The 68,502-nt window shown below is 36.5% G+C and overlaps 10 protein-coding genes across 13 annotated transcripts in view; 7 read left to right on the top strand and 3 right to left on the bottom strand.

The window, feature by feature from the left end:
* Nucleotides 1-64, bottom strand: part of LOC132176723 (ADP-ribosylation factor GTPase-activating protein AGD1) — an 11,482-nt gene extending 11,418 nt beyond the window's left edge. Inside the window, exon 1 of the mRNA XM_059589007.1 lies at nt 1-64. This exon is cut by the window's left edge and continues 192 nt beyond it. The gene's annotated coding sequence lies outside the window, so the exon portion shown is untranslated.
* A 1,289-nt stretch (nt 65-1,353) lies between these two features.
* On the top strand, nt 1,354-4,386 carry LOC132175822 (uncharacterized). Its single transcript, XM_059587882.1, has 2 exons — nt 1,354-1,511; nt 2,029-4,386. Exon 2 carries the CDS (start codon nt 2,079-2,081, stop codon nt 4,233-4,235), a length of 2,157 nt encoding a protein of 718 aa, XP_059443865.1. The 5' UTR covers nt 1,354-1,511; nt 2,029-2,078; the 3' UTR covers nt 4,236-4,386.
* A 443-nt stretch (nt 4,387-4,829) lies between these two features.
* LOC132175459 (uncharacterized) lies at nt 4,830-14,400 on the bottom strand. Its single transcript, XM_059587412.1, has 13 exons — nt 14,221-14,400; nt 13,938-14,004; nt 13,687-13,797; nt 11,905-12,100; nt 11,436-11,521; nt 11,030-11,225; nt 9,676-9,787; nt 8,484-8,611; nt 8,147-8,353; nt 7,890-7,999; nt 6,414-6,543; nt 6,014-6,160; nt 4,830-5,184 (listed from the first exon to the last, which is right to left on the bottom strand). Exons 1-13 carry the CDS (start codon nt 14,309-14,311, stop codon nt 4,963-4,965), a joined length of 1,803 nt encoding a protein of 600 aa, XP_059443395.1. The 5' UTR covers nt 14,312-14,400; the 3' UTR covers nt 4,830-4,962.
* A 1,126-nt stretch (nt 14,401-15,526) lies between these two features.
* Nucleotides 15,527-25,206, bottom strand: LOC132175458 (probable alpha-mannosidase At5g13980). Its single transcript, XM_059587411.1, has 30 exons — nt 24,825-25,206; nt 24,654-24,737; nt 24,411-24,499; nt 24,039-24,213; nt 23,799-23,918; nt 23,622-23,714; nt 23,464-23,535; nt 22,828-22,941; nt 22,241-22,341; nt 22,050-22,143; nt 21,752-21,919; nt 21,578-21,667; nt 21,299-21,364; nt 21,140-21,196; nt 20,100-20,319; nt 19,843-19,982; nt 19,618-19,683; nt 19,427-19,486; nt 19,285-19,350; nt 18,686-18,733; nt 18,454-18,573; nt 18,288-18,353; nt 17,413-17,525; nt 17,184-17,268; nt 16,998-17,108; nt 16,822-16,917; nt 16,513-16,560; nt 16,128-16,196; nt 15,822-16,036; nt 15,527-15,748 (listed from the first exon to the last, which is right to left on the bottom strand). The coding sequence occupies exons 1-30, from the start codon at nt 25,023-25,025 to the stop codon at nt 15,745-15,747; spliced, it is 3,051 nt and encodes a 1,016-aa protein (XP_059443394.1). The 5' UTR covers nt 25,026-25,206; the 3' UTR covers nt 15,527-15,744.
* A 316-nt stretch (nt 25,207-25,522) lies between these two features.
* LOC132175001 (magnesium protoporphyrin IX methyltransferase, chloroplastic) lies at nt 25,523-27,269 on the top strand. Its single transcript, XM_059586790.1, has 2 exons — nt 25,523-26,204; nt 26,648-27,269. Exons 1-2 carry the CDS (start codon nt 25,638-25,640, stop codon nt 27,053-27,055), a joined length of 975 nt encoding a protein of 324 aa, XP_059442773.1. The 5' UTR covers nt 25,523-25,637; the 3' UTR covers nt 27,056-27,269.
* Nucleotides 27,270-28,304: 1,035 nt separating this feature from the next.
* On the top strand, nt 28,305-31,151 carry LOC132176085 (protein MHF1 homolog). Of its 2 annotated transcripts, XM_059588206.1 has the most exons (4): nt 28,305-28,481; nt 28,614-28,685; nt 29,602-29,682; nt 30,389-31,149. In XM_059588206.1, the coding sequence occupies exons 1-4, from the start codon at nt 28,367-28,369 to the stop codon at nt 30,535-30,537; spliced, it is 417 nt and encodes a 138-aa protein (XP_059444189.1). In that variant the 5' UTR covers nt 28,305-28,366; the 3' UTR covers nt 30,538-31,149. The 2 variants fall into 2 exon arrangements, with proteins under 2 accessions (XP_059444189.1, XP_059444190.1); XM_059588207.1 differs by lacking the exon at nt 28,614-28,685 and having other exon boundaries at nt 30,389-31,151.
* A 7,597-nt stretch (nt 31,152-38,748) lies between these two features.
* Nucleotides 38,749-48,632, top strand: LOC132173644 (protein MEI2-like 1). Of its 3 annotated transcripts, none has more exons than XM_059585202.1 (15): nt 38,749-39,234; nt 39,828-40,000; nt 40,121-40,166; nt 41,353-41,697; nt 42,317-42,747; nt 42,844-43,002; nt 43,169-43,285; nt 43,366-43,514; nt 43,849-43,931; nt 44,026-44,451; nt 46,073-46,721; nt 47,242-47,326; nt 47,413-47,481; nt 47,618-47,797; nt 47,938-48,632. In XM_059585202.1, the coding sequence occupies exons 2-15, from the start codon at nt 39,923-39,925 to the stop codon at nt 48,088-48,090; spliced, it is 2,970 nt and encodes a 989-aa protein (XP_059441185.1). In that variant the 5' UTR covers nt 38,749-39,234; nt 39,828-39,922; the 3' UTR covers nt 48,091-48,632. The 3 variants fall into 3 exon arrangements, with proteins under 3 accessions (XP_059441185.1, XP_059441186.1, XP_059441184.1); XM_059585203.1 differs by having other exon boundaries at nt 38,750-39,234; nt 41,356-41,697; nt 43,366-43,517; XM_059585201.1 differs by having other exon boundaries at nt 38,750-39,234; nt 43,366-43,517.
* Nucleotides 48,633-49,215: 583 nt separating this feature from the next.
* LOC132175665 (APO protein 3, mitochondrial) lies at nt 49,216-51,984 on the top strand. Its single transcript, XM_059587684.1, has 2 exons — nt 49,216-49,701; nt 50,396-51,984. Exons 1-2 carry the CDS (start codon nt 49,325-49,327, stop codon nt 51,288-51,290), a joined length of 1,272 nt encoding a protein of 423 aa, XP_059443667.1. The 5' UTR covers nt 49,216-49,324; the 3' UTR covers nt 51,291-51,984.
* A 702-nt stretch (nt 51,985-52,686) lies between these two features.
* On the top strand, nt 52,687-58,456 carry LOC132176149 (uncharacterized). Its single transcript, XM_059588278.1, is given in 8 exon segments — nt 52,687-53,116; nt 53,756-54,140; nt 54,298-54,454; nt 54,681-54,725; nt 55,951-56,125; nt 56,619-56,648; nt 56,650-56,981; nt 57,662-58,456. Coding segments are annotated over 8 exon segments (1,683 nt in total). The 5' UTR covers nt 52,687-52,876; the 3' UTR covers nt 57,981-58,456.
* Nucleotides 58,457-60,812: 2,356 nt separating this feature from the next.
* On the top strand, nt 60,813-67,978 carry LOC132175097 (protein BONZAI 1). Its single transcript, XM_059586919.1, has 16 exons — nt 60,813-61,074; nt 61,667-61,714; nt 62,159-62,307; nt 62,404-62,452; nt 63,842-63,898; nt 64,204-64,392; nt 64,487-64,621; nt 65,095-65,156; nt 65,239-65,341; nt 65,429-65,543; nt 66,257-66,333; nt 66,418-66,555; nt 66,652-66,816; nt 67,088-67,201; nt 67,324-67,420; nt 67,516-67,978. Exons 1-16 carry the CDS (start codon nt 60,928-60,930, stop codon nt 67,608-67,610), a joined length of 1,740 nt encoding a protein of 579 aa, XP_059442902.1. The 5' UTR covers nt 60,813-60,927; the 3' UTR covers nt 67,611-67,978.
* The last annotated feature ends 524 nt before the right edge of the window (nt 67,979-68,502 follow it).

The following is a 68,502-nucleotide window of genomic DNA, read 5'->3' as shown; positions in this document are numbered from 1 at the left end:
AGGTGGGAGGTGAGCGCATTTGGAGGGCGTTTTTGGTGTTCATATTTCAACTACACCGATTTTTAATGGCTGTCACTCCAAATTATTCTCACCCGCCTTTTTTTTTCTTTTCTTCTCTCTCTCTCTCTCTCTTCTCCCTTTTTCAACTGTCACGCTCTTTCTCTCTCTCTTTTTCTTTTCTTTTTTTAAAGGCAATATCATAATATTAACATTAATAATAAAAAATTAATAAAAGGAAGAATAATTTTTTTTTTCCGAGAAGTACATGATTTATTAATTAGCATGTGAAAATCACATTTTTTTAATATAATTATTTACAAAAACATGTGAAAATTCGATCTAGAGATGTACAACAGTTTTGTAACCCGTATTAAAGAAAATTTTTGTTTTAAAAAGAAAGGGATAGGAACCCAACAAGAACCCTAGTACATTTAAAACATTGTGAAAAATAAAAACTAAATGATATGGTCTCGTTGTTCTTTACCAAAATGTCAAAGAATAACGACAGTTTGTGAAGCGGTCCAATGATTAGATTGTTGTATATGAGATTTACAACAGAAAAGCATGCATTGACAATGACTACGATAAAGTGGACAATGAAGATCACTCCTAACAAAATAGGAAACTTAAACCTTTAATCTCACTTCATCAACCCATTTTCAATGCGACATGAAAATGGAAAAGGCATTGAACCCAAAGTGTAGATGCTTCTCTCTCCATTTGGAATGGCTGACTTTTGTTTTATCGAAGTTTAAATGATTTTATAAATATTTGGATTTAAAATGAAGTGTCACAATTAATAATTGGAGAATCTCAAATTTCTCCTCAATTATAGGAGATCTCAATTCGATATAATGTTATAATAGTCCATTTAATAGTTCTATGTATTCTTTCTTACATTTTTTTTTTTTTCTATTCAACTTCAAAAAAAGGAAAGAGGGAGAAACAAAAAATACAAAAACAAATTACAAAGGACGGTCTTTGCCACTCCTAATTCTTAAAGCTGAAAGAAAAGAAGAGTCATGCTTTCTTCTTTCTTACATTTAAAGCTATTAAATTTATACGTCTAAAAGACAAGTCAATGCTACTCTTAACACTACATGTGTCAGAAATAGGAGGAGACATATATCATAAGTTGACAGATTACAATATATTTTGTTGATTGTCAGTGAAATTGTTAGATTATTACATTTAACAATGTTATATAATTTAAAAATTTTAAATAATGTGATAAAACATATATAACATTAAATCTATAAAATCTAATTTATATTTCGTATTAACCCATACTTTCCATGACGTGGGGGTGCGTGGTTCGCCACTGGAATTAATTGTACCAAATGCTTCCGGCGTGGTATTTCCGGAGTACCACCATTGATTCTTTGTTCTGACAGCTGGGAATTGTGTACTCTTAACTTTACTTTGCGAGACGAGAAAGACGACGAGAGCTTGAAGATCAGAAAGGTGTAGCTTCTATTCTGAATTCAATTCACGCCTCTTGTCGCAACAGGGTATTTTCTCTTTCCTTATTTATGGGACTTTTTTTTTTTTGTTGGTCCATTGCACTTCAGTTTAAGGTCTCTGTTCTATTATTGCGTTTTGGATAAGAAAAATTCCTCCTTTTTCATTGTTTGCAGTTATTTTTTATGATTCAATCGCTTTTTGGTTATCTCTGGGCTCATATGTTTGTTGCCTATATATATCCAACCGTTTTGTTACTTTTCGTATTGGGAGAACATTACAATTTACAGGGTGACCCTCATGCTTTTTCCTTCTGTGGGTTGTTTACGGAAGCGGAGGATTAGATTTAGGAGGACCCTTTGCGTTGAAGTTGGGCTCATTGGGGTTGCTGACAGGCATTGTAGGCTGGTTCTTATTCTTATTTTATTTTTGTGTTTGATTCTTTGGAGCCTGGTGTGGGATTTAAAGTTTGTAATGCTGTGGTAAGCTTGCAAGTTGTAATGATCCATAAAATTCCATGTTCTTTTTTTCTATTTTCTGGGGTTTATAGATTGATTTTCATTGCAGTATCAATACTTGGCCCATTTGGAATCACTAAATTTGGGGATATTTGGAGGATGCCAGACTACTTGGATCGAGATAAGGTGAAGGCTCTTCAAGAAAAGGGAGAGGCTGAACAAAAAATGATGAGTAGTGACTATAGCGGTGCGAGGGATAAATTACTCAGAGCACTGCAGCTTTTTCCAGCTATCGATGGCATTGGCTCAATGGTGGCTCTCTGTGACATACTATCTGCTGCCAGTAACAAGTTTTCTGGTCAAGGAATTGATTACTACTGGGTTCTTCAGCTTCCACCTTCATCTAGTTTCTCTGCTGTTAAAGATCGTTACCGGAGGCTCCTTGCCTTGTTGCAACCCATCAGGAAAAAGTTCTCGGACACCCATTTGGCTCTGAAATTTGTAGAAGACGCATTTTCCATTCTATCTAACCCTGAGAAGCGTTCTGCGTATGATTTGGAAAGGGCTGCAACTATGGAAGATTATGCATCTGTTAATGTAAAAGCTTTATACCATCAAGATAAGGCAGCTACGATATTTTCAGAAGGTATAGGAACTCTGCAATTCAAACTCCAAAAATTTTGTGACTTTGACCAACAACATGGTGGAATTATTTGTCGACAACCACTCAGTAAGGTTTCTGCTGGCTTGCATTCTAAAGGGAAGATTGGAGCAGACATAGATATGTCTATAGACAGTATAAATTCGTCAACAACATCACGACCAACAAATCTTCAGGAGAAATCATTTCTTTCTTCAATAGCTTTGGCACAGAAAAGCCATTGTCAGGACTTCTTTAACTTTGAGAATGGTAGAAGAACCGAGCATTTCAAGCCAGGTCAGATATGGGCAGCTCAATATAGAGCAAATTTAAGTAACTTTCGGTATGCTCGAGTCGATCACAATTCTGCAGGAGCAGTTCTCCTTAAATGGTTAAAGCCAATCCCTGTTAGTGTTGGCGAGAAAAGATGGTGTGATGCAGGCTTACCTGTTGCTTGTGGGTCATTTGAATTGAATCCTGAGTTGAATAGTGAGGAGAGCTGGCCAATGGTTCCATCCTACAAATGTTCTTGGGATCATGGTGGGACAGATGAAGAATTTGAAATTTACCCAAGAGAAGGTGAGATTTGGGCACTGTATAAGGATTGGAACCTTGATGGGTGGGTCTATAATCCTAGTTATGTGGAAGGATGCAAATTTCAGTTGGTTGAAATCATACATTTTTCAAAATATTTAGGTTCAGATGGTGCATGTTTGGTAAGGGTAGACGGTTTCAAAAACATTTTTGAGAGACAAACAATTGGAGGGAGTTCTGTCACTTTCCACATCCCTCCAAGAAATTTGTACATATTCTCTCATAATGTCCCAGCATATAGGTTTAAGGGTGGAGAAATTGATAAAGTTGTTGAAGGGATGTTTGAGCTTGACCAATTGGCTTTACCTGAAGTTATGATTAATGAGATTGAATCCCCAAAAGCACCAAAGAATTGGAATGCTGCTAGTGTTTTTAGCCATAATCCATTGGGAGGGCATCCTTCCTTGAAGTCATATCCAGAGGAGCAACTCTTGATGCCCAGTTGGTCTTCAAATGATTTTGCCATTGGTCAGGTATGGGCTCTGTACAGTGGAAAAGATTTTTTGCCTAGGCAATACACTAGAATAGATAATTTGATTTCTGAAAGCCAAATATGTGTGACTTTCTTAGAAGCTCTACCCACTTTTGACCATGAGATTGCTTGGAAGAAAGAAAAGCTACCCATTGTATCTGGGATGTTTGAGGTCAGTGGAACTAGTGTCAACCTTGAAATGTCACTGTTCTCCTATTTAGTCAACAGCCAAAAAAACAATGGTCAGCCACTCTACGAAATTTACCCGCTAAAAGGTGAGGTTTGGGCTTTGTACAAGAACTGGAATAGCAAATGGAAGCGCTCTGATTATGAAAATTCCCAATGCCAGGTTGTCCAAATTCTGTCAGATTTGAGTGAGGGGGATGTGATAACAATAGCTAGGCTAACAGAGGTGAAGGGTTGGCTAACTTTCTTTCATAGGCAACAAGTTGATGAGTTTAAGCTGATTCATGTAGTTTCCAAAAAAGAGATGTTTAGTTTCTCTCATCAAATCCCTGCTTTCCGAGTGCCTGGAATTGGGAGATATGGCATTCCAGAAAGCTCTTGGCATTTGGAACCAAATGCTCTACCTCCCAAGCGCAGGAACTGATTCCAGGAGAAACCTCGTGGCATTGCAACATATGGTCTTGAACATGAATTCTAACCATCTCTACCTCTTGTAATTATAGCCTCCCTCTGTAGATGAAATGATGAAATGTGAAGCAGGATGTCACCCATTAATAGTATGCGGTACATATTTTATTTTGAACAAACAACTTTTGTGATACAAATTATCTCTTAAAGCACTTCTGAAACTAAACTCTTAAAGCTTTTGACCCCACTTCCTATTGTGCTTGCTTCGTTTTAGGCTGGTCTATGTTCTCTACAAAGTGAGGCAAATTCTAAGCAATTCACTTATAGAAATTTGTATCCCAAGTCATAAACTCTGCAAGCATAGTAATCTTATGGCGTGAACTATAGAACTTCTATGAATTATAACCCAAGACAAGCGAGCTCAAAGGACATCATAAGCGTGAGGTTCTTCAAGGCTTCAATCATGGAATAAGCGTGAGGAAGTTACAGCCAATACAACAGTGATAATTCATAATATTTCAAATCTTATTCTCTTTTTCTCCGCAGCAGTCAAAACTAATGAAAGGAAGTTACTGTCTTTTTTGTTAACCACTCTGTTAAGTTTAAAAAGTAAAAAGCCCAAAAATTTCATTGCACAATGTTCCAAAATTCAGGGGAAAAAATCTCAATCCATGTCAAGGCTTTAAATACAGTTGCAGGAATTCCTCAAATGTGAATCTAGTATAACCGGACCGAACGATAATTCATCGCCATAGCCTACTTATGAAGCCCTTCTTGTCTTTCTTCATCCTATTCTCAAGAGATGGGAAATCGATATAATTGAAGGCAAGGTCAAGAACAATCGGATTGCGAGGGATTGCTTGGAAGGCAGGAGGGAAGACTTCAATGCGCGAAACAGCTTTGACATTTGAATCACCAACTGCTGACTCATAACTGTCCAGTTTCTCAAGAAGGAATTTCTCCAGCTGAAACAAATTGAAATCAGAATGTCACACCTATGGTAGAATATACAGGCCAACACATAGTAGAATGTTTTCTTATACAAGCATTTCAAATATACTGAAGTATGTCCTGTTTATTACACAAACACACAAAGAATATAAATAATACATCTATTGCAAACTAACTTATCAAAAAAAAAAAAATACATCTATTGCAAACTATTCTAAATAATGCATTCCTACTGTCCTTTGGGTATCATTTGTGTAGGAAAACAATAATAGCATCAAAACAATCATTCGATGCTAAAAGAAATTCGTCACCATAATCCACACAAAAAATGGTTCACACGCAATTGTTATAAACAATTACTAATTACCTAAAGTTAAACTTGCTTTTAACAAGTCACTGAAAATCATGGATGCTACTCTTGTGCAAAGGTCCATTGTTCATTCAAGCATAAGGACACCAGAATAGCAACTGCTGTAACCATCCAAGAAAAGGCCACATCGACAACTCTAGATGGACCATTATATGCGCAAACCATATGATAGGGATTACATAGTTATTACAGAGAACTTCGGCATGTTACCATTGGTCAGAATGGCTAAGATTTATGAATGCATACAAGTTTAAATCAAGATTTCTTCAGAAGCCTGATTATAAACAGACAACCTCCTCATTGAGATGGAAGACACCGAGTATACAGTTCTCATATATAGTTGACAAAAATGATAAACTGAGAAAAGCCATTAGTCTAATGAGCCAGCAATTTTGTTCCCAATGGTCCTCTACATAAAAGTCTGGTTATCTTCTGAGAAAAATAGTAATTAAAAAAAAAAATCTTAAAAGTACCTTCTTGTCAGCTACTGTTAATGACATATTAGAGATTCTTTTTGAGAGATTCTCTGGAGCCTTCACCTCCTCCATGATCCCTTTTGCATGCTCTATACAACTGTTAGATCTGCACTCGTCACACAACATCTTCAATTCTTTGATTATCTGTTATACAAAAAAATAGAGGTATTAGATAAGGAGTCAATAACAGAAAGATTGAAAATTTCAGAACAAGTAAACTAGGAGCAGAGGCCCAGGAGGAAACCAAATGGGCAAAGCCACCCCAGAGACATACGTGGAAGAGCGTAATAATAAGTTACAACAAAGTGGATGGCAGCATTTGCATTTAACAGTATGGATGTCGAGCATTTCATTCAATTGGTGCAAAAAAGATTGATACCCAGACACATACACAAACCTGATCACTCTCATTCAAAGTTTGGAATTTCTGTAGGGTATCCTCAGCAAGAGATCGAGCACGGGAGTATAATGCATAGGCTTCCGCCCTCTTTCCAGCCAAGCTGTAAGATTTTGCCAAGTAGAAGCACCTGCCAAGAGGATGAGAGGCCCATGAATTAATTTGAGCTGGGAACAGCCAAAAAAACAATTTCCAAAATCAATTAGAAGTGTATCTGAGGTATGTTCGTGAATCAGGCACAGCCTTATTACAGTAAACTGTCAGCAGAATAATATTACAGGATTTCATACCTTCCAACACGTAAAAGAAGAAAAAGACATACCGATAAATTTGGTATTATAAATAGACATACAATTCATTCAAAGTGCTAACTGCACTAAGGGCCTGATTGGGTGTGCATTTGAGGGGCATAAAGTATGTTTAACATTCAAAAAGTCTGTTTAAAGAAAAAGTACCCGTTTGGTAAAAAAAATTGAAAGCATTTTTAAAGGACCAAAAATGACCAAAACGCATTTTTGGCAAAAGCTTAAAAATGAAGCTTTTGCCAAAAAACACTTTTTGATTTAAAAACTCTATTTCGCAAATGCAATCTCAAACATGCTTTAAATAGTATAATCAATGAATATGACCCTCCGATGGCAGAATAAGGCAAACAATGGCACAAATAAGAACACAGATCATGAATGTTGTTCATAAAAAAGAATATTATAGTTGAATCTTTCAGAACAACAAAATTCAACAGATACAAAATTACATGAATACCTTAACAATGCCAAACGGTGCTAAACCAAAAAAATGACACTCAGAACAAGACACCATAAGCATCGCTCTCAATCTGCTCAGAACTGATAATTTAAGGATCTAGACTAGCTAATGGTTTCCTTATCTATATGCATACTTAAAAGGATGAAGTCTACATTTCATATAAATAAATCACATGCTCCAAAATTGTAATGCAAATATTTTAATATGGTACAGAGTGTTGAGAGGTTAAGAAACAAGTCCATCAGAAGAGCATAACTGTAATGAGGATGCTAATATGGATGGCTCGAAAGAAAAGGCCACAATAAAAATTAATAAATTAAAAAAAACCCGTTAAAGCAAAGGCTTACAACTACATCCACAAAAAGTTCATTTTTCAAAAGGCCTACAACAGCAAGGAGAAAGATGGCGGGGATTATTGTCTTAAGACAATATTGCATTGAAAAGAACAATTTCAAATTTGAATAAGACATAGGTGCAACCATTTAGATAGTTGGAGGACCAGCGATTCATCGAATCTTGTAGATCTGGTTAATTTTTTAAATTGAAAAAGCTTATAAGGTGATTGTCTCTTTTGTATACTTTATGTGTACGAGGGCCTCGCCCTTTTCTTTCAATAAAAATGTTATTCATCAAGAAAGTTGCAGGACCAGCAATTGAGCTAAAAAAAGCATGTCCCAAATAAGTAAAACAAAAAGCTCAGAGAAAGCAAACCTTTCTGCTCGGAAGGACAAACTTTTGAGTGCACACTCTTCAGAAAACGCCAATTCTTCTGGTTTTCTATCTCTTCCAGAATTGACTAAGTCTGAAAGATCAGCTGTATTCTGCCAAATATAACATCAATTATTCACAAGGTTTTCTATTAATTGGAGGCTAGCATCTAGCAACTTCAGGTGTACATTTTAAAGCATCATTATATGAAAAAAAAAAATGTAAAAAATGTAAAAAATAAATAAATAGAGCTAGTTAACCTGTAACAAGAGATCATATAAGCGAACAAGCTCTTCAGGTTTAGTAACTTTCTCATTTTTGTCGTCACGACGCCTAGAGAGTTTACTCTTTGCAATGCTAACCAATAACTGGTTGCGCTCAATGGTTCTTTGTCCTAATACAGCACTAACAGCTTTATCAAGACCATTTAAGTCATCTTTCACGTTTTCAGCATTACCTGCACTGGCCTAGAATATACAGTGCATCAGGGAAGCAATCCAAAAGATATACAGTAGGATAGAATCATGTGAAAACGATTAAACAAATGGACCTCAATTTCTGACAAAAATAGTGACATTATTAAGCAACTCTTCATACCAAGTCACTACGAATGCAGCTCCTGGCCTCATGATATGCAGTAAAAATTTTGTCAAAGATGGCTAGTCTTTTCTCTGCTGGGAGTGAATCTGCTGCTGGATCATGTAACTCTTTCTCCAATTCTTGAGCTGAACAAGTTTGTCAGATACCACAAAACTTGAGACTGTTTAAACTATAAAAGTAAACCAAATTTTAAGGGAAGAAATAAAAAGCGCACAGCATATAACCGTGTTTTGCACACATTTCATAAAGTTGCAAGAAGCACCAGTTAAGGAAGAGAAAAAGGTACAGTTTTCACAAACAAGATGGTCATGTAAAATACAATCCTCCACAAGTATCCAATTGTGACTAGACCTGTCAGAAGACTTATCGCAGTTTAAGTCAAAGAGAAAAGTGATTGAATGCAGGCAAACTGCAAGAATAACGAGAAAACATGAGAGGCTAGTCTTAGGTTCCATTAACATCCGGAAGGTTTTGCAGATTTCATACCAACATGAATCAGAGATACTCAAAAACAGCAAGCTGAATTCTGCATGACTGAATTTCTATCGGGTGTCCTAATCAGGGCTTACAACAGAACCTGTTATAGGCCAATTTCTGTAACTGAAGATTACCAAAGAACTCAACCAAACCTTCTACTATAATGAAAAGCATAAAAACATGTAATGCTAATTCCTTTTCAAAAAACTATCAGCATGTTCATGTTAATTATCAACTTTACCAAATCCAACCTTGTCAAACTCCCATACAAAAATTTCCTCATCAATAAACTTTTTCCAAACTAATCACTTCTAAACAATTTTCAATAAATTTAAATCTTACAATTGACAATGTTTTATTTAACGGAAAATTGGCCTTCAGCATGTCTGCTAAGATAACCTGCGACAATATGGTTGTGGTGGTGTTCTATACATTTCACTCATGAGCCTAATAACAACATTTCCAGTGTATTACTAGTAGCGCAATAATGTATTAGAATTACTAGTTATGACCATCGATTTGAGCACTGAATCCAGCTCGACTCTCCTGTTCAGAAAGATTATCAACTAGACTTATCAGTTACCAGTCAATAAAGGGAGACTACGAGAGCAAGCATAAATAATTTGATGAGACCAAAAGAGAAAACCATATAACAATAACAAAATTTGTTTACTCCAAAAGTATGGCACCATTCTAAATTGTTATCACTAACCTTTTAAAATGGCAACCCGAGTTTTTGCATTGGATATTGGAAACCTGTGACCAAGCCAATGAAACTCCGTCATGGAAGCAGCTTGTTGAGATCTTGCCTCTGCCATAACAGCCTGAAATCAAGACAGTGAATTTGATCGGTGTAATAAACAAGCCTCTAAAAGAAATGGAAAAATCCTCAGTACTTCCAACTTGAATTAACAGGATAAAACAGATACCATTTTAGAAAGACTAATATCAAATAACGGTTTATCACAAAAAGTTAAATCACCATGGCCCTTGCTCAGATTGAAATGAGGTGGATGGGGTTGAATTAGGTGTTACTTCCCATAAGCAAGCAGCTTAAGGGTTTCACTTTAATAACCAGGTCTTTGATACAAGTTACTATAAATAATTTCCTTCTAAAAACAAGTTAACATAATTTATTAACTTCAGTTTTTTTTTTTTTTTTTGAACAAGTAGTTGACCCTGAGTGAATGGGGAAGGGAAGATTTGAACTAGTAACCTCCGCTTTGTGAGGTGTGGTCCCCAACCAATTGAGCTAACCCCTCCTTAGAGTATTAAGTTCAGTTTTCTGAATCATGAAAAGAGAAGTGTATGCATCAAGTCCTTTATTAACTTATAAAAAAAAAAAAAAAAAAAAAAAAAAAGGGATCACTGAAAAACTGAGGTTGGGAGTGCTTTAGAAAGACCAAGAAAGAAGCTTAGAACACATTATCCAAACTACTTTCACAAAGAGGCATGGTGGATCAACTTATCAATCAAAAATCAGGGAAAACACTCATAAATCACATTATGATCACACTAAAAAGCGACAGCAACCAGAATACTAATGGTGGGCAGAACTCTGCATATCAGAATCATGAAAGCTTCTGTTTTCTGATGAATCTTTAACTGCAATTGGATGCAGGGAAAATGAACCAAAACACAGTAAACATAAACCAGTCTACCCTCAATAAATCTAACAAAATTAAATTTATTTTGAGTGTAGTTGATAAATTAAATTTTTAAGAGATTGTTGGAGCTCTAAGACCACTAGGTCCAGGGTATATGCCTCCCCACCTCGCAAGATTTAAGAAGATTCCTTAAACCAAGTTTTATAACTAGGTTAATAGCAAATATAGACATTTTGAAGTTTATAACAGGGTATGATAGCTACATGGGTGCAAGAGCATCTTGATAATCAGACTGAGCCTCATCAACTGTTCTATAAGGTACCATTCGTCCTGAAAATGAATCAATTTTCAAATGGGTAACAAGACACTTGATTATAGCCAAAAGTCACTGCCTGGAAGACATTGAAAGAACCAAATATGCATCATTCATGGCTTCCTTTTTAAGATAACAAAACTCACCTCCAATTTAGCTTTGAAAAGATCCAGGGCAGGACCTTCCATCTCTCCGATGTGTAGAAGTTCAGAGGCTTGTAAATTTGATTCACCAACTTTGTGTAGGCAGTAACGAATACTAGGCTCTAGCTCCTCAACGCGCTCTCGACACAAAACTTGATTCTCTAGGTCTCCATATTTGCCAAGTTCCTCATAAACAGCCCTATAAGATTATTACTAAAGTTAAACAGCCAAAACATCCATCACGAGAAAAGAATAGGGAGGGCATAAAGTTTTGAAGTGACCAAAAAGGAACATCTCAAGGGATTTCCAAGACAAAGCTCAACTCAACATTAAATTGATAGTCAAATTTGTTTCTAACAACAAATTAGCAATAGTATGTGTTGGTATATTCACAATGACAAGGATGCACCTGGCACTTTTGAAATTCATCAATGCTGTGTCCCAGTTCTGGTCTTGTTCAAACAACAAGTTTCCTTTCATATAGGAGGCATAAGCCTACATATTGAAAATAAAAAATTAGCAAAATGAAAATCGGAGAAGTCACCCAACACTTTATTAGCTGAAACATAGTTCTCAAAACACAATATATAAAACAGAAGTACCAAAGCATTCACAATCCAAAACAACTAGGCAGCAATTTGATGATCAAGAAAATATGGTAAAGAATTGATAGACAGACGAGAGTTACATAGACAGCATGTAGTTTTGAATTCCTGTATGGCTCACACATAATGCAATGCTCCCTTACGCATGACATTTTCAAAATAGCCCCAAAAAAAAAAAGAAAAAGAAAAAGAAAATTGAGATTTTCAGCTTTTAGCTGTTCACAAGCAACATTGTAAAGAAACTTGACAATGAAAACTATGTTGCAGACAGACCTCAGCTTCTAATGATGTTCTGGAATCTCCCTTGATTGCACACAACTGAGAAAACAGAGTAGCCCATTTAACAGCCTTCCTCATCCTACCAATCAAATAGATGCGCTGACGTGCATTTGGACCATCTGGAAGCTGTCTCTTCTCCATGGCATGGCTCCAAGCTCTCTCTGCCGTATAAAGAACGAGATGAAGATACCTATTTTGGATCCAAATAATGTAAACTGTTAAACTTGGAAAAATTTATTTAAAAAAAATGAGAGCTCCCAGCCTTTTTTTTTTTTTTTCCAACTGTTATAATAGGTTTATATGCTGGACTAATAGAGCCATAAAACTAGAAGACATCTACAATCAATCTACAGCAGCCCGATCCTAACGAAAGTAGTTTACATGTCATCGAAGCAAGCGAATGCCACCTTCGACTACATAAAAAATAGTTGTTTGAAATTAGCAGATCAAGCAACCACCATTCGCCCATTACATTGATTTTTTTTATAAGCAATTGAAATATCATTAAAAACGAAACCTCAGTCGAGGTACACAAAAAGTATACAAGAGAAACGCCTAGCTAGAAGGAGAAAAACGAACAAGAAAATCATTAAAATTAATCTCCTAAGGAGCTACAAACACAGCAGTCCAAATATAAAGAGAATTAAAGAAAGAGAACTTAAGCTCCTCTAACATCCTCTCGTGGTCCTCGAATATTGGATCATTCATTTCCCTTCACTAGCACCAAAGAAGGCAAGAAGGCGCCATTTTACTGGCAAGTGAACAAGCAACTACCTAACTAGGCATAACCAAGGACAACCCAAAGCGACAGAAAAAAGCATTCCATAAGGCACAAGCAACCTTACAATGGAGTAGAAGATGGTTCAAAGACTCCCCATTCCTCTTGCTCAAATAACACCTATTGACCACAATGACGTGGCGAGGTTGTCCATGGTAAGGATCTTCCGAAAGACCACCAACCAAGCGAAAAAAAGCCACTCTAAGGAACCTTGGTCCGCCATATACTCTTCCAGGGAAAATGAGTGCCATCATTACAGACAAAGACTTTGTAGGAGCACCATGAACACCGCTTTTTTTGAAGGTACCCACCAAAGCTTGCCTTCACTTTCCCATCTCACTCCATGGGAATACAATAAATTGAAGAATGTAGCAAAGACATCCACATCCCAGTCGTGAGTAGCTCGCTCTAATGAAGCTAACATTCCACTTAGGGGAACAACTAGAAAGCTCCGAATGAATTGCTATTGAAGCATCCTTCCCAGAAGCTTGCCTCACACTACACAACACATCGTACTAGAATCTATTCTTTAAGCCGTTTCCCAGCTTAAATCTAGTATAAGTAGAAAACATCCCCCACCCCCTCCTGGTCTTCCATAACCCCACTCCAAACGGCCAAGGGGGCTCAAAATAACACCATCCACCCCACAACCTGCCATGTTTAGCATCCACAGCAACTCTCCACCATGCCCCTCTCTCATGCACAAAGCACCAAAACCATTTCTCTAAAAGAGCATGACTAAGCATCCTTAAGTTCCGACTCCCCAACCCTCCCTCAAGCAACTTAAAATAAGCCAAATAACCATATTAAATTCAGTCAAATGTTTGTAAGTCAGTATCTAAAACTTCGATTCGTTCTCATCTGGGACTTCTACTCATCTCAACAACCAATAGACGAGATTTGGGAAAAATAATAATAAACTTTCAAAAGCAAGCATTTTGAAGCATGCAACTTTCATACTAATTCCATTCAATGTAAATGATAAGCAATATACACACCTAACTTCAGTCACAGTTGATTCAGTTATGGCTCTTCGGGTGTATTTACCACGGCCATGGGTGAACTTGAGTGATTTGCACAATCTCCTCAAACGAGCCGTGCAATACCTCCTGTAAATCCAAAATGATTCATTCCAATCACCAACTTTACCCAGATTGAATAGCCACAACTTGTACTTAAATAAATTTATAAAATACTGGCAAAAAAAGCCCTAAATGCCTGAAATCAGAAGAAGCTTAAATGCATGTACCGATAGCGAGTGTAATCTCCATGCCGCAATCCATGCTGCATCTGAGCAGATTTCAAGAGCTGCAACACTGAGAACAAATATGATTCGAAGTCAGAATTTGTCTGATATGTCACTATGCGTTTGGTTGCTGAGAATATTAGGCGAAAGAAAACGAAGTAACAAAATGTCGAGCATTATATTGACGTAGGTGAAATGCGGCAGATTAAGTTTCTATGAATCAAATTTGGGAGTGTGTAACCAAGAAGTAAGGTTTCAATCTTTTCTTGAATTGAGAAAAACGAACCGTTGATTGAGAATTTGGGGCTGATTTGATCGGCAACGTTGGGCTTTGAGTTGTCGATTTCCATCGCCGACGCCTCGCTCTGCTTCCCCATCAAATTACCTTTTGCGCAGTTTGGTTGCTCCGACAAATCCCACGAGAAGAAAAACCCAACTATTGTTGCCTAACCAAACGTAGTCGTTTCGCTTCTCGTGGCCAGCCAAACGTTAGAGTGTTTTGTTTTTTCGAAATTTTCCATATTTAATCTTCTAAAATCTGATCGATCCATTGTATTTGTAGCCCTTTTCAAAGTATACAAATTTTAAAAATTAAAAATGTTACCATCATTAAGATTAATAAGGTTTTTTTTTTTTCAAATGGAATATGCATTTTATTTTATTATATTTAATGACATACATGATGGTATGTAATTTTAAATTTTAAATAATTACTTAAAAAAAAAATATTACAATATATACATTATGTGATAATATATACAGTATTAAATTTAATCTTAACTATAAAATAGATTATCTCCATTTTATGAAAATTCTAATCCCATTAATGTGACTCTATATCCATGTGTTTCACTTTCTTGTTTTGATATCTTAACAAAAGAGGCCAAGTTGTCACTCTTTAGGCTCTTTGTCGGCCCAATCACATTATATGATCTATTGATGGTCAGTTGTTGACTCATACCACTTTTTGGCTCTTTGTTGGCACAATACTTTTGGTCTTTGTGATATTGTTTAAAATACAAGCCCGTTTAAGGCTTATAGTTAGCCTCATTTTAGCCATTTGTTGGCTTTTATCTTGGCCCATAGTTGGCCTTGTTTTGAAGATTCACGGCCTATCGTTATTAAAGGCCCAACTCGCCTGCCCATCGTTGTCAAATTATTTCAAACTCAAAATTTCATAATCTCCCACCTTCAAGGAGAATGTTAGAGTATGTTTGAATAATGGGATTTGATGAAGATTGATAAAGATTATATTAGCCTAAATTTAGAAATTTGATTATAATTTGATCACCATAAATTAAGTGATTTTAATTTATGTGTAAGCTCTATAAATAGAGTATTTTGTATTGTAAACAATATCAAAGAATAAGAGTATAATTGTAACCATTTAGGCTTTATCCTATAGATGTAGGTCATAGACCAAACCACGTAAAATATAGTCTCATTTATTTTATTATTCCGCATTTAATTTATTTTTCTATAGCATTATGAATTTCTTCAGCCACTAGCTGAAACATTTGAACTTACCAGGTAAAATCTCTTGAAAAGTGCACAAAGCTTAGATAATCATCTATAAGAAGACAAATTTGCTCTTGCAAACAAAGAAATAAACCTTTTATTGATAGGCAGCAACCAAGTCATAGGATTGATTTCGCTATGACAATACATGAAAAGTAAACTGGAGTTGTATGAGCAGCTTTACAAAAGAGTTTCGAGTCTCACATACATCTAGCAAACTCAAACACATTTGGTGTCCTTTTAGCACCTTGGGCTTGGATTCAAAAACTTGACCAATCCACTTGTAAGCAGATTATCTGACAAAATAAAGCCAAGAAGTAAAAGTTTGAGCTCTCTAATTTGATGCAGACTAATTGGAGCATCTCTTACCCTTTAGTTGTTGTCCGTTTGCCGTTGAACTCGACAACGAATGTGCGGATTTCCATTGGAGCAAGTTCCACCACTAACTTTACTGCATCCACAGGTCCTCCCCTCAATACCTTGGGTTCTTTAGAAGAGCCTTCTACTTTCCAAACTAGTCTCTTCTTTTCCATTTCTGTTCTTCCTTGGTTAGCAGATAAACTCATCTCTGTTACTTTCTTGATCTGAAAATCATGGAAAGACAGAACATTAGGAAAACAATAAACATTGGACAATAAGGGGTCCATTTCACCATCATGCATTTATTGCTTTTACCTTCTTTTTTGGGAACACTTTTTTCAGCTCTACACTTGACATAACTGAAAGATCCTTGTCCTCTCCAATCTTGTATATTTAACAACAAAAGAAAATCACACTGTTAGAATAACTGATATGGTTCGTTTAACTATATATTTGAAGTAGTTTGTAAGAAATGATGATTTGTTTTTGTAGTAAAACTCAAAATAATCCCAGGAAATTTGGAATATGATTGTAGAAAAAGTCCACTCCTTTTCTTTTTTGGGTAAACAGATTTTAATTTTCTGAGTGAACCTATCAATGAACAAAAAAAAGAAAACAAGCATGAGTCGCATGACTAGAAAAAGGAAAACTCAAAGAGGATACTAAATTAACAGGCACATAGAAGAAAGAAACTACAGACCTCATATAAGTGTGCCAACCGAAGAAGAACTTTTCCATTTTCCAGTTCCTGCAGAGTTCAAGAAAAGGAAAAAACCATAACTTGGAAAGAAAATCTTTAGATCTTCATTAGGTGCTACTTTGGAATATTATAACATGTAAATAATTTCATTAGAGTGCCAAGTTTGACTCCATGAAGGCAGTTAAGTGGTCATACATTCCCTATAAAGTTATCAGGCAAAAGTTGTGGTTTCTTCGCATTCATATCTCTTCTCCAACAACTTGGGACAAAAGGATAAAATAAGTAGTAGTTAGGATGAAAGATACATACCTGGAGGGTAATTATTGCAACATTATCAGGCAAAACGTATGAGGGGTCCATCCCTGAAAAGGTTGGAATATGAGACTTTGTCCAATCATCTCCATCCTGCAAAAAGATAACTAATCTTTTGTGAGCTATAGATTTACCATACTGAGAACAAGAATGTTTCAACCTTTTTCTTTCACCTGCTCTGTGAAGGCTAAAAGAAATGGAGAATATATCTCCTGACCAAATGATCGACGCCATTTTGCACCCTCTCCTGAAGGATCAATTCTGAGATAATACTTTCCTACGATCTGTGGAAGTATTTTATTAAGCATTATGGTCATTGTGAAGCTAAAAGACAATAGGGTCAGTTAGTACGTTCTTACAGTTAGTCCTGTGCATTCATTATGAATGCAAACTGTCTCATTTAGTGCCTCTCCAACACCTCTAGAATCATCAGCAACCAACCTCCTACACAAAAAAGGAAAATCTGATATTATTATTCTGAAATTCTGTTATAGGAGGAAATAATTATCATGGTATCCATCATTGATAGAAATATATAATTAGGCATGATGTAGAAAACGCACAAACAATGGAAAGGGAAGAATAGACCTGTGAAGCATCAGTTCTAGTTGCCCATCCACAATGCTGGCTCCCCCCACAGAACGATCTACTAAGACTGAGAGCTCTGTACTGTCATCTTTAATGTAAGTTCCAAGATTAATCTGGAAGGACAATAAACGGGGCTGTAATGTGATGCCTAAATCAACTAATACTTTCATATAGTTCACATTTCAAAATTGATGTTCAAATGATTATAGAGTGCATATGGCTGTCCAAGTGGAAGAGTAAGTAGCAGCAAAATGCAAAAGCAACAAGAGGCTATATGATTAACTCTGGTTTGAGTGGCTCTTCAACTTTGGTTCAGAATGCCTCAAAAATCAAAGGACCAAATTCCAATCCTATGGCAACCCCTTTGGTGGGAAGTCCAAGGGGCTTATCCCAGTAATTACTTGCTACATGTGAAATGGGATATTGCACCTGCCTAGGGATTAGTCGGGTGAGCGGAAAAAAGAGAGAGAAAAAAAAAGGCTGATGAATCACAACTAAAATGTAATTTGTCCATAGCATTTCTTGATGATTTATTGCATCACACGAGGGTGTATAGAGGCCTATCTTTTGCATCAAAGCTGCCAGCCTCCCAACAAAAAAATAAAAGAGTGAAAAGAGTTCTTCCGGCAATAGAAAGCAATATCATTGGATGTAAAAAGCTCACCCAATGAAAAACAAAATCAATATAATTATATATGAATTTCTCATAGCTTGATATATGTTACTTTAAAATCATAAGAGGCAAAAAGTTTTTTTTTTTTTTCTTTTACATCTATGGCAGCATCAACCATGAAAACAGTAGCTTATAATTTAATAGAACAATCAAATCTCGAGACAACAAAATCCAATGGCTTCTATTATGAGAAAAAAAATACCGGGTAATAATTTCCTGCAATAGGTTGATTCACTTCTAGATTCCAATCTTTTCTATAATCTCGAACCTGCAAAATAATAATCTCGCAAGACGTTAGACTTACAACATGCAGACATTCAATAATGTACTCAAAAATCATATAGCCAGCTTTGCGCATATATACCTACCCTCTCAATAAAATCGCGCCCGCTAGAATCAGTATAGAATTTTTTGTTACTTTTCAGGTCTGTTGTAATCTGAGTGACAATCTCCTTGCCAATTCCATCATCTTTAGGTATAGGCCCAATCTGAAAGCAATAATTATTTTTTATTAAGTAGCTACAACAAGAAATTTTTTAACTTTTAATTGGATATGTATGAAAAAAACATGTTCATTTTGGAATGAAAGCAACAACTTACCGTGAACTCAACTTCAGCATGCTCTTTTACCTTGTATACTCTGGTGACCTATTCATGTGTACAATAATAGTTACTAATGTGATGAACAATGAAAATCTTTTCCAGAACTGTATGAGTTATTAAATTAACCTACAGAAGCGAGTATATAGATCATCATAAGATCGTATTATTGTTCTTCTACTTTATCAAATCTTGGCAAAGAAAAATTGCAATTAATCAACTGCAGAAAGGAGAGGAGAGGAAGAGAGAGAGAGGGAGAGTTTGGTTGGATTGATTATCAATAGGAATATTTCCTTTTACTTTATCCTTCATGTATTCTTGAAAAATTATTTATCTATCCTATTGCACAAGTTCCAAGCAAAAGCTATATATCTTTGAAGCGTGTTACAATCTCAACCGAATTTTGCTACATGTACTGATCTATTTAGTTGATATAAATTTAAAATTTAATTATATGCTATGTCACAATCCACATCGATTCTTGACGTGTATTATTCTTTTTATTCATTAGTACAACTATAGTATTCTGATGCTGTAACAGGTGAAAGAAAGCACAAGAAAATGACAAGTTTCATTATTCATGTCATAGGATAAACCACCTGATATATCCATGGATTGATCCTCTGATGTACTTCATCCAATAATGGTCCCCGCAAAACAGTCACCTGAAATTACTAGCAAACTCTTCAACCTCTGTTGCCATGTATTATAAGTCGCTCAAGTTAAATAGACATCACTTACCTTGCCTACAGATTTGATGGGATGTGTACCATTTGGCCGAAAGATGTATGCTCCAGAGGCCTTCACCAAATTAAAATGTTACCCTATACATTCTCAACTCAAATCTATAACAAGTGCATAACAGTAATAACTTATGGATATTGGAAAAACAATTAACAATAAATATTTTTAGAGCAGATTTTTTGTTTTACCTGAAGATCCACACGCCCATCATCTGCAGAGTAAAAGCTATATGATTGCTGTACAGATTCTTTGACCTTTAATTGTAAACAAAGATCAAATTAGATGCACATAATAATCTAATCTTAAAAGGAGAAGAAAGAAACCTGCCAGCAAACATGTGAAGCTAAACTAAGAAGGATAAGTAATTTCAACACTCCTTAGAGAGAGAGGGAGAGAGATGTCAAACAACATACCAAACTTCTGCTGTTAATGTACTGTGTAAGTTTTCCTTCCTTTCCGGTATAAATAAGTTTCAAGTTTCCTGGACCTACTTCTATTGTATCATTCTGATTGCTCTCTGACTTGTACTCTGTTTGTCTCTCTGAAGTAGCAGCTGCAAGTATAAAGTGGAAGAAAAGAACATAAAATCTGCGTTAATAAACTGGTAACATGACCCTCTGGTTTCTCCACATTGTGTTATTTATTTTAGATAGGAAATCAAATGGTTAACCTGCTCGTTTGGTATATGAGACGATGTAAGTACTGAAACCAAGAGGTGGAACAGTTGCCGAAAATGCAAGCCAATAACTAGGCCTCGCCCTTGGATGTTTACCCAAATATGCTGTAACATGGTAGTTTCTTATGGCCACAGAGACATTAAGTAGAGGTAGGAGCTGTGATTCAATTTCTTTTCCCTTGGAATCCCGAACAACCACATTCTCATTGATAACCTGTAGCAAGTTGGTAAGTGTGAGGAGATGCATTAAAGTCAACAAAAGACGTATCAAGAAGTGGTCAAGTTTCATCCAAAAAATACCAATAAACAGGCATTAACATTTCTTTTTTTTCTTTTTTTTCTTTTTTTTCTTTTTTCTTTTTTTTTGAGGAAGCATTAACATTTCAATGGGATATGAAAGTTCATTACTTGAAAGAGAATAACTAGACTCAACTCAATTAATTTAATCTTTAATCCCAATGAATTGGAAGCTCTTAGATAGATCCTTTAATGCCACATGGCCCTATAGAGGACCAATGTCCCCAATCTCTCTAACTATTACAGCATCAAATTAAAAACTTAAGTTATTAAGTGGATAGACCAAACTAGTATAAACCCATAATCAAACACATGTCAAACCAACATCATTTTTTTTACTTCCTTTTTGCCCTGTTTGTTCCTGCATCAATATAATCACTCTTTTACACATTGAACTTTTTATCACATCTTATGAATTTTGATCCTACTCTGCGGTAACATACTGGCAATTCCAATAGTTATCAATTACAGGAAAGATAATAAAAAATAAAATAGAAAAGAGATTATAAAGGTTGCCATGCACTCAGATATAAATGGTTAACATATTTCACTTAAATGCATAAATGTGTTTCAAAGGCACATGCAAAGACAAGAAAGAACACAGCATGCATGCACCAAAGCATACATAAACGGCATATTAAACCATACACATCAAGTCCGTGCACTCATGCATGTGGCACATAGATTGCATGTTGTTCATATAGAAAAGGAAAACAAAAAAAAAAAAAAAAACTCACGGGAATCCTTATAACATCTTCTCTCATCCATCCTAGAGAATTGTAGACAACAATCACCTACAGAAGTTAATAAATCAGGAAATGATCAGTCTTAAAGGGCACAAAACTTTTGTTTTCCTAATGAATGCATAAACCATCAAGAGATAAAATTCTCCTCACCAGGTTTTTCCCATTTGAAAAATCAACTTCCGATGGAGGACAATAACTTATATTCAGAAGTGGACACTGGAATAAAATAAAATTAAAAAAGAAAAAAGAAAAAAAAAAGAAAAAAAAAAGAAAAAAGAGGTGGGGTGGATTAGTGGTTGAAAGCACATAATTATTTGAACTATATCATTTATATGATGATAACAACCCAAAATTTTCATTGTTAGCAGGTCATCTAGATATGAAGTGAAATCTGCCAAGTAGTTTGGATAAAGGGTCATTATTAATTGCCTGTTGAAACTTAGTCTGTGGATTACTGGAACCAATTTTTGATGTTGAGTCTGCGATGCAGGCAAGTGATGCTGCTACTACCTTCTCGGCCTGCAAGACATGAAATTTGGGAACACAATTGATGTAAAGCATAAGGAAAGCAACCACAAGGAGAATGGACAGATCAAGTCTTACCTCCGTGTAACCAATTGAAAGTCGTTTTGCATAATCATTAGCCACATGCTGCTTCTCCGTACCGGTAACTGCATCATGATGTTGAACAATTGCTAAAGCATCAGCCAAAGAATCTGTGTTGGGCCCCAATTTACTCCTCCCCTTAAAATACTCCAATTGCCTTGCTGCCTGTTTTTAGGTTGAAGCAGAATGAGTATCATACTTTTTTTTGGGGGGGTGATAAAAAGGATGGGAAAACCCCTGTAAGAGCCCAAAATAATTCTTACTGGGTATAAACTAATATAGCCAAAGAGTTTACCAAATAGTAGGCGCTCATCGCTCTAACATAGCCTTTGAGGGCTGGTCTACTAGTAAAATATCCAGTCCAGTAAGCATTTACACGGTCTGCATATCTGATAAATGCATGTATCAACTTATAGATACAGGTAAACAGACTAATAAAACTGCATAAGCGTAAGTAACTCTTGAGTTTAAAAAATTGGAACTCACGGGAAGAAGTCATCAGTCTTGATTGGCCAGGACTCTTTTGATGCATATTTTGCATCAGTGTATATTGATGGCGTTGAGTAGAGAGCATTAACACGGCCATCCTACAAGCATGGATTCCATTACTTCATACATATGGAAAACACCAAAATGCTTCGACATAAAAATAAGGACAATCGACTTGAAAATGAATAAGAAATGTCAGAGGAACTTGTATACATGGAGGTAGCAATAATGAGATAGGCAAGAAACAGGGCATCGACCACTAAGCTTCTTCGAACCAGCATATTATGACATTCAAATCCTCTATCTGCCCTGGGGACATATGACCATGCAGATTTTGTGATGGAATTCAATGACAGGATCATACTTACTTTGTAATGGGAGTTCACATCTCTAACCCAATAACAAATTGTAAAGGAATTCTTCGGACAAAAATTTATAGATTTTTTCCTTTCCAAAATTTATCAAACCTTATAAGTCCTAAGACAGGCAAATTGAAAGGACAGAAGATGCAGTATAAGAACGAAATGATTAAATTCATCCATAAGTTAAATAAAGCATTTATAATGATTCTGAAAAGCACCAACTTGATTGACATAATGAATAAACTTGTCCATTTGCCGGAACCATGTATGTGCATACTGGTACTTGAAATCTGTTCCCATGGTCCACATGATATGATTTGTGCGAGTAATGTTAGCCTGAAAAGACAAAACAAGAAGTATTTCAGGAAGCTGTAACAACCTTGGACTCTCTCTTGCACAAAAATAGTGGCAAAAATTCTTCTACTGAGCTTGCTATCCAACTTTATAATTATGCAATGGCACAAAGGAAAATAATTCAAAGCATCTCATACAATGAATTGCTCCTTCATATTCAAATTCCCATATTTATATCAAGAATCAAGACCTTACAACTTATGTAAGTAGCCGCATTTACGAGAATCTAATGCAGAAATAAAAAGTTGGAATGTGTAAAGAACTCGATCCATAATTTGTTTATATTAGAAGAAGATATCTGTATAAGAGTTTTGCCTTGAACTTTTATATACAAGTACAAAAAATACTCAAAAACTCTCGAATTCTCTTTTCTGCTTGTGATGATTGAAGTACAGATCTCTCTAGCCAAAAGTATTCAACTTTATTTTTGAACCTGAGGAGTGAGAGTTAATGATACGACAAATTTTGCATGCACAAAGCACAAGATAACAGCATTCATCTTACTTGTGAAACTGCAGCGGCTATGAACTCATTAACGCGCTGAGGGACATTATAGTCAAACAAATTGATATCATCCTTCAAGTAAGAACAACAATATCAATTAAGTTAGCACTCAAAATAATGTTCTACAGCCTGTCAGCACTTCCTGATTAAGGTTTCACCTGAACAATAGGTGAATCAGTGGAATCATCATTCACTTCATAGTAGAAATTACTGGGAGGTTCATAATTCTCTGGAAATGCACCAGCAAAAATCTACAGAAAAATTAATCAACGATTAAGCTCCCTCTCTATCCGATTCCAGAACTTAGTGTGAAGCATAAAATGAACTAGACTCACCTGTGCAGATGAAGCAAGACTCTTAGAGCCCCGCCAGATGACCTCAAGACTTTTCTCATTTTTCCTTTTAGTTCTGTCTTGGTAGTCAATACGCGCAAAGAACAGAGAGTCAAATCCAACCTACATCAACAAAAGGGCTTGCACACAATAAAGCAGTCGCAAAGGATTGTAGGAGAGTGGAACTTATCTAATCAGTTAACACAATTCACCAGCCTCAAATACAAGATAAGCCATATATACCTCTGCCCCTAAGAGGTAAGCCTGCACCGCAGAATGCCCAAATGGATCGATTTGCCAACCAATTCTTGGAGTTACATTGAACTCTTCTTTGATAAATCTATGCCCAAGAGTTGTCTGGTCAATCATGTCAATATAATGAGCAGTAGCTTCATCATGCATGCACATACCTCCATTTCTGCAACACAAAACAAAAATGAAGAATAGACTATCCGGGTGAACTTTTGATGAAAAAGAAAACAACTAAATCAAAGGCATAAAAACAGAACAGAAGAGGATCAATGAGGGTATGTAGTTGCCAAGGTTTCCCCCATATGAAGGAATTTAATTTGTAGAAAAATAAAAATAAAAATAGAAATGAAAAATGAAGAGTACATTAACTCCAGCTGACCGGAGCTGACAAGCTTCTTGACAATATTTTGAACCTCCTCACTCTGGTCTCTCCACCAACGCTGAAAAAATGCCTGTAATATCATCAAAAGCATTAACCTAATTTCACAAAATCCTCGTTGGAAAGATGAAAACCCGGGAGTCTGAGGAATTGGCAATATCAAGCTCAATTAAGCGCAAATGAAGAGAATAATGAAATTGAAAAGGCCTAGAAAATGCTGTGATTGCCTGTTCAACATAGATGAACTTGCGGTTCTTGTCAGCCAACAAAGCCGGAACTAAAGAATCCAGCACATTTTGAACACACGCTCCCTGCACATACATACATTATATAGCATTGTTAAAATGTAAAAACGAAGAATCCAAAAAAAAAAAAAAAAAAACTTGGAAATTAGGAACCTGAATGGAAGTATTGGAGCCAACGTAGTACTGGTCAATAGTCTTCAACCATCCGACGTCGTCGTGGGAGTGAGGGACCAAATGAACATTGAGCTTGCCGGGAACAATGCCGGACGTCGTATTGTACACCCTGTACTTGGACTCCGCGCATAGAAAGACGCTCGCTAAGAAAACCAACAAGCACAACCTTTGAACCGCCATGGATGAATAATGTTGCAAGAGTGAGCTTTGAGCTCAGAAGACTTCAAATATAAAGAGCAAGGAGAAGAAGAAGAATCGTATCGGGTGCGGATATTGATGTGGACGATGAAGGCGCACGTTGTTGTCCTTGTCGTGGAGCATCTAGTTTTGTTGTTCATAATTGGAATGATTCAGTGAATCGCTGTCGGCAAGGATATTTACAAGGTCTTATTCTTTGGCTCTTTGTGTGGAATTTTCCTTCATTACAAGCTACTCAGTGACTGAAGTAACAGTAAAAGTGAAAAGCATAGATGGCTTTTCGCCACAGCTTTGTGCCCTGGGGTTACTGTCGGAGTGGATGGGGGTTCTGTCTGGTGTCAAAGATCTGGCAATCAAGGATTGGGCCCCCAGCAAGTTTACAAAAGCTGGGTCCTTTGAGCTACCTTAATTATTTTTTATTTTTTCCTTGGATTTTCCTACAAAAGGGTGGGACCCGCGAGAATCAGAGGAACTCCCGCGTTCTATCTTATCCAGGATAGCCTTATCAGCTGCCAAAAACCTCTACTTTACACTATCCACCACCGAAGCTCTCGCTGCCTGTGTCTCCTCTCCGGTCCGGAGAGACCATCCAATATGGCCTTCTCAGCTTCCCTGTCCTCCCCAGTTCGCTTCCACAACCACCCAAACCTTTTTGCTTTCTCTCCTAAACCCACACCAACATTAAGACCCACCAAGCCCGCAACCCCATTTGCCATCCCGCCTCTTTCCACCGCCGACGTCGCTGCCACCTTTGACGGCACCACCGTCGCTGTTATAGGGGGCGGTTCATTCGCCGCCCTCGCCGCAGTTCTCTCCCTGACGGACCCAGAGAAGCGGCGCCGCCTCCAGGCCGAGGAGGTCGGCGGGGGCGACAAGGAGGTGGTGAGGGACTACTTCAACAACACGGGATTCCAGAGGTGGAAGAAGATCTACGGGGAGACTGACGAAGTGAACCGGGTCCAGAAAGATATCAGGATCGGCCACGCCAAGACCGTCGAGAATGCCATCAAGATGTTGACCGATGAAGGCTCGCTTCGAGGGGTCACTGTGTGCGACGCTGGTTGTGGGACGGGTTCTTTGTCCATTCCGCTCGCCAAGGAGGGCGCTGTTGTTTTGGCCAGCGATATTTCGGCTGCTATGGTTGCTGAAGCAGAGAATCAGGTGAGTGTTTGTGTGCGTCGGTTTTGGTTAATTTAACCGCCATAACAGCTAGCTTTTGAAGTAGCAGCCTTGCTGGTGAGGTGGATTTTGCCTATGTGGTGGAATTTCAACTTTCAATGTTTTTTTTAAAGAAGAAATATATATGTGTTTTGACTGATTTCCAACTGTTCTTGCTAAAAATGTGAGTTACTTTGGTCTTTTGCTTCAGTGAGAGAGGAAATTAGACTTCATGCAACTTTAGAACTTTATAATTGTTAGGGTGGATCAAACTCTATCCATTTTTGAGAATGTAAAGTTGGGTTCAAATCTACTCGACCATGGTGCCTGAGAAAGTTCATCATCATCGTGTCAGTTTTCTGTTATTGTAGGAGTTGTACAATGGGTTCAACTTAAAGTGCAGCACTTGCAAACCTTATTTGTTTGTGTTTTAATTATAATGGCAGGCAAAGGAACAGCTTGTAGCAGGCAAGGATGAGCTCTCACCGGCACCAGTGATGCCAAAATTTGAAGTGAGCGATTTAGAGAGCTTAAATGGGAAGTATGACACAGTGGTCTGCCTAGATGTTTTGATTCATTATCCACAGAACAAGGCAGACGGGATGATTGCCCACCTTGCTTCATTGGCAGAGAAGCGACTGATTCTGAGCTTTGCACCAAAGACATTTTATTATGATCTTCTGAAGAGAGTGGGAGAGTTGTTCCCAGGGCCTTCAAAGGCAACCAGGGCATATCTCCATTCAGAGGCAGACGTGGAAAGGGCATTGCAAAAGGTAGGGTGGAGGATAAGAAAGAGAGGCCTCATCACTACACAATTTTACTTTGCAAAGCTTGTTGAGGCTGTTCCTGCATAATGAGGAAGAGAGGTTAGATATAAGTTTTGCTCTATTTGCTCTGTTTCTAGGAACAGTTAGGATTTTCCTCCTGCTATGATGTAAAGCCTGAGTTTTTTTCCATGTATGTTTGTTATTCTCTGCATGTATTAATGGATTCCTACAGTGTATAGCAGATGTCAAATGTATTGAACTTTTGATGCCTTTTGGGAAAACATTGTGGTGTTTGTCTGAATCGTCTATCCTATCATTTGCCGACATGCCAAATACCCCAAACGCACCCTGCATATAAATATATAAACTTCATTCTTAATTAAGTGCCTGAAAACTGGTGCTTGTGTTTCTTCTCTTGAAAAGCTAGATGGCAAAACATTTACCACCAAATTGGTAACTAGTGTTAGAGACGTCACTCAACTCAAATCTCCTTTGGTGCAATCCATTCCAGTGGTAGAAGCTTGAGGATTATCAAGGAAACATCAAGAACAACAATGTACATTAACGTAGATCAAATTTTCTGTCTCTAAACCTTACAGTTACTACAGGACTCTGGATCTCATAAATATAAAGTGAAAAGAAGCCTCAAAGGGTTTAGTTGTAAAGGGAAAATAGAAAAATGAAGAAAGAAAGAGGGGAGGGGGGAGGTTTAAGCATGAAGAATGAGTGGAGTAGCTTCTTGTTGATAAATCATACTTACCTCTTTAGTTTTTGCCTTATTTCAATTTATTCATTGTTAAAAGAACAAGAAAAAAAAAATCTACAAAAATAAAATAAAATAGTGACCTTAGCATATGTGGAAGCAATTCTATGACCAATTAATGATGATATTAGGTGATTACATAAGTCCGATAACAAAATACAAGGAACACGTGTCCTAATTTCAGTAGGTCCGATTCCAATCCAAATTAGACCAAAACCGACTCCAACATTGCAATTTTTTCATTGTATTATAATTAGAGAAATCCTAGATGCTCTCGTGGTGTTCTCCTAGTGTCCTCCTAATCGTATGAGGATATTATTTTTTAAAAAGGCAAAAAATAAACTTCTCTTATTTTTAAAAAATAATTATTGAGAAAAATATTAAGAAAACACCAAAAGAACACTTATGATTTCCATAATTATTGGGCCCATCCTATAAATGTCATAAAGTTGTGGGCTCTGGGCTATTTAAAATGGTGCCTCCAAGCCCAATTGAAAGGGGTGGGTGGTGGTCACTGTCACTGGTCTGTGCGGGCTGTGATGTAAAGAGAACGGTGCGTTTCGAAGGCCCTTCCTATTCCGCGCGCATTTCCGCAGAAGAAATTGAAAAGCAATAACCCTAGCTTTGAGTTAGGAATGGAAGGAGGTGGAGGTGGGAGCGACTTGGAAAGAGAAGAAGAAGATGACTCAGTGAGCGAGGTCTTGAGGGATCGGTTTCGCCTCTCCACAATCTCTATCGCCGAGGTCCAAGGTTCTTTTCCATCTCCCACTGTTTGGTTGCTGAGGAAACTCGGCAATTGAATCGTTTTTGTGTAGTGACCATACGGTGCGTTTTCTATATTTTTGTTGAACGTTCTGTGTTTGATATATTCATTATGTTCAGCCAAGAGAAACGGCATGGAAATATCTGAACCCATAGTGGCTTGCATTGCCGATTTGGCCTTCAAATATACAGGTTTTATCACTCAAAACTCCCCGTTTCCAAGCTAATTACCTTTGTGGTTTTATTTTTATTTAAATTTTTTCCCTTAATTTTGCCTCTTTAGTAGAATCCGTGATATTTTCGCATTCCTATTAAATTTAATTCCATTTTTTTCTGCACTTGTTGCACTAACACCGCCATAAATAAAGTTCATATAAAGTTTCTCTAAAGATCAAGCATAATTTAATCACCATGAAGCTCTTCTTGTCAAACTTAGTTGGGGAATTAGGATTATGGGGAGATAATTTTTCATTCACCTAATGACATTGAATTCAATGGAATTGTATGGATTCAAGAAAAAATTGCTGATTTGGGCACACCATATATTGAAATGAATAATGTGCATGAACCAGATATATTCTAATTTGGTTTCATTCGCTGATGATGATTACAAGTGTATCATACATAAGTATCTATTTTCACTTGCTCTTTCTTGGAATAGTATGAAATGGTTTTTGAAGTTTTATAAGGTTATTGAATAGTATCAAGTCAGCGGGGCTGCTAGCTTAAAGAGTGGCACTAACAGAATATGTTACAAAAGAAACAGTGAAATGAACCTCAGAAGTCAGAACAAAAATCTGTTTGTTGCATATAATTCACGTATAGTTGTCTTTTAAGAGAAATGAATGTTAGAAGCTGAAGTCTTTTTCCTTCTATACTCTTTATCTTTGAACAACTGCTTTGGTTTATCCTTTGGTGCTTCGTTATCATAATTTTCTTGTTCCTTTTTTTGTTGCTGTCTAGTTAGGTGTTTTTTTCTTGTATACACTTAGGCTTTTAATGGTAGTGCAAGAATGTGTATTATTCGTGTTATTTATGCGCTTTTAATCATTTTGAGGGGGCAAAACATAAGTTAACTAACGAGAAAGTTACTTTTTCTACATAGCAGAGCAGCTGGCAAAGGACCTTGAGCTATTTGCACAGCATGCCGGGCGTAAATCTGTAAACATGGAAGACGTCATTCTTTCTGGTGAGTTTTCCAAGTCCTTATTTGCAAGGACTACTAACATCACTAAAATCAATTATATTGTTGATCATTTTCTTTTATTGGTTGACTACCTATTTAACCTTCCAATCTGCCTGAACATTATAATTGGAATAGGATCCTTAGCATTTCAAGTGAAATAGAGATGATTCACTTTATAGTTCAAATTAGATTTCAAAAATTTAATAACGTATATGTTGTCCCATCATTTAAAATTTTAAATGACTTGGCACCGTGTTTAGATTCAACAAAACAAAATTTAAACCATGAAATGAGAATCTCGGTCTATCAAAACTTGAGGGTATAAGTGCCTAGCCCTTTACATTTGCCACAAGATTTTTTTTTTTTTTTTGGGTATTAACCAAGAGTCTGTTTGGCCCTCTAATTTCGCAGGTCAAATGTGCGTTTTTAAACAAAATCATGGAAAATGTCTCATTTGGAAGTGTGTTTTCAAAAAATGGCGGTTTGAAAACATGAAAAAAAAAATCTAAATCTACCTTTTCAAATCCCGGCAATGAAGTGTATTTTTAAAAATGCACAATGTTAAAAATCAAATTGTGATTTTGCCAAACGCAGAATCAAATAGATCCCAAGTTATTTTCTTTTTTATTTGCTGTGGAAAGGAGTGGGGGACAGATCTTGTTTTTAGTCCTTTGAGTGTGCTAATACTAGTACCTCAATTTGGTTTCAGCACATAGAAATGAACATCTAGCTACCTCACTGAGGTCCTTCGGCAATGATCTGAAAGCTAAAGAACCCCAATCTGAGAGAAAGCGGAAGAAGACGTCAAGAAAGGAAGACAAAGCAATTGCAAATGTGGTGCATATCCCCGATAACTAAAATCAAAGCTCAAGATTGGACTTCACTCGCCATTACCTGGATCTTGCAATACACCTTCCTTGTGTAAATGCTCGTAGTACCTGATTAAGTGCATATGATAGCTTAGCTTGAAGTTGAAAGGCAATTAGGTTAAACTAATCCTACCATGTTCATTCTCTGCAGACGCCTGTTTGATGTATCACTCAGATTTTTCCCATAAAGCGTGGCAATAGGGCATAGAGATTCACAAAAAATGTGAGAGAGCACCTATAAAGCCTATCTGTATGAGCAAGTTTTGGGCAACTTGCCTATTTGTTTGAGCAGGTGGGCCTTATAGGGGGTCTTCTCAAAATTTTTGTCCAAATTGATAGCAATCTAGGCAAAAAAATTGCTTGAGATCCAAATCCGGTAATGGGCACACATGGGATGATTGGAAAAAGTTGCACCGAGTCATGACCAGAAAAACTAAAAGGAATAAGATAGGAAATGTAAGGGTCTTTTCGATAGCTGATACATCAAAGAACCACGATGTTGTTAATGTAATGGTCTCCTACTCCTGTAGTTGAAGAAGACAGTTACAAAAAGTGATGGAAGTGGGGTGTATACCACCCAGGACCAACTGAAAATGATGGGCCACTATCTGGCCCATTAAAGCACTAGAACAATTTTCTTTGATGCCATTTCCTCTCAATTGATAGATATGTAAAGGTTTTGTTTGTTAACATGTTTTTGAGCGATGTTGGGGGTAGTAGTCTCTAAAATTTTAATAGTTCTTTTAAAATTATACATTTTTATGAGATAAACCCAATAGATTATTATTTTTTTTTTTTACCTCCCATTTTAAGTCTTTAGTTTGAAAAAATGTTTATTTAAAAAAAAAGAAAAAGAAAAGGAAATCAACAAATCGGAGCCAAAATTGTTATTAACGACTAACGAGTGTTGTATTCCGATGGTGCTTTGTTGTTGTGGTCATTTACTTTTTAGGGCATGAAAAGTTGTAAATGTTTTGAGTGACACCAATGGCAAGGGTGGGAAGAATTTCAATTTTGAGTTTGGTAGCATGCGCTCGGTTCAACATGGAATCTTGAAATTTGAAAGACAGAGAGAGATGGCGTAAGCTGGTTGGTCGGAATTTGGTTAGGGAGGATGGAAACTGAGTTAACTTTTTGGAATTTGGCGGGATCATGTGATTGAGCTTTGACCGTATCAGTCTGGAGATACTAGATAGATCATGATAGTTGTGACTCAGTTTCTCAAAGCCTTTCCCAACTCTGACAAGTTACACCCCTTCCTTTTGCAACGCATGCCACATAAGTAGTTGAGAGTTGAGACTCAGCGGCGGCCCTTTTACCTATTCAATTCTGTTGCTTGCGGTATTACAATTTGACAGCCTGAACAGAAAAAATCTTGTCCAGTTTACGTCAGGGGTCCCCGGTGTACAGGGAATTCCATGATCCACAATTACGTGGCCTTGGTACACACAATTCTAGTTCTACTATCCGGTTGGATATTAACTCATGTAGGTGAGCTAGCAACGTCACATTCTGTGGGGTTCATCCATCGACTATTTCCTTCCCATCCCAATTTTCAATAATTTGTTTCGTATTTGTCGGAAGAAAATGAGAGGTGAATCACCAGTGCATTATTTGAATTCAATAACTTATGTTAAATTATAAATTATTTTAAAAATAAGTTTAATAATTTAATTTATGTTCCAACAATTTCAATGATAAGTACACGACATTGAATTAAAGCACTTCCCCCTTATCAAAATTATGCAACGGTTGGTCCAAAAAAAGTTTTTTTTAAAAAAAAACTGCCTTCCTCCAGTCCAGTCCTCCTCCTTTGAAAATGAACCTCTTGGACCCATGCTTCGAATAATAAACCACCCACTTCAAGCGGACACGTGGCCGAACTTTATGGTGCCACCGTGCCAAGAAAACTTGTCCCTCCGCCATAAATAATGCCCATTCGCCTGTCACTCTCATGCATACAACAGCTGTAGATCTAACGGCCACGATCCCACTCTTTCCACGTGAATTTTTTTTTTTTTTTTTTTAGTATCTTTAACTGCGCTCTCAAGTCTCTCTCTCTCTCTCTCTCTTTCGCTTTCACAACTACCGTCCGATTCGCCGGAAATTTGCAAGAAGCTGCAACGCGCAACCTCCAGCCGTATGTAGCCGAAAAATTACAAAACCTTTTCTTTGCTGAGTTGCTTCCAAGTTACAAGTAAAAATGTACCTAAAGTCACGCCCACTTTAATTTGTGTATGGCGGCAGTTTTTTTTTATTTTTAAGCAATATGTTTGACTTTTTGCAATAAATAATCACTCACATAAACTCAATTAATATTAGACTATTAGCCGTCAAACAATTACTCAATTGGTCTTTAAAGCGCTTACAGTATTTGCCTATTATTAAGGTCTGTTTGGATTTGTAATTTCAAAATATGAGACTTTAATTAAAACATGTAATTTGAAAACACTTTTTTTTTTTTAAAAAAAAAACATTATTAAGCATTTTGTAAAATCGCAGTTTAACTTTTAAAATTTTACATTTTTAAAAACTCATCCCTTGTCTACAATTTGAAAACACCATTTTTTTAAATAGGTTTTTAAATCACAAATTTTAAAAAACGTACTCACAAATAACACATTTTATGTGATTTGATTTAAAATTATACTTTTTGTCTACAAAATCGCAAAGCCAAACACATTTCTTTCTTTTATTTTGGATGGTGACATTAATAGAAGAAGCACGTATACCAGAAATGACCTAAACAATACATGAAAATTCAGAAAGCTTGTGCTTTGAAAAGTAAGGCCAATCTTCTTTAAATGGCCAAATTTTGGTTCCAGCCAGAAAGTAGGGATAAGAATAGGCCTTCTTAAGGGTGACGTGTCCTCTCTCGTATGAATGATTAGATTAGATTTATTTTGTCGTGTACACCATTGTCACATGGATCATTAAGCATATGCTCTCTACCCGTGGGGCCCATGCACATCCAGCTATTTTATGTAGCTTATGAAATCAATTGTAACCACGTCGCATCCTTATTTTTATTCAACTTAAAACACTTATTTAACTTATCCTCCCATTAGTGGCCCTTTTAAAATTTCCCATTACTAGGATTTAATGATCGATCAAAACCTTGTATGGATTTGTTGTTACTGTGCACAACAATAATGAATATATGAAATCGAAATGAGAGAAATTAAGAGAGAGGAGACACAAATTTACGTAGTTTGACAATGTACCTACGTCCACAAGAAATTTTACTATTCAATGATTTTGTGTTATAACATAACATATTTATAGGAAAGCCTTAATTCTAAGTATTTTGCAAAACTCCAAAATACCCAGACATGACATATTGTATGGATTAAAAAGATATATATAATAGGTAGATATATATACTAGGCTAGAAATTCATTATTTTTTTTTTCTTTCTTTATAAGCTATTTTTATTTGGTATTTTGTTATTGTGCATCTTGTTATTCTACATGGGTTTGGTATCTCTTCAAATTATATACATGAATTTTCAGGAAATGAGATGGAGGATCCCAAGTCCCGAAGTCTACATGCCCGAACACCTTGTGACAAGAGGTCTCAATCTCTTATTCTCAATCCGAATTCCCTAAAATTCGAACAAAAAATTCCAAAATACCCAAATCCATAACATGTGCATTCTTAAGTAAGTGACAACCCGATAGCATATGATCTTTATAGTGGAACATTCCTTGTCATAGCATAGCACCCTTGTTTGTTGGGCATTGGTTAGGAGGAGCCCAAATGTGCTTATAATATGAGAGAGTCATTTACCATCCTTGTTATAACATATCATTTTTATCTATCAGGTAATAGTTAGGAGAGGCTTAAATGTGTTCGTAATATAAAAAATTTGTAGCCGTTTTCTCAATACAAACCGGACTCGCAATGCAAGAAAATTTATACATAAATATTTGAACTCATGTCTTCCTCTCACCATATCATAAACTTTTTAATTCCTAAACCATTTATGTCGACGATACTATAGTTAGGGTTTGTTTTGGGGTGCATTTGAGGAGTTTAAAAGTGTGTTTAATACTTACAAAGTTCGTTTGAAGAAAAAAATACCCATTTAATAAAAAAAATTAAAACAATTTTTAGGGATCTAAAAAACTTAAAAATGACTGAAACGCATTTTTAACAAAAACTTTAACATTAAGCGAAAAAAACATTTTTTAACTTAAAAATTTAATTTTTCAAACTCAAACTCAAACATGCTTTTAATACAGAACAACAACTTCTTGATCGGTTGCGTTTTGTTAATCAAGTTAACTCATTGACCATTTGACATGAGAGGTACTGTTGAACTCCCCAAGTGGCGCGGATCTCTAATCATTTTATGATAATGATTGACACCGGAGTTTTGAACGGCGAGGATGGTAGGGGTAGCCCTTGGGTGCAAAAAACATAAAAAAGAATAAAACAAGCACGTGGATATTCCAAAATTATTTTATTTATTAAATTCAGGTTGTTTAACTTTAAAATAAGTTCACGAGTCCCGCTAAAAAAAAAAAAAAACAAAGTCCGATGTCATAAAAGAATTAAAAACGAGAAAGTAAAAGTCGTTTTGATCTTTTTTTTCCTTACAAACTTAGGGCTTGTTTGGCAGTGTGATTTTAATAAGTGTAATTTTAAAAATTGCGTTTTTAAAAATTGTGTTTTTAAAATTTTTACTTTTTAAAATCGCACAGGCATTTGGTAAAACATGCTAAAAAATATTTTTTTTATCAATTGAGTGTTTGGATAACACTAGTATATAATTGCGGTTTCATGACCAAATTACCAATAAAGACATTTATTTATAATAGTAAAATAACTAACATTGTATATAATAAAAAATACAAGAACAATCCATCAAATTAAACTAATAATATTTATCAAATTTAACTGTTACATAATTCAACAATAATTTAAATTAGTACTTTACAATTGTTTATTACCCATTAAAAAATATATATATAAAAAATTATCATTGTTTATTACCCATTAAAAAAAATATATATATAAAAATATCACCAACTGTTACAGTGCAATATCCATTAAAAAATAAAAATAAAAATTCATTACAAATTGTTACTGTACAGTACCTTTAAAAAAAAAAAAAAAAAAATTGTCGTTGTGCACATCACTATGCAGTGCACAGTGACCTGAGAAAAATCATCATCTTGGTCACTGTACAGTGTTTTTTTTTAACGAAAAAGCCTCACACGATTACTGTACACGCAAAATAAACATTATTTTGCGTGTACAGTGATCTATCACTACATACTATGATAGATTGTAGATCACTATGCATGTATGGTAATCTAAATAAAATTTTGAAAAAAAAAAAGAAAAATGACAACTTTACTCTGTAGAAATGGTTGAAGAATATAAACGCATATATAAAAAAACACAATAATCATACAAACCACATAAAATAACACCAAACATCAAACAGTGGAAAGTTTTACAAAAGCAAAAGAGTTATATGGAGAGAAATAAAATATTAAGGTGAGATTATTACCTGGTAGAGGGGCAGAGAGATGGACAACAACGACACACACTATTACAGGACAGAGAAAGGATGAACGAGACAGAGAGGATGAAGAAAAAAAAGAGAAAAGAAGGGTTTTAATATATTTTAGGGGGTATTCTTGGTATTTTTTTCATTCATGCTAAACAAAAGGTAACTATTGCGCAAAATATATTTTTAATAGAAATCGTGATTTTGTTTTAAATTCGCACATTTTCAAATAAGCACCCTCTAATCAGTTTATGAAAATCGCAGATTTTTTTGCGATTTTAAAATTTACGTTTTTAAAACCGCAATCCCATACACTCTAAAATTGCGATTTAGTTTAAAATCGCAGATTATTTTTTAAAAACGCACTTTCAAATGCATTCTTCGAAAAGGTTGTAGTATGTCGGGACACATAATATCATAGCTCTGAAGTTTCTGAAACAGCTTTTGAAAGCCAAACTAATGGCTTGAGGACACGTGTCGATGCTTTTGAGTGCAGCGAATAAATGCTTTTCCAACACCGTACGCAGTAGCGCTCGCATTCAAATTCACTGTTGAGAAAAGACTCGTCCTTCGTCGGCTCGGCTTACCGACTCATTCAAGCCCAATTCTATTGAACCATGTAAAAATGGAGTTTTCTCTCGTTGCTTTTTCTTTCTTAAAGAAATATTATTATTTACTTTCATTTTATATTATTTATCGAAATGTGTTTTCAATATTTTTTTATGTTAATTATTTAGAATAATAATATAAAATAAATGTAAAAGGGAAAATAATTGACTGACCAAGTGGCATCTTGGTACACATCTGATCTGAAACAGGTATTCTTAAATTAGTTCATTAATTAATTAATTAATTAAATCTATGCTTGAATTATAATTTATTCTTGGAGTAGACAAGAGGAAGGATCTTAACTTGTATTAAATGGAACATGTTATGTTGTTGTATATTTTGTTCACAAAACTCAAACCATTTCGTACACGACACTCACCTTGGATTGTTGGGAAGGATCGAAGGTTGCACACTTGCACTGCATTGCATACCATATTTGTACGAATACCTTAACCACTCCTTGGGAAAACCTTCTCCTCAAGCCATTACTACCATATTCACATTATGCAAATTGACATACAAATTAAAAGTGCTACTTTGACATTACGAGAATAGCTTCTATGGGGTCATCGTCTTTTTGTGCTTCAAATGAGAGATTGACACGTCAGCTTAATACAATTTAAGAAAACAAAACATATTTAAATTTACTAAAATTTAAAAAATCTCATCCCACATATATAGATGCAATCTGGTGTGTTTGTTTTAATAAAATTTATAATAAATTTTTAAAATTTTGTGACTTATTAAAAAAATTTGAAGGAGTTCTGCCCTTTGTAAGACTATGGTGTCGCATCAATAATTTGTTATCTTATTGAATAATAAAAATAGAAAACAAACATAACATTCAATCTTGCACACTTTATTAAATTAAGTCATACAGAACATACTCATTTTCCAAATACTATAAAATCTAATATAAACAATGAAATGGTTGAATTCCATCTCACTCCTTATTCCAATCATACAACAATAAATTGATGCGTTAATGCAATAATTTATTAAACCAATGCTTACCTTTAAACAACTCATAAAACACGTAGCATGAAATTGAATTAAAAAGAAAAAAGAAAAAAAACACGGACTTCCAACCTTTTAAACTAGATACTTTAGATTTTATTTTTTATTTTTTATTTTTATTTTTTCCACCTTACAAAGAACTTGTTGTTAATTAGGAGAAATTTTAGGCTTAAAACAACATGAGAGGTGGATTTTTCCCCTCCCCCACGCTTATTTGAGATACCATCATGCAAATATTTTAAGATTAGAATTTTTTACAATTGAATGCTCGAATTAGCAATTTGATCGACCTCATATAAGAAAGCTGCATGACTTTTATGTCCTAAAAACATGCGTCATTGTATGAAACAGGTAGATCCGATAACACCGCTCCTATAAATTAAATAAATCTGCAGGTCATGACAGTGAAACTGTATGACTTTTATGTCCTAAAAACATGCGATATTGTCTGAAACAAGTGGATCCGATAACTCCACTCCTAGCATAAGAAAGCTACATGACTTTGATGTCCTAAAAACATGGGTCGAAAGAGGGGAATTCGATAACTCCACCCCTAAAAATTAGATTAACTCCGTGGCCGTAGCAGTGTTACTGTCGACTCACCAGCTAGCAGTAACCTGCTTTGTTTCCTTAAGAGCAGTAATATTTTTTGTTGCTTCAAAAAAGATTACCCAATTGGCAACGATTAGCTGGTATCTTAATGTTAGCTCATATTTTATTAGGGAAAAGTGATTGGGCAGAAAAGAATAACAGATGTAATTTGGTGGATTGTGATGCAATCGTGGGGTAACGAAGACATTATCGTACGCCTGCAGAATACATTACAATATATATATAAATAGAAGACCGAGTCGACCGAGCCGGAGAAGAGAAGAGAAGAGAAAGCGAGTCAAGAGTCGAGACAGATGAAAGGATAAGGCCCTGAAAAAAAGAAAAGAAAAAAAGAGTGTTTGGATTTTGGAGGAACGGGTTAGATTGATTTGGCTCTCGGAAGTACTAAGTAGTCCCAGACACACACGACCCCCGCGCCTATTTCTTTTGTCTTTTGTCTTTTGTCTTCTTTTTCGAACCCAACTAACATCTTCTCTCTCTCTCTCTAAAACTTTCTCTGTCTGTCTGTCTGTTTCTCATCTAAACGGACCGGCGAGCGAAATCTCGCCGGAATTTCGCCCCTACCTTGTCGGAATCTTCGGTTTTTTTTTTTTACACGACTCCGAAGTTCTCCGGCGGAGGAAATACTTTTACATAAAAATTGAGGTTTAAAACAGAGACAAAGAAAGGAAATAGTCTGTGTCTCTCTCTCTCTCTCTTTTCAAATTCTTCTTTTTGTTGCGGTGGTAAATGATAGCTTGCAAGCAATTGCCAGTGCAGGTTATAAGAAAAGCTGGTCTCAGATCTCTTTGTTTTCTCTCTCTCTCTCTCTCTCCCTCTATAGCTCCTTTACTTTCCCTCTGGTGATTTTTTCCAAGTTTAAGAGAGAAAATGAGAGTGACCGAAATTGGACATGGCAGTCAATGTTAGAGACTTCTGTGATATTAGGTGAAATTCTGCTCTTAATTTATTCTATCTGAGTTTTCTCGAAAGCAGGGTCGTATGCCTGATCTTCATATTTTGTTGTTGATATTCTCTCACTCCTTTTTTTTTTTTTTTTTTCTTGTTAATCCTTGGAATTTGAGGTGAAGACATGAAATTCAGTTTTAAGTTTGATTGTGCAAAGGTTATTATTATTATTATTCTTATTATTGTTTTTTTTGTTTTTTGTTTTTTGTTTTTTTTTTTAATGTGGGAAGAGTTGAGTGGTAGTTTTTGCTTAAAGTTTTAATTTTGCTCAACTTCTTTCTCCCCAACTTTTCTTGGAAACCAAACGAGGCTATTACGTTTGGTCGTTGGTAGGTAAGCAAGAGGTTTTCGGTCTCTTTCCAATTGTCCTATTTTCATTTTTTTTTTTTTAATAATAAAAGCCCCTAATAAATTCCCTCTCTTTGTTTTTTCCACCTTTCCCTCCCTTCATTTCTCAAATCATTCCCAATTTTGATGGGTGATTCGTGTTTGTGCCAAATTTATTTGATTCTGCTTTTATAGTCTCATGAAATAACATCTGTGGAGTAACTAACCCTTGAATTGTTTTTCAGATGAAGAGCCATCCGGCCTAGACACAGTGGGCAACTGAGAATCTTTGGAGTTTTTCTTTCTCTTGTGAACGTTTGTGGTTTGTGAAGGTTTCGGTATGCCATTTGAAGTAATGGATCATCGGGGCGTGTCTGCCTCTCCTCACTTCTTTGAAGAAGTTTCTTTTCCTTCTGAGGTATTTCCTCTGAATATGCCACTATTTTTTTTTTTCCCAAATATGCTGCAATCATCTTCTCTTTCACCTATTTGTACATTTTTTTTTTTCTCTAACTTGTTGCCAACTTGTACTGGGCAGAGAGAAGTTGGATATCAGAAACCCAAAGGCATGCTTCATCACCGAGGTGTGAACCATTCAATCATCTATATATTACCAGTCAGGGCAATCCCTTGAAATTCATGCGTGAATGCAGATGCACACAATTAACAAATTACCATAAATAGTTGCTATTATTGAGTGAATGAGTTAGAACATTAACCCAGAAACTAGCATGTTCCATTGATTCTCGCATTGATTCAGTTGGTATACCACAAAATCACAAATTTAAACTGAAAGTTCTTTGCAGTTTAATGAAAAGTTGGGAGTTTTGCTCAAAATCACAAATTTCAAACTGAGAGTTCTTTGCAGTTTATTGAAAAGTTGGGAGTTTTGCAGACTCGTGAGGTAATCTTTGTTGTAAGCAATTACAAGGTCAATAAAGCCTATCGAATGAATGCAAGAACTTGATCCATCATGTGGAAATAAATGTGCTGCATTGCCATGCATCTGTAAATTGACCGACTGTTTTTATTTTCTTGAGCACCTTGTCTGCTCCAAGCCTTGAGTTGGCCATTTGGCCTCTTAATGAAAACTTTAAAAGTGTGTTTTCCTCAATGAAAGATGATCTTTTCATATTATTATAGTCTTCCTTATTGGGAGATGATCTTTTCTCATACACTAATATTATGTTAATTTGCTTAACAAAGGTAACTTGGACTTCTTTCTGAGAATTTCTAATTGCATCTACAATGCTTTATAAAATACGTCTAAGCAAATTCATTGTGTAATATTTCTTGAGCAACAATTTTTTTACAAGATCTGCATTTGGGGAGTTCTATGGTCAATGGCTCAGTTGCATATATGTCCCAATATATTAGTATTTTGATTCGAGATTAGTGACTATTAATTTTAGTTTTAGATGCCATACAAATCTAGAGTTTATGCATCTGTTAACGGTTGTCAGAATAAGCCGTCTTTGTTAATTCTTCTTTTTTCTTTTACTCTTGTCTGTATTTTTGATCTAGTCCCTTTTTATTGATCCGCATTTCATTGTGGTGTAGTTGTGATGAGAGTTGTGTTGGAAGAGTTTAGCTGGCAGCTTGGTATCTGATTAGAGCTCATAGTTGTGTGCATCTATATCGTGGTTCAATTGATATCTTGTTGCTTTTTTAGTTCAGAGTGATTAAATAATCAACTGAAAGTTGCTCAATGCTTCCCGAGCAAAGTTTTGAGCACGCTGGTGCTCCTCTTACTGTTGTGTATTTGTTCAGCAGGAACTAACGGAATGGTACCAATGCCTGGAAACATGTTGGATGCTTCATCACACCTGGAAAAACTTTTGCCTATTGGCGCACACTCTGTGGATTGTTTGAAACTGCCACAGTCAAATCTCCTCAGAGACCACATGGAAAAGTTTTGTGTTGGTGGGGAAGAAGGCATTGCTGGTTTGTCCAATGCTTCACGGAAATCTATGCATCACCATATGGAATCATGGCCAAACGTGTCCACGCAGCCGCCTTCTCTGAGTTTGGATGGAAAGAGGACTGTTATTAATGGCAGCAAACGTGAAAGTATTCTGTTTTCAAGCTCATTGTCTGAAATATTTAGTAGAAAGTGTAAGGTTTCTTTTCATGTTTATTATATGCGATTCATACTTTGAATCTGGGTAATAATGCCTTTTTGTGTTTTTTTTTTGTGTGTTTTTTTTCCCCCACTAAAGTTTGGTACTTAAATAGGCATAACACCATAGCTTCATTAATTGTTGGTTTAATTATTCTATTTTTTCATTGTGAACATATACGTAAAAGTTGTAAAAAACTTAAGTGTTATCATGAGATATTTTTTTGATGAATGAAAAAAAAGAGAACACAAGAAAAAAAGAATATGAGGAGTTTTGTAAGCAATATGTTGATGAAGATCGAAGAGATCTCACAACTGGTTAGTTGACCTTTGTCATAAGAAATTTTGCTATAAGTTCCGCATTTTACTTGTTTTATCTTATCTTATGAGAAAGTTGCCGTTTTTTCATAAACTGGGTTCAAAATCTTTCTGAAACTTCATTGGACCATATGATTTTGCATGTTTTTTAAGTTCTACTATTTTTTTTATTTTATTTTATTTTTTTTATTTTTTTTATAAATAATTTTTAAGCCAATGACTGCTTTTGCATTAGCTTGATATAATGGGTATATTCCTTTGTGCATTTTCTGTTAATGTGCATACTACTATATGCAGTGGGATTTTTCGGAAATGAGGTTTCATCTCATCAGCCTGCTAATGGTGTTGCTTCTCACCATGATGAAGAACCATTTGAATCTCTTGAAGAAATTGAGGCCAAAACAATTGGAAATCTCCTTCCTGATGAAGATGATCTGTTTTCTGGTATGATTGATGAACTTGGAAGCAATGCTCATGTCAATAGTGGTGATGACTTTGAAGATTATGATCTGTTCAGCAGTGGGGGAGGCATGGAATTAGAAGGGGATGATCATATAGGTGTGGGGCAAAGAAATCCTAATTATATCAGGGGACTTTCCAATGGCCAGGGTGGTTCTATTGGCTCAGTTGTTGGGGAACACCCTTATGGTGAATACCCATCTAGAACACTTTTTGTAAGAAATATCAATAGCAATGTTGAAGACTCTGAGCTAAAGGCTTTATTTGAGGTGCGTATTACTACTTTTTCCTTTCAGTGTTTGATTAGGACTTCATGCAACTGAGTCACAGCAAGTTCAATTGACAACTGTGTTTTGTTCTGTCAGCGACATGGAGACATTCGAACACTCTATACAGCCTGCAAGCATCGTGGGTTTGTTATGATTTCTTATTATGACATAAGGGCAGCCCAAAATGCAAAGAAAGCGCTACAAAATAAGCCATTGAAGCGTAGGAAACTTGACATACATTATTCAATACCAAAGGTATGGTGATGACTTATCTGCCACTTCTGGTGTGTGCTTCATGCTTTTTTGGTGGTTATAAACACTTCACACCTTGTCATTGATGCGATCATCATTATTTTTCTACTTCCTTTTGTTTGTTACAATTATCTGATACTCTGTTGCTTGATATTTGTTGATGCTTTAGGTCAATCCTTCAGAGGGAGATATTAACCAGGGTACCCTGGTGGTATACAACCTTGATTCTTCTGTTTCAGATGATGAGCTTCGCCAAATTTTTGGCTTTTATGGAGAAGTCAAAGAAGTAATTCATTGTTGCCTCCTTCATTCACTTTTATAAAGGGTAGTAGAATATTTATATCATCTACATTTTGTGTTTTGCAGATCTTTGATACTCCACATAAGTGTCACCCCAAATTCATTGAGTTTTATGATGTTCGAGCTGCAGAAGCTGCTCTTCGTGCCTTGAATAAGAGTGAAATTGCTGGGAAACAGATCAAGATTGAACCAAGCCATCCAGGAATTGCAAGATGGTGGTACTTTCTATACGCACTCAGTCCCTCTTATTTCTCAATAGCCATCATTAAACTGATATTAATTTCTGAGGGGGATGGAGATCCTGTATCTGTTTCCCCTCTTTTGTGGGCTTGATCTTAGCAAAAGCTAAGTCCAGTTTTTGTGTTATATTATGGATTTGCTCCAATGTGATTTTCCTACTGTGTTGTTTTATAAGTTTGTGACTGGTGAATGGAGGGATAATATTTTTCTGGATCGTCTTGATCTGTTGTTACCGCATATTATCTGTTTTATTTATTTGTTCTTTGTTTCCTGTGATAGTATATATATGAACTAAAATTCTTCTTGCAGTTTGGCGGAACAGTCTGAGCAGGAGCAAGACGGACTTAATCTTTGTCCCAGCTCTTGTGACAATTTATCATCTGGACGCATGGGTATGATTTCTGCCTTCAAAGATTTTATGCATCAGTTAGGGTCTTCTTAAAACACACATACTTTTTCTTGCCCTCACTCAGTTTCTTTTTACAGCGACCGGTTCTCCTGGGCTTATCGCATCTAACTGTGTGGATAATGGATCTATCAATGGTTTTCATTCTGCATCCCGATCACCTGTGAGTTCATTTATTGAAAATGCATTCCCTCATAGGAGTTCAAGCGTCCCGAACAACTTGCCTTCTCCGGTTGGAGTGGCATCCATTGGAAAACAATTTGGCCTTTGTGAGTCCAACCATTCTCTGAATGAAATGAAGTTTGCTAACCAATCCATTCCTGGTTTCCATCCTCACTCCTTCCCGGAGTATCATGATAGTTTAGCCAATGCTATTCCATGCAATTCTTCAAGCAATATTCCTGATATGGCTGTCAACCACGGTCCTAGAATGACAGAAGGAATTGACAGTAGACAAATTCGCAGAGCAAATTCGAACATTCACCCGGTGGAACTCAATGGAGGAGGTAAGCTGATTATATTGCCTTTAGTCTGGTTGAAGTATTTACTTTTGCTGCATATTTTAGATTTTGGTATCTGGTTGACTACTGTTAGGATAGTGATGGGGAGTCATCAGACATATTTCTGAAGTGAAAATTTATGAGTCCTGTGGGAATGTAGGCACGAAACAAATTACAATATATAGGTTTTCCACACTACAAGATGTTTTTGATGCATCCTATATAAGAAATTAATAAGTCGAATACATGCATTAGACATGTCCTCGTCAAATTATCTTTGTATGTGTTGTAGTTTGCATGAACGGTTAAGAGAAAAGGTGGAGGCTTGTTATTGTTTCGTAGCCTATCTCACATGTCTTATTATATAGGTTTTGAAAAATATAACAATGGCCAAAATACCCACAAAACCTAATAACTCTTCTAACAGTATGCAACTATTTTAGATTACCTTGTGAATCATTCAGATTAAATTTAATAAATTGACAGCGAGTCTTAAGATTACATTTCTTCTTTGCTTGATTTTGGGTGGTTTGAAGCTTGGTCTAAATTGACAACGAGTCTTAAGATTACATTTCTTCTTTGCTTGATTTTGGGTGGTTTGAAGCTTGGTCTGATAGGTCATCATGGATTACTCTTGTGGTTCGCATTACATTTGGAAAGTAATTAGTAATCTTCTGGTTTCATTTCTTGTTAGTCCATAAGGGCTTTTGTCAAACATGCCCAATATGGATTTGCTTTTGTAGCCTCATAATTGTGATTAGCTCTTATAGATTTCTATTTCTATATTAAAGTTAGTAATGCCAATTAGAATAACTTAGTGGTGTCCTCTTATTGTTGCTGTTTACCTCGAAGTGCTTGTATCTAGCAATTGGCAACTGGACTGCTTGAATTTGACTGTTGCAGAACTCCACTCCCAGTCATCTTAAATCTGATCTTTCTAGGCTTTTTTTGTTATATTCTTTAATTTTCTTTACTATCACCAAAAGCATCCCGATATAATTAGAATAGTGAGATTTTTATTGAAATAGATGAAGGAAGTGTTACTTTGTCATGTTTCCTAAATTTAGTGCTTTGCTTTTACATATTTTGTTACTATCTAAGAGTTTCCAGAAGATCTATAACTTCTGGTTTTGAAAATAGCATGCTTCCTTAGTTCTCTTTTGCTTAATTAAATTAGAAAAAGCTCCTGACACTATTATTTGTTTATTTTAACCAAAAAAAAAAAAAAAAAAAAAAAACTTATATGAGAAACATGTTTTAATGTGGTTCAGCATTTTGTCTGTGTCGACAGTTGAGATGTGAATTCAGTATAGTAGTAGACTAATTATGTAGAGAATGCATGATAAAGGCTTGCAATGTCTGATATCTGAAACAAAGCCTTGTTAAATTTGCTTGCTGTTATTGTCATCTCTTCCTAGCCTAACATCATGTTAGCACTCTTTGGTGTAAGTCATGATTTGCAACAACGAAATTTAACCTGTAGTGAGTTCTAAATCCTTACAAACTAAAGTCAGATTTTTATTTAGTTTTCTTAACACTTTGGATATAGGTTGGTTGTGATAACTGCCTTTTAAATTTATTATTTATCCTTTTGGTGGTTGGGTATTGACAAAATGTATCTCTCTAGTTTTTGGTTCTTCTGGAAATGGGAGCTGTCCCCTTCATGGGCAGCACTACACGTGGAACAACTCCAACGCATATCAGCAACATCATTCTAATCCCTTGATTTGGGGGAATTCACCATCATTTGTCAATGCTCTTCCTGCTCATCGCCTTCCACAAATGCCTGGATTTCCTAGAGGATCGCATCAATTGCTGAATACGCCACCTATGCATCACCACGTTGGATCAGCTCCGACTGTAAATCCCTCCCTCTGGGACAAGCGACATGCCTATTTAGGGGAGTCTCCTGAAGTTTCTAGTTTTCGCTTGGGTTCTCTTGGGAGTGTGGGGTTTCCTCATAGTTCCCTATTGCATCCCATAGAAATTTCTTCTCGTAGTACCTTTTCTCATGTTGGTGGAAATTGCTCAGACGTGTTGACAAGTGCTGGGCAACACTCTCCCCAGCAGATGTGCCATATTTTCCCTGAGAGGATCCCAATGATTTCAATGCCTACATCTTTTGATTCTCCTAGTGAACGCGTGAGAAACCTTTCTCACCGTAGAAATGAAGTGAATTATCATTCTGATAAGAAACAGTATGAACTTGATGTTGACCGCATATTGCGTGGGGACGACAGCCGAACTACACTGATGATAAAGAACATTCCCAACAAGTATGTGAATGATCCTCAAAAATATGTTGACATCTTGCTTATTACTTTTATCTTCTATCTTTTAATTAATCTCACATCATTTTCTTCTGGTGAACCTTTCCTTTGCTTGAACAACATTGTTAATTTATCTTGATGTTTTTGTAGTGTGATTTATGTAGTCCATAAACACTCTATTAAAGCATCTGTACTACCTGTTTGGCATTTTATGATTCCATCCCATATTGGCCCCTTATATTTTGGTGGTCGTATATCATTATATATATACACAGATTTTCATATTTCTTTGGATGCTTTGGCAAAGGGTATGTTTGTTAATGTGTTTTGGAGGGTGTTTTTTGTTTTTTGTTTGAAAAAGTGTTTTTATGTGACATAAATATGAAAACAGTTTTGAGTGTTTTGTGTTTTTGATTGTTTGTTAATATTTTTGTTTTAAGAACAAAAAACAATTAAAGTTTAGCAAACGAACCAAAAGTTCTCTCTTTGTTCTTCATTCTTTTGGTGGACTTAATTTTTTTTACAGGTATACTTCTAAGATGCTTCTCGCTGCAATAGACGAGCACTGTCGAGGAACCTATGATTTTATCTATTTGCCAATTGACTTCAAGGTAAGTAAATTTGTTGGTTCATCAACTTTTTTTAGGTGATAAACCTCGCTTATGTCCCTTATCAAATTTACCAATGCTTTTAACAGAACAAATGCAATGTGGGCTATGCGTTCATCAATATGATTGATCCTCGTCAGATTATTCCATTCCATCAGGTTTGATTTATGAGTGATTTGACTGTATTTTGTGCTCTACGTATATGCTCAGAATGATTTGTCAACAATGTGTTTGCATATGATTCTATTAGTTATTGGCAAGAGCATATAGGATTGAAAATCACATCTTTTGCAGGCATTCAATGGCAAAAAATGGGAGAAGTTTAATAGTGAAAAGGTGGCATCCCTTGCATATGCTCGGATTCAAGGAAAGTCTGCTCTTATCGCCCATTTCCAAAATTCAAGCTTGATGAATGAGGATAAACGTTGCCGCCCTATTCTCTTTCATACCGATGGTCCAAATGCGGGCGATCCGGTAGGATATCATGATTGTCCACCTTTATTTCATGGGGTTTTCTTTTCTTTTCTTTTCTCCTTTTTTTTTTTTTTTTTTTTTTTTTGTGTGTGGTTATTTTGCTTCATGACCAACCCTGACCTAATTTCTTGCATCTGCAGGAGCCCTTCCCCATGGGTTCGAATATTCGATCAAGACCAGGCAGGCCTCGAACTAGCAGCAATGAGGAAAACCAGAACCAAGGGAGCCTTTCAACTTCTGCAAATAGAGAGGAATATTCCAATGGATCGGATTCTTCAAAGGAGTCTGATTGAGAAAAAGCCGATCTGTTCGAGGCACTAACTTTAGAACCTTGTATTGGAGTACAAAATCACTTTAACCCCAATTCTTATATCAGGCCTGTTCTGACAACTTCTGGCTGTAGAGAAGCACTTGTGCAAGATTTTGGAAACCAGAGCACATAACCAGACCCAAGTGACTTACTTCATAAGTTTCTTTGTTTTACTAATTTTTTCACATTGGGGCCTCATAGAGAATCGCTTAGCAGAGGCTCCAAATTTTGGCTAGTTTTGACTTTTGAGTGACCATTTTTACTATGGACATAAGTTCCCAAGGGATGTTGCCCACTTTTATGTGCAGTTCGTGGGGGCGCTTGGCTGTTTTCTTCTTTTTTTTTTTCAATTATTTATGTTGATATTTCTAAATTAATCTCCATTTTGTTTTCTTTAATTATTGTGTTTTCGGGTCTAGGCCGGGTGTGATTGCTCAAGGAGAGTATGTGCAAAAAACATATTTGATTATTGTCATTATTGAAGTTTTGAACTGCTACTATGAATGAATATTCTCTCTTCTTCCAGATTATCTTCTGCCTTTCAATTTGTCTGTTTGCTAGTTCAGTACATTGTTGGATTAACTGTTCCATTACTTGCAAAAATCTGGAATCTGAAAGCTGTAATATGTCCAGAAGTAGGGTTGACGGTTCATGTTTGCATGTGAGATTCGGATTGTGTCGAATCAAGACACGGGAATAACATTATACATATATGTCAATTATAATCTGACTAATTTAATTAAACATGTTAGATCTATTTACTTTTAACTTCCCTAATTTTACGTTGGCTTCACGGACTGTGTGAAAAATTGTTAGCTTATGTGTCATGTGTCGGGTTTGGATCGTGTCGAGACATAAGTATAAGATTATAAATTAAATCTAACATGAACTACTGAATTAAATGTCAGACTTTTCAATTATAATTTGTTAATTTTGTGTTGAGTTTATGTAGACTTAAATAGCTTAAATAGAAGATTATGAAGACTCGAGGATGACAGCCAAAGTTTAGCTAGAATATAGAAAATTCCTTCGTTAAAAAGAGAAAAAAAAAATCCAAACAAAGACAGCCCTGTTCTTCTAGGCCTTCGCAAAATGCGATCGTGTTAAACTAGGCCCACGTTCCATAAAAAAGTACTACCCGCTAAGGTAGGCAGAAGAAGCAGTACGCACGACGGTGCTCCAAACATTTTCCCGGCAACCAAACAGAACAGAAACAGATGACGAAGAGGTTAATATTATCAGAAATTTGTATTCTAAAGAAGAGACTGCATTTCCGATTGAATAAAAGCCTGTGTTTATCGTCGGAGAGAATCCTAGGTGACGATGATCCGCTGTACGCGGACGTGCCGAAGCCCCGGCGTAAGAAGGCGGAGAGGAAGCCGTACCAGACGCCGATGAAGGTTCTGATCGCGAGGGCGAAGAAGGAGGCAGAAGCCCGAAAGGCCCAGCCCTGTCGAATGCTCGAACACCCACCTGACAATGGGTTGTTGGTTCCCGAGCTTGTCGAGGTCGCCCATCGAGTCTACCGAGCCCGACGTTCTCTTCTCTTTGGTCTTTTGAAACTTGTACAGCTCATTCCTCTTCAACGCTGCAGGTACCACGTAACAACAAGCTTTTAGTTTTTATTACTCAAAATATGGTATTTTTGTTTTTTCGTTTTCAATTTTCTGTTCATATCGATACGGGTATGAACTGGTTTGCATATAAACCCCAATGGGCTTCTTGGATGCTCACTGGAATGCACTTACAATAATCGAACTCTTAAGATTCAGCCAAAGATGCCCAAATATTCGTTTTTTTTCTTCTATACGAAACCCCAAAGTATTTAAATCTGATCAAAAGCAATAACCACTTGGTTCCATTGTTTGATATGATGGTGCTTATAGCAAAGCAAGTTTTTCTTTGGTGTTAAGTTAAAAAGATGATATTCCCATGTTGTCTAATGAAAAGAAACAAAGACGGTAATGTTGTTGAAGCTTTTTTCCTGATTGTTTCTACTCTCCGCCCGTGGTACCCAATGAAATTATGAAAGTAAGTTTCCTACAAAGTAGAATGGAACCATTGGTACTATTGTTGGAAGACAAGTTAAAAACAAAGAGGATTAACTGAATCATTTTAAGTTATTTGGGGCATGGATAATAGTCCACTACTCCACTATCTTTGAGCTACTTCTCTTCTGTCCGTTGTTCTTCTTGTCCTCCGTTGGAGTTCTCAACTAAATTTTATCTGTGTATGGTTTTTCTCTAGACTGTAACGAGTTTTTGTCTTTTGCCTTCTATTTTCTTCAGCTACTGCTCGGAGGTTCACATTGGCCATGTTGGTCATGAAATCCGAACCTGCACTGGCCCTGAGAGTGGTTTTCGGAGTGCCACTCATGTTTGGAGGAAGGGTGGAGTTCAGGATGTTGTTTTTTTCCCTAAATCCTTTCATCTTTATGATCGTGTTGGGAAACCAAGGATTGTGCATGATGAAAGGTATAGTGTGCCGCGAATCCCTGCCATTGTAGAGCTTTGTATACAAGCTGGTCTTGACCTTGAAAAGTTACCTACGAGGAGAAGAACGAAACCCGTATATAGTATTGAAGGAAGAATTGTAGATTTTGAGTCAGTGACAGAGAAGGATGGAGTGGGGAGGAGGAACTTGTATCTTAAGAATGTTGATACTGTAGTAGATTCCAAATTTGGGACCGACACTGAGATGGCAAAAAATTCAGTTTCAGAAAATGCTAGTAATCTTCTAGATCAATCGAATGACGAGGATGGGGAGAATTTAAGGGACTTAAGCATCCAAACACTGGACTCATGGTGTGAGATGATATCAGGGGCGAAGAAGTTGATGGAGAAGTACAACGTACTGACTTGTGGATACTGTCCTGAGGTTCAGGTGGGTCCAAAGGGGCACAAAGTGAGGATGTGCAAGGCGTCAAAGCACCAGTCTCGTAACGGTCTGCATGCATGGCAAGAAGCGACGATAGATGATCTTGTAGGTCCCAATTATGTTTGGCATGTTAGAGATCTGAATGCACCTGCTTTGGATAACAACCTGAAGAGGTATTATGGTAAAGCTCCAGCTGTGGTGGAGCTATGTGCACAAGCAGGTGCACCTGCTCCAGATCAATATAGGAGTATGATGAGATTAGATGTGGTTCCTCCTGATCGTGATGAAGTTGATCTTGTTGCTTGAGATGGTGATTCTTGATGCAGATGGTCTGCAGATATTAAGCTGGAGTTGATCATTGTTGCTTGAGATGGTGATTCTTTAAGCAGATGGCCTGCAGATGTCAAGCTGAAATTCAGATCTCCTGAATTTACCCATCAGTATGTATTCCTGTATTCCACTTGGTTTACTGTGTGTTGCTTGGGTAAAGTTTGGTCCCTATGCCCTCATATTGATTCCCAGTGCCCTCACAATTGTGGGTCCTTGAGCTTGCCAAGTAGAAACAGAGGTAAAAACAGACAAGCAGTGGAGACAGACAATCATGGCCCTGGTTCAGAAGAAGCCATATCTTAATTAAGTAGGCAGGGCAACAGGAAGGGATGAAGCTGCTGAGATGAGGATGAAGAAGCATTTGTGGTTTTATGGAAGCGTCATGTTGGGAGGCATTTCTGTCTCTGTGCTTCCCTATACCAATTTTTGGTGGTTTAGAAGTGCCCTTCCCTCAGCTTCCCTTGAGCTCCGGCTTTTGGATGAATTGTATTTGTAATGATACGAAGTCACAAAGAAGATGTACAGAAACGAAAAAACATGACCATGATCTTGTACCTAATTTTCACTTTTGTTGCTTTGGAATTTGAAATCCATATAGTTTAGCACACGGCAAGTTGTTTCTGTATATGTACATGTATGTCTTGAAGTGGTAATTTCTGAAGAAATTAAAGTAGCCTGTAAAAATTAGTCAATTTGCAATTCAAGGCAAAGACAGATCGAGAAGCAGTCTCATCTTGGATGGCAAGGGTTATAGGGGTGAAAAGGAAAGCCAATAACAGCTAACCGTAACTGCATTTTCACTCCTACAAATTGGTTTCTTTATTTTGGGAAGTAATTGCGTCTAGTTGGGTGAATAATGGATAAGATTAGATGGTGCAATCTGGTTCCCATGAATGCTCAACTACTCAAAATCAATTAATCAAACCATAAACTTGTTTCGAGTACAAGGGCATTAAGTTAGTCATTATATAGGCTGTTGAACAGTATCTTTACCTAATTGATTGGGATTGGTTCAATTGTTTGCCTGGATTGCAGCTTGCTCAACACTCTTTTAGACAGATTTCCAATGAAACTCACTTATTTGAACAAGTGCTAAAACAATTCAAAACTTACTTGGCATGTGTGCCCCATTGAAAACTCTCAATTACTTGTCTGACCCTAATTTAATGGGCACACATTAAGGCCCAGATAAGTAGATTTGAATCTTGGTAATTATTTGCTCGAATGGTTAACATATAATTGTGAGAAGAACCCTTAAAAATAATAATAATAATAATTGTGAGAAGAGAAAAAAAAAAAAAGTCTCAAGTGTTTGAGCATTTATCTGAACAAATAGGCCCATAAAGATCCTCTCACAACAGTTTCTCAAAATTCGGACGGGTAATTGCCGGAATCTAAATTTCGGATAAGTGGAAGGCCCATAAGATTGTCTTAAAAACACGTTATACTCTTCTAATAATCACGTTTTGATCTCCAATGCTCCAACTCTTACGGTTCAGTTCTGTCTGTCCTGTGCAAAGCCCCTCTGTCTTCCCTAGAAACTGGAAAAAGGTTAAAAACCAATGAGCGCGCCTCCTCTCCCGGCTCTGAAGAAGCCCAAGGTGGAGACCAATGATGAGATTGAACCAGAGCTACTATCAACATCAACAACCACAAGGAAAATGGACGATAACAACTCCCACTACAGCAACGACGACATCGAAAGCCGACGAGAGCAAGAAGAGGCACTAGTCGCCCTGTTCGAGCACCGTACCAACGAAGTCAAACATCTTAGGCAGCGCATCGCCTATTACCAATCTCAGGTTGCCCCGTTTATGTTACTTCAACATGTCCTATTTTCACTCATTGATTCTCTTAACCTCAAATTTTGATTTTGTTTTTGTAGAATGATATTTGGGTTCTATGTGATTTTCTGCTTTTTGATGCACAGCGCCCTATATGCTGTGATGTTATAGGATGCGTGGTATTGGTTTTTTGATATTCCACAAACTCTTATTGCTCAAAACGTGATCTGTCTTCTAAACTTTGAATAGTTTTCACGAAATCGGTTCTGTTTCTGAAACAGTCTCTCATAGCTACATTGAACAAGTATCATAAAATTGGGAGCGATCTTTGAGTTCAGAAGTTTTGTTATTGAGCTTTTAATAATTAGTCTGGTGAAAAAGAAAAACTGTATGGATGTTGGGTTTTGTAGATTATATGGATTCAATTCATCATAAGTGGTTGTGGACTTATTTCAATCATCCCATGCTTTTGTGTACCGGTGCTTATCATTTGGGTTTCAGTATTCTTTTGTGAATTGTGTGGGAGACAAACTGCTTGCTGGATGTTATTTCTGATTCTGACTTTTTCTGTTTTGGTTCTAGTCATATTTTCCTTGTAATTCTGAAACCTAGCCAAGGAAATTATGCACTAATTATTTCTTTGAAAAAGGTGTGCAGCTTGAGGAAGCAGAGAAGAGGTTGCATGATTCACAATCCAAATTGGCTCGCCTTCGAAGCCGAAGTAACGCTGTGCCATCTAAAGCTTCTTTGGAGAATGGAACGAAAAATGTGAAGGTGGAGCGGAGATCAACTAGTCCTATCCCTATACATGAAGCTTCTTCTAGAAACCTGCCTAAATCTAAACCAGAACTTTTAATTCCTGCTGTGAATCCAAAAATTCCTCAGGTGATAAAATCTTCAAATGATTCTGGTACTCAAGCCAGTCCATCAGTTTCCACTCAATCTAATAGTCCTATAAGGGTAAAAGGGAACAAACCTTCTAGAGTTTCTTCTCAGATGGAAGTTGTTGAAATTGAGGATAAAGGAACAAAAAGAAAGTTTGGTGAGGCTTGCTTGTTTAATAGCCTTGCATTATTAGTTTTTCATGTTGTGATTGTGCATGTCTAGAATTTTTCGCCTGACGTGTTGTTCAGTTCCTCCAATACAAGATACCTTTTATTTGTAGTTAGGATTCACCAAACTTCTATTTTGTATTTCAGAACAGAAAGAACACAAAGAATTGATTCCATTGATACGCAGAACTTCTTCTCCATGCATAATCCGCTGCCATGCGAACAATCACATTTCCAGTCAACACAAGAGAAAGTTGAGATGTCTTGCTTTGTGTCCAGTGAATGATCAGCTTTTTGTGACCAGGTAATTAATGTATTGCAAAATAAGTACGCCACTTATTAAGTGAAAATTGGATTTTCATGCCATGATTTGAATTTTGCGATATTTGTAAAATATATCATGGTACTTTTTTTGTACTATCCTTTAGTCTATAATTACATAATATGCCCTTTTGGTGTCAATGAACTGTTATCTTTCTCTTAAGTTTATACAGAATCTAATTATTGTGAATGTTTTGAAATATATACAGTTCTTTGGATGGATTCGTCAATTTGTGGCAAGTTCAGTCCAGGGGGTAAGTCTTAAGCTTTTGTCTGAAAGCATTTATCTTCACTTGTTTGTATCTCGTGTGAGTTGTCAATTGCAAAGTGAGTATTATAGCACATGATGTTATACAGTTTTCTCTTATGATAAGTGAAATGTTGCAGAGCATGTAGATGCATTGTGAAGGTGTCTTAGGTAGTCCATTCATTACCATATGGTGCCATTGTCTAGGAAATACTTTATATGTAACTGCCGTTGTAGATGTGCCTTTTAAGTTTAAGCATATAGTGACTAATAGCGGTGGGACTCTGCTTATGGAGATATATGTGTTCTCAATTGATGATTGAGAATGAAACAGACTTTTGGTGTGCTTGCCGAAAGGTTCTTATGGAATCGGAGAACTTTTGAGTTTGCTTTAGGTTTGCCATTGGAAGGGGGAGTTGCTGGAGTTTTGGCAAGATATGTGGTGTGTGGAGAATTGTTTTCTCAAATATTTCTTAGTATGCATTAGGTGGACGTTAATAGGTACCTATCAAAAAAAGGTGGTGGTTAATAGGAACAATAGGTTAGTATGAAGAGTTCTTAAAGGATAAACTCCAAACAGAAATACCATACTTCACCCCACCTCTAGAAACAAAGAGAAGATAATACACCTTAACTTGGACTTGAATGGGACGAACACTTCCTGATTTCCAATGTATTGTTCAAGCTTTGAATTTTGAGTTACCTTGTACTTGTTCAATTACATTCTCCAATTTGGGGTGGGGAGAACTGAAACAGGGCATGAGTTTGGAGAATGTGTGCAGTTGCTATTTATATTCAAGATCACCAAATATAGCATTATGTCTCCACAGTTCTCTTTTACATTCAACCTTTTTACTACCATGTAGAGGTATCTAGTTGGACGGATTATTAGTGTTATTATCTTTCTGATGATTGGACATGGAGCTTTAGTGCCTGCGAATGATACAAGGTAAAACAATTCCTCGGTTATTCATATAGGCTTAGTCCTCCTCCATGGCCACCCTGGTTATTCAAAGTAGGAAATTGGATATTTGGTCCATCACACAGAACCTCATTTTCTATGCCTTTAAGCAATGTTAGAATTATATAAATCTTATTTCCATTTGTACCAATTATATGCAGCTTCAATTTCCAGTTTCAAAGTGTTATATATGTTTTTACTTATTAAAAAAAAAAGGTGTTATGATATAAAGATTGGTCCTTTTTTTTTTTTTTTTCGTCTTGAATTGCAGGTCAAGTGCCTCTCTACTTAGCTCTACTGATTGTGCATCCCCAAAGCACAGGAGATGGCCAGAAGATGTAGCCTGGCATCCACAGGGAAACAGCTTATTTTCCGTTTACAGTGCTGATGGTGGAGATTCTCAGATATCAGTTCTAAATCTCAATAAGACACAAGGGGTAAGAGATGCTTGAGATTAATTACTGTTATACGCCTGGTGGAACTGGCATACCCTGTGTCCTCAACCATATGGTCCATATGTACACGACACTAGCATCCAGCTTTCATTGAAAAGTTGATTCCTATCTTTTTCTCAACCAGAAAATAGGAGGCAAAGAACTGCAAAGAATGCTAGATATGGTAGTAATTCTAGATAACAGGGAAGAATACACTTGTGAGGGCGTGCATTACTTGAATGAAATCAGTAAAGCAAGATCGGCTGCCTCAAAATGCTGTGTTGATCAACAAATTTTGATGGGGAAAATATAATTTTCTTTGGCAGCATGGTAAATATACAATCGCAGTCATTATTGATAGCTATGCATATGCATTAAGCCTGGTGAGTGGCGTACCCTGTGTCTTCAACCAGCTATGTTCACAAGCATTCCAACTTTCGATTACAGTAGGTTTCCTTTTCTCACTCTTGGTTTATATGTTTGTGTACTGACAGAGAGCTTCGAGGTAACTTTCTTGGAGGCTAAGCCTCATGTTAAAGGGTATTATTAACAGCATATCGTTCATGCCCTGGGAAGATGCCGTTTTGTCACTGGCTGACAGTGATCATGCAGTTCTACTTTGGAATGATAACGATGGGGAGATTTCATGGAAACCAAAGGCGTTGCACAGGAATATGCATTCATCTGCTGTTATGGGAGTTGCAGGGATGCAGCAAAAGCAGATTGTTCTGTCTGCTGGGGCTGACAAGCGAATTATTGGGTTTGATGCACAAGAAGGAAGACCACATTTCAAGCATCTAATAGAAAGTAAATGCATGAGTGTCCTGCCAAATCCATGTGACTTCAATTTATTCATGGTTCAGACAGGGTAAGAAAATATTCATGACCAGTAGGATCATTGACAAAGTAATCTCAGCCTCATTTGGTATTTCGTTAGCAAAAGAACAATCACTCATTAAATAGGGAGGCAAATAGCTGCAGAGAATGCTAGATATGGTAGTAATTCTAGATAATCTCCCCCCCCCCACACACACACACACACGCACACCTATTAAATCAGTAAACAAGATCTTATGTATTTATTTATGGTTGAAATAATCTATGTTGATCAACAACTTTTTGATCTAGGAAAAGGAAATATAAATTTTCTTTAGTAGAATAGTAGAAATACAAGCTAAAGAAGAGAGCAAATAATGGTATGAATATTCTATTATTATTACTATCATTTTCAAAACCCACTTCAATTTGCATGTGTAGTGGATTCTGTCATGCTGCTCAAGTGAACACAAAACAAGGCCTGCAACTGAACCATGTTTGGTTCAGATGTATAATGTGAATCAGTTCCCCTGAAATTTGAGTTTAGTTGTGTAATTGTAAGTTTGAGCCTAGTTGTATCATTGTATGATCTGGAGGTTTGAAATGTAGAAATTATTGACTATAGTGTAAATTGTGTGTCTTATAGCTCATAACTCATTCTGTATGACCATAATTACTTTGAGGTGAGTATTTTCCGGTTGAAAATTTAATATTAATATGTCTCATATGCAGAACTCCTGAAAGGCAGCTCCGATTGTTTGATATCCGATTGAGACAGACAGAAATCCATGGTTTTGGGTGGAAGCAAGAAAGCAGCGAATCTCAGTCGGCACTGATAAATCAGGCTTGGTCTCCTGATGGTTTATACATAACATCTGGTTCAGCAGACCCCATGATTCACATCTTTGATATCAGGTATACCGCTAACAAGCCTTCCCAGTCAGTAAAAGCCCATCAGAAACGTGTCTTCAAAGCTGAATGGCTCCACTCTGTCCCACTTCTCATTTCCATATCTTCTGATCTCAACATTGGATTGCACAAGATCACCTAAATCCTCCATCCTGGTGTTTACATATATGCCCATAAGAAGAATTTTGTCTCGTGCTCCTCATGTTGCTTTGGCACTGAAGTTCCCTAGCTTCTTCGTAAGTCGATAAACTTTTTGGAGGTTCATTTTTGCACAATTAAGCAAAAGTTGCTGTTGGTATGGCGGGAAAAGATGTAAGCTTTGGGTTTGATATTTTGATCTGGTGTTGGCCACTTACGATCTTATGACACCCCTGCCATTGAGTCATGATAATTGGTTACAATTTTTTTGGGAGGAAAAATGTAGTGCAACTTGTTTTATTATTCCAATGTTTGTTTTGTCTACAATTTGATGCTGCATTCTGTTTGTGGTTCACTTTCACGTTTATTCTGAGAGAGTGAATCATAATTGTTGGAGACAGGAAATGGCTTGAAAACTTTGTAATTAGACTACACGCCACGAAGGAATATTGTTTGACCATGTTTCTTGTTCCATCTTTCCATACACTGTTGGTTCAGATGCTATTTTAATCATATTGCTTATGTAAATGTCATTGAAAGCTAGGACTGATAATTTTTTATTACTCTAACACAAAATTAATGGGTTATGTTGAGGGATTTGACCTATTTAATTAAATGGATCGGGTTAGAATTGATATATATAGTCTTTATATTTATGTCTCGACACGATTTGGATCTAACACGCGACGCGAGCATAAATTATCACCCATACGGAAAACAGCACGAAGACATTGATGTGATGTGAAGAAAGCTCAAAAAGATGGGTATAGCTTGCTGCATACGAAACCGAAGGAGAGAGGAGGGGGAGTGCGAAATGCATTACTGGTTTTCAATTTCACTTGTTCAGTAGTGCAATTTCAAAAGGGGATGGTGATGAACATGCCACTTTTCGTGCCGCCCATTGGTTATTTTGACGCAAGTATAAGCCTAGTCTTGAACTGAATGGGCTTGGATATTTACTCTTCATATTGGGGTGGACCTGGACCAACAACATTGACTCTAATCAAATCATGCCTACAAAGACTTAAAGTCAACCTGCTTGCGTGTGGATATTTTGAAAGAACCGACCACATAAAAAAAAAAAAAAAAAGGAATGCAACGACATGTTATATTTTAAGTTTTTTATTTTTATTTTTTTATATTAGACACTTTAATAAAAGAAAAGTTATTTAAAATATAAATAGTAGGATTATTAAAAAAGAAAAAAAAAAAAAATTTAGTGGAATGGTATTCGACTTTGATGATGCACTGAAAATAAGTTGTTGATTTTTTTAAAAAATTTTTATATATTTTATACAAGCATTTGTAGAAGATATTGGAAAGCTGTAGTTTGGAGTGGATTTGCATGCGGTGGATGAACGGATAACAATATATTGAAAGCATTAAGGCATGCGTCTTCATGGTATGAGGGTTGCCGGTAATGTGATGTGACTTAGTTGCACCCATGCACGTCTCCCACACCACCATCCACTCCTTAGTGGTTGACCTTTTGCCTTTGTGCTCGTTGACTACATGACATCTGTTAGACATCAAGAAATCTAATCTTCCATTTGCTTCCACTCATACGGCCGATTCATCAATTCATGGACCTCTTCCTCTTTGGGCCTTGGCTGACTCACATTTAAATGTCAGACATCCAATATATATGGACCTCTTCTTTGAAATCTCTAACAATTTTGCTATCCCAACTCTTAACTTCCAAATAGTACGTAGGCCTGCGAAGAATATTGAAAATTACAGCTAGAGTTATTTGGAATCAAAGTATATCCTTAATTAATTTCTTCCAGGGGAATGAAAATTGCTTTTGATGGGGGTGCAGTGCAGCCTGCAGGCACATTAGCTAGGGTTACAGGGAAGAATGGGTGAATTATTATGCTATGATCTTTTGAAGAGGGAGGCAGCAGCAAGCACGTTGGCGCTGGGACCCCAATCCATGCCACTTAGCAGCAGACATAGAGAAGCCTTTTGCTTTAGTTTGTATGTCAGCTTGGGGTCCCAAAATCTTTTTGGTATCCTTTAATGAATTAATACACAACACATATCATCATCTAAGTGAGTTCCAGCAGGAAATGCTTCCTTCAAGTTTCATGTAGCATCGCCCTAAACTAAGAAAAACTATGCCGCCCATGATTGCCACCCAAGCTAGCTAGATCCAGCATTTTCTTTTTCTTTTTCCTATTCATCATTATCTTCCTACACTACGATATTCTTCTTTTCTCTTTAATTTCAAGTCAAAAGAAATTAACAAACAGCCAAAAACACATAAGAACTTATTTTATCAAGAAAAAAAAGAAAAAGAAAAAGAAAATCCTGTTGAAACGATGGACTATAGAAATGAAATTTTATGTGCACGCTTTAACATTAATAGGAGACCAAATTATTAATTTGGTATCAGACACGCATTGCGAAGAACACAGATCGAATTGTTTTTTTTTTTTTTTTGAATTAGATTTACATATCCAATATATTAATATATGAATCATGTAATAATAACTTTTACTGTCACTTTAATAAGTACGTGCGTAACTAAGAGTGTGAGAGGTAAAAGTGTGTAAATTAACCATCTCACTTTCTCAAAATACTCTAGCGTGGTCAATGGGCTCAGCTAGTCAGTACTCAGTAGTCAGTCCAACGTGGCTATAGAAAATAGATAGAAACAGTGGAAAAAGGTGTAAATTTCCTGGCAAAAAAGTTCCGCATAGGATCCAACCTTTTTACGAGCTGATCAGAGTAATTGAAAATGGACGAAATCAAAAACGCGCTTTTATTTAACTACTCTCTCTCTCTCCCTTTGTATATATATATATATATATATGGATGAGTAATTTCTAAGAACTGAAAAAGAAATAAAAGAAAACACGAATAGACCCACCAAGTGGGGGCCATAGGAAGAATATAGATTCGTTGTTTGTCTGATAACCCAGGCAGGCAGCTGAGGCGAGTTGTTGGGCATGGGGAATTGCTGCTCCGACGAGGCGGGCGGAAGGACGGCCGTTGGCGGAACCGCCGCTTCTATGGGAAACCTGAACAACGCTCCCAACGACGCCGTCGGTCACTTCCTCAAGTCTCGCGGCCACGCTCTCTTCTCTCAGATCGAGGTTCTCTCTCTCTCTCTCTCTCTCTTTGGTTTACGCTGATTTTTGCTTTAGCTACCTAATTCACCATTTAAACCCCCTTATTTTGGAGTTCCTCATTTCCGCCACTGCTTTGAATCCACTTGTTTTACAACATCTTGTAACTTGTACGGCATCTTTTCTATGTCAATTTTTCTTCCTTCGCTTTCAAAAATACTCGTTGTCTGCTCACTCTGCCAAATTGTGTTTGCTGCTGATTGCAAAGGCCTTTATTCGATCAGGATGTGAACTCTATTTGACCTTTCCATTTCAACTCAATTTCATTTCACTTCACTTCTATTGGCAAGAGAGGCCTAATTATTTGGATTCTTCAGCTTGAATTTTTTTACATCGAAAATAACGTTTTCTTCTCTGCTGGTGGTGGGCTATTTGACCTCTACGTGTTCTTGTAAGGATTTCTAGTACAGCTAAAACCGTGACAGCTCCGACGAACAAATGATTCTCATATTTTTTTTCTTCTTGGTCTTTTTGTTTCTTTTCATACAACGACTTGTTAATTTAGCTTAGTTTTCGCCTCCTTCATTGACTTTTGTCTGTGAAAAATATTCTTATGCAGTTATCATACTCTGCTTCGGACTTGCGCGATCGAGATGTGCTCTCCAAGGTTTGTTGCTTTACTTTTTAATGGGTGGGTGGGGTTAGATACATTCATCAACATTTGTTCTTTTCTTTTCTGATTTACCTGTCAATGTGCCTCTTGAGGCGACTTCTCTTGTGCGAGATGATGTTAGATAGATTCATCTACTTAATTACATGATCACACACCATAGCCTTACACTAATGGCAGCCAGAAGAAGTTCTAATCGTGAACAATTTTATTAGTTATAAGCTAATTAACTTACCCAACAGGCAACATGCTATTTCTCTTTAATGGTGATGTTTTCAGGCTCAGTTGTTTTCTCTCTCTCATAACATTGTCAGGAATGTTGGTTCTGGACTCCATTATTATCATGATTAATAATCCCTTCTCCTTACTATGCTATCGTGCTTCATTTTTATGCCGTTGCAAAAAGTTTATCCTGTTATTTATAAGTTTTGTGTTCTATAGAGCGATCCCATGGTAATTGTTTATACCAAAGGAAGAGATGGGGTACTTGAAGAGCTTGGCCGCACTGAAGTAGTTCTAAATTCGTTGAATCCCAAGTGGATTACAAAACATACCATCACTTATCAGTTTCATATTGTGCAGACTTTGGTGTAAGTATAATTCTAACATCTCTCCAGTTTATCCACCAAATGTGCACTTTACTGGTTTCACTGTAAGATACTTTTTGAAATCACCAATTATCACAGGTTTCATGTGTATGATGTTGACACTCAGTTCCACAATGTAGATGTAAAGGTATATATCTTTCCCCGAGCTGTATCTGCTCCTTTATTTTTGTTCTTTGGTTCAAGAGGGTTCCTGGTTATTTTATTTTATTTTATTTTTTAATAATTGTTTGTTTTATATTTAAGTCATTGTGTGTAACAACACTGTGAGTTGTTTTAGCCTTTTTACTACTTTGTTAAAGTGGTGAGAAACAACATGAGCTAGTCTGCTTGACCATTTATCTGAAGTGGATGATTTGATTCATGATGCTGAAAGGAGCGATTCAATTCCTGATATAAAATTTTCAGTGAGCTTCAGCTTGGTTGATTACTAACGATTCATTATAATTCTTAATTGTTTAAAGTTAGAAGGATATATCAAATCTAGAAAATATTACAAATGTTTGATGGATAGATGGAATTTTCCTTATCTTAGCATTGAACATAATAGAAGCACAATCTCATATTCTTAGAGATAATTGTAGTTTTATTTGCCTTGCTCAGAGTTGGGATTTGTTTTGACAATTGATCCTTCATTACGTACAGGATTTAGGCAGATTATGAAAGTGTTACTTAGCTAGTTGATGACTATATTGAGCTATTTGCAGCTCATAAAAAAAATTTCTAAAATATGATGCTCTCGTAATAAAGTGATCTTTTAATCTCTACAGGGTGATTTATATATCCTTCTTCATTTATTTAAAATGTAATATATGATAATCCAATAAACAAGAGTGTACTGGAGTAGAAATTGGGATAGCTTTCTTTGACCCAAGCAGCAGTAAATTGTTCCTTCTATCAGTTGTTCTATCAAAGTTCTACTTTCTCTTTTATCATTTTGTAGTAATTTTGAACTAGTTATTTTCCTCTTTTTTATTCGCACTGCCTAGTTGGCACGTATTCTTTTGCGTGCATCTCTTTATAATCTTGATTAATACGGTAAAATATCTCTGCCTCTGGGTCTCTCTTCAACCTGATTGTTCAAAATCTCTAAGCTTCAAATTGACCATTGTCTACTTTTAAATGTCATAAACTAGAGCAATAAATCTTTAACATGTTAATGGCCAAATCTATAAGCACACCTAGATATTTGACACGAAGTAGTTCTAGATCTCCTACTGCCCGCCCCTAGCCTACAAGCAGAAGGAGAAAGAGAATTATGGGAATGCTAGATACACATTGTTAGTTGCATAATTGTTCATCTGATTTTTCTGAACAGCTTTTTGTACAGTATATATTAATAATGTGTTTACTAGAGTAATATTCGTATGTTTTTGTTATATTGATATCATGAATATGATCTCAATGTTTTGAGCAAATGCTTGTGAGCCACAGTACACAATGTTGCTACATGTGACTCTCATTCAAGTGCATGGAAGCCTAAAAAATAAGTTCATAATGGACAATTTAACTTGTGCAGATGCTTAAGCTGGAAGAGCAGCAATTTCTTGGTGAGGGAAGTGGTGTACTGTCTCAGGTACAACATAGAGACCACGCAAACTTAAGTCTTCCTTCACTGTTGGAGTCACTGAACAATGAGAACCCTCATATGAGCATCTGTCAAACATGTCAAAAGTTGATCCATAGTTCTAGTTTTTTCCCCCCTTTCACCTATGGATACTATCCCCCAGATTCTCTTGTGCTTGTGGAAACCTTAAAATACACGTGTTTACCTTGTATATTTCCAAGAGGCCTTAACTGAACCATGAAGTTCATTACATTTAGTGATAGTTGAAATTCCAATATATCAAACCTTCAACATTTTTGTGTTTGTCTGTGCAGATAATCACTAAATCAGACAGGTCATTGACCCTAGATCTTGTACATAGAGAAGAATCTATGGGATCAAACCGTGCGAGAAACCTTGGAAAGCTTACTGTGCATGCTGAGGAATGCATTAGTTCCAAAACCACAATGGAGATGATATTTAGGTGTTCGGATTTGGAATCTAAGGATCTCTTCTCAAGAAGTGTATGGGCTGCAAGTTGTTGATTTCTTTATATATTCTTAGGTATTATGAGGAACCTTAGTTATGCATCTCTCCGTATTTTGACTCATTGTGCAGGGCCCCTTTTTGGTAATATCAAAAGTTGTGGAAAGTGGGATCCAAATTCCAGTTTGCAAAACGGAAGTGATAAAGGGTGACCTCAAGCCGACTTGGAAGCCAGTATTTTTGAATATTCAACAGGTTGGAAGCAAGGTATAAGAGATTTTACCTTCAATAGTTAGAGTCTGCATCTACTACTAGACATCTGGCGTCCTTTGCTATAGGCTTCCTTCATTTGTTTCCATCCTATGTATGCTATGTTATTATTAGATGGACGCTCCAAGGTTTGCTTGCTTATTGGAGCTTGGTGGCAGCTATGCCCTGATAGGACAATAGTAGTTGTCTCATGTCCAGCTTTTTCCTTTCTTATAGGTTTCTTGCTCGTATGTTTTTTTTTCCTTGCATCTCTAAATTGAGAGTGGTAGAGGTGTCAAGTTGGTCCATTGTGGGGCTGTCTTTCATTATACAAAGATACTCACATTGGTGCTCCAGTTGGCAACCGTCCGGTAAACATGTGCAGATGTTGTTGTCAGATTTAGATTTTGCAAATTTGCCTGTAAGATGCTACACATCCTGGTCTGTTTATTGCTTGCCTTCTCATTTTCCTTTTCCAAATTAACTTGCAGGACAATCCACTAGTAATAGAGTGTTTTAACTTCAATAGCAGTGGAAAGCATGATTTGATTGGGTAAATTGAGATCTTAGCTGTGTCTTCACTTTCTCCTGCTATCTGTAGACCATAATACTGACTATGCTTGTTGAATTATCAGAGAAGTTCGGAAATCTTTAGCAGATTTGGAAAAGCTACATTCTAGTGGGCAAGGCGAAAATTTATTTTTACCAACTTCTGTTGGGCATAATTACCAGAACAAGGTCCAGTTATGTGTATGAAGTTTATTTTGCATCCTGTGTTGCCCAAAGTTTTCTCCTTTAGTTTGAAGGTTTCTGAATATTATGCAGGTACTAAAGAGCCAGCTATTTGTGGACAAGTTTTCCCAGAGTACAAAACACAGTTTCTTAGATTATTTAGCTGGGGGGTGTGAAATGAATTTCATGGTGGCTATTGATTTCACTGGTATTCATCTATGCAACCAACTTGTTTACTTTACCTGCGAATTTTCTTCCTACAGACTGAATACTTTTCTTTTTCTTTATAAAAATTTAAATGTGAAATGCATTTTGATATTTCTTTTTGGGCACTACATGTTAAGCTGTCATTTATACCATATCCTAATACACGCTTTTGTCTTGCCTTTTATTCATTTCAACATCCTTGTTTCAGTTATGCTTGCTTCATTGACATTTTTTTTCCTGATTTCACAACACTTGATACAGTCTCGAGGCAAGATTGTTCTTTTAGTATGTCTAAGCACTCTCCTGAAGTATAGTGTCACTATATCCGTCGCATTCTCCTCATCTTTCTTATAGCTACTTTGTCAATGTCCCTATTAGAATGCCTGCTTATATATGGGGTATATCATAAATGATAGAATTTGAGCTTCCTTGCAAGTTAAAGGTATCTCTGGGTGGTTCATGGTTTTATTATATGATAGAATTGTTGATTGTCATGAGAGCGGTTATAGGCCTACAAACTTTTGCAATATTCACTGTTACTTCTAGTTCCTTTTGAGTTCATAGTTTCCCTGTTAATTCTCATCTCTCTTTTTTTGTTCTTAATTTTTCTTTGAAAAAAGAACGTTAACTTTGAATCATCTAAGACAAGTTATGTATAGGTGTTAGGTACCGCAAATATCTTATTATGAACTAAGTGTCATTCTTTTCTATCAGCTTCAAATGGAAATCCCCGCCTCCCTGATTCCTTACATTATATTGATCACTCAGGACGGCTAAATGCATACCAGAGAGTGAGAAATCAGTCCCTTCTGTACTTATTATCTTAAAACTTATTTTTGGACATATCCTTCTGACGGTGGTCCGTTGCTTTTCAGGCAATCGTTGAAGTTGGAGAGGTGTTGCAGTTTTATGATTCAGACAAGCGCTTTCCTGCTTGGGGATTTGGAGCACGACCAATCGATGGTCCAGTCTCTCATTGTTTCAACTTGAACGGTAGTAGTCATCACAGTGAGGTATGATGGTTGTAAAATCTATTCTTGTTTTTGTTACATTAGATAATTTTGTTTTGAAGCCTTTATATTAAGCATATATAAGCTTATTTCTCTCAGGTTGAAGGAATCCAAGGAATTATGATGGCATATACAAGTGCCCTCCTTAACGTTTCTCTTGCAGGGCCTACTCTTTTTGGACCTGTGATTAGTAATGCTGCTCTAATTGCCAGCCACTCTCTTGCAAACAGTGGACGAAAATACTTTGTTTTGTTAATAATCACGGTAAGAATTTTAATTGGGATCTTCGGATTATTTTTTCATATTCACTTACGAAGGTTCCATATATTGTGGTTTTGGTTAATACGGATGATACTTAAACTTAGTTACTGTCTACCTTTTTGTCAGTGGCTTGTTCTGCACTTGCTTTTCGGGATATCATAGATTCTTCCATGTTGTTAAAGAATCAAAAAGTTCTGTTTTAATTGATCAATAGTAGTATGTCCTTTCAATATTAAATTCCCCCCTTTTCTTGAGATCCCACTTCTGTTCTTAGGATGGAGTAGTAACAGATCTTCAAGAAACCAAAGATGCCCTTGTGAAAGCGTCTGACCTGCCATTATCGATCCTTATAGTTGGAGTTGGAGGAGCTGACTTCAAAGAAATGGAGGTATTTTATTCTTCTTCTTTGTTTTCTTTCTGTGTTGTTTGTTTGTCTCTGCGTATTTGGTACAGGATTAAAGCTTTGATTATTCAATGTAAATAATTTTCTCAACTCTCATTGTTATACAGATTCTAGATGCAGATAAGGGAGAGAGACTTGAAAGCTCAACCGGACGTGTTGCTTCGCGTGATATAGTCCAGTTTGTTCCGTTCCGGGATGTACAGAGTAAGTCAATTCCCCGTAATTTTTATTTGGTTCACATGCCAACTTGTAGCAGAAATTTTAGCAATAGTCTGTTTGGGCTGTGATTGCATTTGCAGGTGGAGAGATTTCAGTTGTTCAAGCACTTCTTGCAGAATTACCGACGCAATTTTTAACCTACATGCGGACCAGAGAAATCCAACCAATTTCATGAGAATGTAAAGAATTGTACATAATGAAATCAAATTTTCTATAATTGGTTCACCTTCGTTTCGGCCACCTTGGTTTTTCAGGTTTTTAATGGGTGGCCTCATTAGAGGGGGTATATTCTATCGCATCATCACATCTGCTCCAAAGATTCATTACAAAGCCCTTTTGTCCGTTAGCTGTAGACGGCTGCACATTCCTTAGTCAAATTATAGAGGCTTGTCTACAGAAACTACTGGCTTGACCGCTCAAAGGCTCAAAGCAGTTCCTTTTTTTTCTGGGTTGGAACCTCAAAATAAGCGTAGTTGAGCAACAATTGTATCTTTCCAAGACACTACTTGAATGATAATGGAGAAGAATGAGTTTTAGAATGCACTTTTCTCTCAAATTTCTCACTTGCTTAGATGTCATGTCTCTTGGCTTGAATGCGATACCTGGCTGAATTTCTAGATTATTGGCACTTGCTGCCAGTAGGGGTGGTAAATTCGAGTTTGCATCTTGTATTCATGTTGTATTAAGGTATGAGTATAAAATCATATATGTTAACTTTAATTTGCTAATTTTATGTTAGGTCCGATTCAGGTTATGTTGAAGCACGAGTATAAGATTATTTTCTTTTTAATTTGACCAATTTAATTAAAAGGTTAGATTTATGGGTTAGTGTAAAACAATTGTCAGCCCTAATAGTTCTCACGGGCATTCCGGCCCAAAAAGTACTAAAAGAGACTATCAATCAGAAACTCAAAAAAAAAAAAAAAATCATCTAGGTGGAGGGTAAAAACTCGGTGGAGGGTTACTTTGCTTTGGATATGAAGGCCCGAAACCTGCAGGGTGTGGATTTGAGCTGACCCATTTCGCCAGTACCACCTTCATACATGGCCACGTGGAGCATATATATA

Source organism: Corylus avellana, chromosome ca3 (genome assembly GCF_901000735.1).
Source record: "Corylus avellana chromosome ca3, CavTom2PMs-1.0".
Taxonomy (NCBI): Eukaryota; Viridiplantae; Streptophyta; class Magnoliopsida; order Fagales; family Betulaceae; genus Corylus; species Corylus avellana.
This window is presented reverse-complemented; position numbering and strand designations above follow the sequence as displayed.

What these genes read in the sequence shown, in the direction of transcription:
- LOC132175097 (XM_059586919.1), top strand. Translation starts at nt 60,928, where the DNA reads ATGGGGAATTGCTGCTCCGACGAGGCGGGCGGAAGGACGGCCGTTGGC. An exon ending in GGCTAAATGCATACCAGAGA is followed by an intron (nt 66,334 to 66,417) that starts GTGAGAAATCAG and finishes GTTGCTTTTCAG; the next exon opens with GCAATCGTTGAAGTTGGAGA. An exon ending in GTAGTAGTCATCACAGTGAG is followed by an intron (nt 66,556 to 66,651) that starts GTATGATGGTTG and finishes TATTTCTCTCAG; the next exon opens with GTTGAAGGAATCCAAGGAAT.
- LOC132175822 (XM_059587882.1), top strand. Translation starts at nt 2,079, where the DNA reads ATGCCAGACTACTTGGATCGAGATAAGGTGAAGGCTCTTCAAGAAAAG.
- LOC132175458 (XM_059587411.1), bottom strand. Translation starts at nt 25,025, where the DNA reads ATGGCGGTTCAAAGGTTGTGCTTGTTGGTTTTCTTAGCGAGCGTCTTT. An exon ending in TCCGGTCAGCTGGAGTTAAT is followed by an intron (nt 24,214 to 24,410) that starts GTACTCTTCATT and finishes TTTGTGTTGCAG; the next exon opens with AAATGGAGGTATGTGCATGC. An exon ending in TTGCAATAATTACCCTCCAG is followed by an intron (nt 16,561 to 16,821) that starts GTATGTATCTTT and finishes TGAACTCTGCAG; the next exon opens with GAACTGGAAAATGGAAAAGT.
- LOC132175001 (XM_059586790.1), top strand. Translation starts at nt 25,638, where the DNA reads ATGGCCTTCTCAGCTTCCCTGTCCTCCCCAGTTCGCTTCCACAACCAC. An exon ending in TTGCTGAAGCAGAGAATCAG is followed by an intron (nt 26,205 to 26,647) that starts GTGAGTGTTTGT and finishes TTATAATGGCAG; the next exon opens with GCAAAGGAACAGCTTGTAGC.
- LOC132175459 (XM_059587412.1), bottom strand. Translation starts at nt 14,311, where the DNA reads ATGGGGAAGCAGAGCGAGGCGTCGGCGATGGAAATCGACAACTCAAAG. An exon ending in ATGAATTTCAAAAGTGCCAG is followed by an intron (nt 11,226 to 11,435) that starts GTGCATCCTTGT and finishes ATAATCTTATAG; the next exon opens with GGCTGTTTATGAGGAACTTG. An exon ending in GCTGCATTCGTAGTGACTTG is followed by an intron (nt 8,354 to 8,483) that starts GTATGAAGAGTT and finishes TGTATATTCTAG; the next exon opens with GCCAGTGCAGGTAATGCTGA.
- LOC132173644 (XM_059585201.1), top strand. Translation starts at nt 39,923, where the DNA reads ATGCCATTTGAAGTAATGGATCATCGGGGCGTGTCTGCCTCTCCTCAC. An exon ending in AGGCATGCTTCATCACCGAG is followed by an intron (nt 40,167 to 41,352) that starts GTGTGAACCATT and finishes GTATTTGTTCAG; the next exon opens with CAGGAACTAACGGAATGGTA. An exon ending in TTTATGGAGAAGTCAAAGAA is followed by an intron (nt 43,286 to 43,365) that starts GTAATTCATTGT and finishes TGTGTTTTGCAG; the next exon opens with ATCTTTGATACTCCACATAA.
- LOC132176085 (XM_059588206.1), top strand. Translation starts at nt 28,367, where the DNA reads ATGGAAGGAGGTGGAGGTGGGAGCGACTTGGAAAGAGAAGAAGAAGAT. An exon ending in CTCTATCGCCGAGGTCCAAG is followed by an intron (nt 28,482 to 28,613) that starts GTTCTTTTCCAT and finishes CATTATGTTCAG; the next exon opens with CCAAGAGAAACGGCATGGAA. An exon ending in TTTGGCCTTCAAATATACAG is followed by an intron (nt 28,686 to 29,601) that starts GTTTTATCACTC and finishes TCTACATAGCAG; the next exon opens with AGCAGCTGGCAAAGGACCTT.
- LOC132175665 (XM_059587684.1), top strand. Translation starts at nt 49,325, where the DNA reads ATGACGAAGAGGTTAATATTATCAGAAATTTGTATTCTAAAGAAGAGA. An exon ending in ATTCCTCTTCAACGCTGCAG is followed by an intron (nt 49,702 to 50,395) that starts GTACCACGTAAC and finishes TATTTTCTTCAG; the next exon opens with CTACTGCTCGGAGGTTCACA.